Genomic DNA, 72,089 nt, shown 5'->3' on the forward strand with positions numbered 1-72,089 from the left:
CACATATGCAAGTAGTAAAGAGGTTATTTTGATACTTAAAAGGCATGCTCAATTTTGGGCTTTGGCATCCCAAGTGTACATATTTCACATCAACAACATAGACATGTGTTGATTGGGTAGGTAGCATTGATGATAGAGAAAACACTAGTGGGAGTGCATTTTTCTTGGGAGATTGCCTTGTATCTTGCTCAAGAATAAAGCAATCATCAATTTCCCTTTCTACAATTGACGCCAAATACATAACAACAATTACCCAAGTTCTCTGGATGAAACAAACTTTACAGGACATGAAAGTGGAATATGATCAACCAATTGTTGTTTTATGCAAAAACACTAATGTAGTCAATATCTCAAACAAAACCCGACATGCACTAAAAAATAAAGCATACTCCAATCAAGTATCATTTCCTTAAAGAACAAGTTGTCGAGCAAATTGTCAAGATGGAATATATTCGCACCAAAAAATAGATTGTTAACATTTTACCAAACCTCTGCCTAGAGAAACTTTTGAATATCTCATGTAGAAGATGTGAGTGATCTCTCCTTTATTTCTATAAACGGAGCTCAAAATCAGGGGGAGCACACTTAGTTATTAATGTTAAAGGGGGAGAGAATGGAGATAGGGGGAGAAACCATAGGAAGAAGCAGATATCAAAGTATTGGCATCAATAACAAAGGGAGAGAATGTTGAAAATGGTTTTTATTAATATCAAAGGCTACCCAAATGAAAGAGGAAATTAAATAGTCAAATAACATATTTCAAGACCTTTCCAATGGTATATGGCACTCCCTCTAATTCCATAGGAATGAGGAGTTATGAAATATTTTGTCAGGATGACCCAACCAAAGTACAAGCATGCCCCAAATTACTCCAATTACCTAGATCAAATGGGATCATAAGATATATGGTTGGAAAGCTTATTCTGAGACCTTCCCAACAATATATGGCACACCTTCTAACTCCTTGCAATTGAGGAGAAATTCATTTTTTAATATTCACTATACATTATGCCAGTTGCACCAGTCGGCCCAGTGAGTGGACAAGTTGGCCTTGCCCCAAAGTCCAAACATACTATAAATAGGCGTGAGAAGGAGAATTTCAAACTATTTTGAATAAAAATTTGGTTTTGTGTTTAGAAGAGCAAAGGAGTAGGTCCTAAGTTCATACATCATGAACTAAGAAGAAGTGAAGTCAAGTCAAGTTGAAAAAACTTTATGTGGAAGGGTTTTTTGCATTGTTCTTGGGAAGGATTTTTGGTTGAATTCATGTTGGAGCTTGCAATTAATGTAAGTTGGTGCGTATTGAGAATTGGTGTCCGCATATTCTTGACAGGTTGGAACCTGAAATTTTTGTAAGTTGGTGCTGAAAGGGGATTAATGTCCTCATAAGAGATTGTAATAAATTAAAGATTGTTTTCAAGTATTTCTTCTTCAAATTTTGATTTGCACTGTAATATATGTGTTCATTGTGGATGAGTGATTACGTGATGTGAATTTAGTTTCAAGATTAACTACGTGAAAATTTGTCAAAAGTAACGAAATATCGATTCACCCCCCTCTTCGTATTTCTAATAATGGAAGATTTAGCTTGATTCAACAACTTGGTTTGTGATGCCAATAAATGCTTTATGCCTACTTCCTTATGTGAAAGGAACAACAAATGTCTATTTTAGCTCATGAAAGCAACCCTCTTCCACATTAAAGCAATAAAACTCATCTTAATGCTAATTCTATGATACACTACCATTTTGATCTTGAACTATACTACTTTCCTTCCCTCTATCACCATCATTGCTATTAAAAAATCCCCATGGTGTATCACCATAACTCTGCAATAAACATCACGTGCCTCTAGTAGCATGAATGAGTAGACCTAAACAAAGGACATATCTCCATTTATGCACGTCATATTTGGTTTGGACATCCTATCCTATGGTTACATGAGTCATGAGGTTGAAGCCGAGAATGCCAAGGAGGAGCAACAAAAAGATGGGTGTTGTCAAAGAAGTGGCACTAGACATGGAGGAAAACACTCCAACCAAGTACCATGACACATGGATCACGCTAATGTATCTATATGCAACTAGGATGAACCATATTTATCATTGTTGAAAAAATACCTACTCACTCCATAATGAGGAGGAGGGGGTATTTCTATATGTGACCATGCCCAAAAAAGTTGTATAATTAATCCATTTAAACCTCAATTTGATATACATCTTTAGTTGTCAATTTTGAGAAAACAATTTTTACTTTACACTATTTCATATTCTTCGGAGTTGTGTGATCTTTAAATACACATACTTGAATTTTGCAATCTCAAAGTACATATCAACCAAAGTTTAGACAAGTTTGACTAATATCTATAATAAATACCACTACTGAGAATCAATAAATTTGTATACAAATACAAATGTCAAAATTGAAAATAGCTATCATATATATCCTTTTTTTATTAAAAAAAAAAAAAAAAAAACTCAAATTTCATAATAATAAATAATAATTTAATCTAAGGTTATACTCTAGTCATATATCAAATTATTTGACATATAAGAACCCGTTATATATAAGCATGCATAAACCATTGCACATACATGAAAAATACTTATTATGTTAAGAGATCATGAAAATTGTAATCCTTATTTACGAAAAATGATTTTTTAATCAATATTTTATCTTTCAAGTTTAAATTTAGAACAACAAATTTAACTTAGTCTAAGTCAATCTAACCCAGTTATTTTCACAATAGTGTTAAGATTTATTTATTTATTATTATTATTATTTCCCGTAGGAAAACACCCATAATTTTATTCATCATGAAAAAAGTAACAAAATAACATTTTGCATATGTTGAAAGCATTCTAGTAGATATGCCTCACGACATTTGAGTTGAAAAGAACAAAAAAAACTATAAGAAATTATAAAAGTAAACATTCGAAGTTAAGTGTGATAATAATCGCTTAACTTCTCTTTTTTGCCTTTCTTTTTTCACACTTTCTGCCTCCCTCTGAGTTTGGTTCAATTAGAACCATTGTGAGTTCAATTCTAATTGCCTTTGGTGGGGATTCCTTGTCTAAGTTTGAACTATCAGAAACATGTGCCCATTTTGTACCCCCCCTCCCATTTTATATATGTGACAAATTTTCTTGCGAAATTGATGCCTGGGTCTCTTGTGCTTTGATGTCATTGTGTGGGAGAGATACATTTTCATGTTGGTCTTGCACATCCATTTCTACTTGGTTTGGAGGGTTCTCCATGATTTCCTCATCTTCTTCTGCAGAGAAGTGAGGATTTGAGGGTTTCCATCCTTTTGATTTGTGGGTTTATCCCTATTTCTTTTTTGGGGACTTTTTTTCTTGTGGACATGAGTTCTGCAGGTGACCTATCTAATAGCATATACGACATCTAAATGCCATGTTCGCATAATCTAATTCTTAGTTCCACTAAAAGTTTTTGTGTTTCATTTGTATGTGACCAGGTAGACCCTTGTTGATTATCCACGTGGATATTGTTGGCCACTTGCCTATTCCACCTGGGCCTCCAACTAGTTTCATTAGTTTCCTTGATTATAGCACAATTTACTATTTTTAGAAGTTTTTCGGGCCTTGAACTTCCGGAGCTGTTTTGACCCCCTAAATGGCATTTTTTAATTCCACAGCAGACCCATATTCATAGGTAGGAGCCTATTGCAAATCTTGTAATACTCAAAGAGATATTTCTGATGAGGTATCGTACGGCCCAAACAGAGATCATATGACCAAGTTACGACCCCAGGAAGTTGGTTCCCAGTTAACCCCAATGGGGCCCACAAACTCTTGGCGTTCCATCTCCTAAGGTTAGGGTTTTGGTTGTTTGTGGTTTCCCTTTATTGTTCAATAATAAAAAGGCCCTTGAGCCTCATTGTAACACAGTTCAGAGGCATGTAGCCACCACATCTTTTCTCAGAGATAAGCTACCATCGCCCAAGCTAGTTTATTTCCATTATGTATGTAAGCATCTTTCAGTTCTTTGATATTAATAAAATGAAGATTTATTTCTATTACATCTCTGTGTTTATGTTTATATATGTAATTTGTTTCGTCCCTGCATAAGTCTAGATCAATGGTATCAGAGTGGTTTGCTCTTTTTCTGTTTTTCTATACATGTCCCCAATGAGGTCAGGGTATAAGGAGATAAGACTTGAACTGATTGAACCTTTGCAAGACCGGCCTCGTCGATCCCGAGAACTTCCCATGGTGGAAGAATAGAAAGACAAGGGAGCAAGAGATCCTTTCAAAATATTGTTCGAAGAGACCCTTGAGTGACAAATGAATGCGATGATGGACAACTTTGCCCAAATCCTTCGACGGATACCCAGAAATGACGCATCTTCATCCAAAAACCAATCTGGGGGCATCACTCCCTTTAAGGTACAAGTCAACTTTGACATTCCCATATTTGAAGGCTATATAGATGTAGATGCCATAGATAAGTGGCATGATAAATGGTTAAATCTGTTGGAAGGATATTTTTCCAATAGGGAGAAGATTACTTTTGCACTCCTCAAAGTTGTCCCCCAAGTTAAGGTCTAGTGGGAAACCTACTGTGAGTAGAGGGAAGAGAGGGAACCTCGTTGTTTTCAACCACTTCCACTGGGAATTATTTATGAGACGCCATCAAGGAACAATATTATCCTGTCGAGAGCTATGAAGATAAGTACATACAATGGACTACATTGCAGCAACAAAGGGATCGAGATGTGCATGAGTTGACGAATATTTGCCATACCTTGCGCCTAAAGTTGGGTATCAAAGATTCTGAGAAACATCTGGTGCCCAAGTACTGTGATATTAGCACAAATACATTCAAGAGGAAATGGAGTTCCTGGACATCTCCTCACTTGGTGCAACATGCCAATATGCTGCCAAGATTGAGAAAAAATTCAAGCTTAAGAAGCAAGACTTTGGATCTGTGAACACAAAGAAGAGCAAAGGTGCTCCCAAGCAATAGAGCAAAAGGCAGAGCAAGGCCGCGACCCCCTAGGACATCTCCTCGAAATCACAAGCCAATAATAATGAGAAAGCGAAGAAGGACACTGACAAGTGGTGTGAGTTCCATAAAACTCCCACTCATAACACAAACGAATGTTGCGGAAAGTAAGCACTGGTGGCTGAGCTAAAAGACTTAGGGACATATGCATGCTCTGATTCTGAGCCGGAACTCGACTAGGGAACCGACAAGGGAAAGCAAATCATTGATGCAGAATCTGCTACAACGGTAGCCACCACCAAGCTCTAAAAGGCGAAACTTGAGGATCCAGAGAAGGGGGAGCGACTCTTCCACTCACAAATGTGGGTAAAGGGTTCGTCGGTGCAGTTCATCATTGACAGTGGGAGCCAAAAGAACTTGATCTTAGCTGAGGTTGTTAAGAGATTGAAGCTACCAACAATGTCGCACCCACATCCATACACCATCGGGTGGCTCCACCAAGGGCTAGATCTTTGTGTTAGTCAGTAGTATCGTCTGCCTTATAACATCAAGCCCTTTTCAAATGAGGTATTGTGCGATGTTGCCCCTTTAGAAGTATGTGATGTTTTATTAGGTTAGGAATACCTATGGAAGCGTCATGTTGTATATGAATCCATACCTCGTTATGTTATTATTACTTTAGGTCATAAATTGTATAGGATACCAAAGGTAGTGTCGCCTACCACCTTTTCTTTGATCTCTGCTAAACAATGTAGTAAGATCATTTCCCATACCAGGAAATTTGTCTTCCTTATGATTTTCCCTTAGAGCAAGAGGAATATTGTGGCCACATCCATAGCCTCCAAACAGGGCTCCTTCGCACGACAATGACAAATGGATAAGGTCGTAGAGGAGTACACAAACATCTTCACCTAACCCACATGGCTACCCCTACAATGTTAAGTCAAGCACTCCATCGATCTAACCTCGGGCGAGCCGCTACCCAATCGATTGATCTACTAGCACTCCGTTACGGAGAATGATGAAATCAAGAGGCAGATCCAAGAGTTGTTGTAGAAAGGGCACATAAGGCCAAGTTCCTCACCCTGTGGGAGCCCGATTGTGTTGGTACAAACGAAGGATGGAACATGGAGGCTCTGTATTGACTATTGGGAGCTAAATAAGATCACTATCTGGAATTGGTATCCAATTCCATAGATTAATGACTTTCTGGACCAGCTCAGGGGGCCAAATATTTTAGGAAGATTGACTTGAAGTCCAGTTATCAAAAAGTATCAATCGAATCCTCCGATGTGTGGAAGACTACCTTCAAATCCAATGAGGGCCTTTTCGAATGGATGGTCATGCCTTTCAGGTTGACGAATGCCCCCACAAATTTCATGAGGTTGATGGACGACATCTTGTGGCCTTTCCCAACTCATTCGTGGTAGTGTGTTTGGACGACATCCTAATATTCAGCTAGAGTTGGGAAGAGCACCTACACCATATTTAACAGGTCCTCCAAACCCTGCGACAACACAAATTATGTGCCAATTTGGAGAAATACACTTTTGGTATGACCTAGGTTCACTATATTGGGTACACCATTGATGGATGAGGTGTGCATGTGGACCCAAACAAGATACAAGTTATTTGGGATTGGCCATCCCCAACCACTCTAATAGAGCTCCACAACTTTTTGGGTCTTACCAATTTCTATCGCAGGTTCGTGTTTGGATTCTCTCATATCACTTGGCCTTTGAGTAAAGTCATCAAGGGTGGAGTGGAGCAAAAGCAAAGTTCTTTTGGCCTGAATCCCAACATAAGGCATTTGATGAGTTGAAGCATAACCTCTACTTTGCACTAATGCTCACATTACCAGACCTACAACACCCATTTGAAATTGAGAATGATGCCTCTGATTATGCTATTGGTGCAATGGTTACCCAATAGGGGCATCTGATGACATATCACAGTGAGACACTTTCAGATATAGTCCGAAAGTATCCCACCTATGAAAAAGTGATGTATTCCATTGTGCAGGCCTACCAATAATGGAAGCATTACATTATGGGGAAGGAAATGATCATCCACACAGACCATTAGCCCCTGTAGTTCATACAAACGCAAAGAAAGTTACAAAACGATCACCATCATAAATTGTCCACATATATGCAACAATTCCATTTGAATATTAAGTACAAGAAGCGAAGCATCAATAATGTTGCAAACTACCTTAGTCGATTGTCGGTTATGGCGTTGACCATTGTGCTCAACTCTTGTGAACACGAGACTTCAGGATGACCACATCTTTACAAGAGCGATCCAAAATTCAACACCACATACTAGATTCTCCTGGAAGGTAAGCAAGTTCTAGACTTTCACCTCTAGGACACAATGTTATGCCACTTAGGACACCTCTATGTTCCTTCAAGTGAATGTGCCAAGATGATTTGGGAGGTGCACTATAGTTGGGTCGCTGGACATTTTGGGGTAGAAAAAACAATGGCAGCTATACAAAAGTATTTTTATTAGCCGAACCTTCGACAGGATGTTGGGAAGCAAATCAGATCCTGCACTGCCTGCGCCATTGCTAAACCTAAAATCAAGAAGCAAGGCTTATATACTCCTCTGCCTACTCCTAGTCATCCCTGGTAATCCATCTCCATGGATTACATGTCAGAACTTCCTTCTACCAAGCATGGAAGTGGGTGTGTTTCCGTGGTTGTCGACAATTTCTCTAAGATGGTCATTTTGACGCCCTGCAAGAAGAGCACCACAACAGAAGCCACTGCGAAACTCTTCTTTGAATGAGTATGTGATCCGGGTGTATATTGCTGGCCACTCACTTATTCACTTGGACCCCACCATTTTACCATTATTTCTTTCAATTTCCATGATTGTAGCACAATTTACTATCTTTGGCAATTTTTCGGATCCTAAACTTCCGGAGCCGTTTTGAGGCCCTAATCGACGTTTATTTTTTTGGAAAATGAGAAAACATATGTATTTCATTGATGTTTGCAGTCAAAGGTTGTAGACCTCAGATAAATATTTCTAACGAGGTATCGTGTGCGTCAAATGAAGATTGTATGCCAAAGTTATGACCCCGAGAAGTTGATGTACCAATTTACCCCAATGGGCCCATAGTTTTGGCGCTTCATCTCCTAGGGTTAGGCTATTGGATGTTTATGGATTTCCATTGTTTCTAAATAATAAATAGGCCTTCGAGCCTCATATAACATAGTTCATAGGCATGTATCTGCCACATCCCTTCTCTGAGATAAGCTACCATCACCTGAACTAGTCTATTTCCATTCTGTATGTAAGCATCTTTCAATTCTTTGATATTAATGAAATGAAGATTTATTTCTGCTGCATCTCTGTGTTTATGTTTATATTTATATTCTGTTTTGTTCTGCATAAGTCCGGATCAATATGGGTGCATTTTAGGATCCCATAGTCCATTATCTCAGATTAAGACAATAGGTTCCTAAGTACATTCTGGTCAAGCCTCTAGTCATTGTTAGATACCAAGCTCAATAAGTCCACAACCTTCCACCCCCAAACTGATGGCCAAATAGAGGTTGTCAACAGGATAATTGTGCACATTTTGTGTAATTACAACTCGAAGCATCCACACACATGGGATGAAAGCCTCCCCTATGTCCATCACAACTACAACAAATCTCTCCACAACTCAACTAACCACATCCCCTTTTAGGTGGGGTTGGGGTTCCAACCACTATGTCCCATTTATGTTGCCATACCACTTGCAGCTACTCAGACATATTCGGTTCATGTCTAGTTTGAAGCTGACAAAGCTACCAATTTCATAGGCTTTTGAGCTCAACATTCCACTGTTCCTTGGCCTGCACCCAATATTCAATGTGGACTGGTTGCGGCCAAACTTCCCCCCATTGTTGGACACATTCGACATTGCTAAGCAACTGACACGAATAGAGCTCAACCCAAACTATATTGGATAAACCATGACTTATAGGATCATGGACACACAAATCAAGAACACTCGCTAGTAGAGGATCCAACTATATCGAGTTGTAAAAGCAAGCTAACTCCTTCACTAGGGCAAGTGGCTCTAGGGACCAGGTTCAATAGAAATTTCCTCACCTCATGGAGGCTCTGCACGCTATGGGGACCATTGCTTCTTAAGGGGGGAGGATTGATCCAAGTGTATATTGGAGGCCACCCGCCTATTCCACCCGGACCTCCAATTGGTTTTATCAGTTTCCTTGATTATAACACAATTTACTATTTTTAGCAGTTTTTTCGGGTCTTGAACTTCTATAGCTGTTTTGACTCTCTAAACTATGTTTTTTAGGTCTGCAACAGGCCCATAGCCATGAGCAGGGGCATGCCACAAATATTTTAGTACTCATATATACCTTTTCTAAAGAGGTATCGTACGCGCCAAACGAAGATGATATGACCAAGTTACAACTCCAAGAAGTTGACTGCCCAACTAACCCCAACAAGGTCCACATTAGGGGAGTTTTGAGGTCTAAAATGGGCCTCCTAAGAAAAATGTACAACCAAAATAAACTTTATAAGAACCAATAGGATTCAAGATGATGATGTCAACCATGGGGGATGATTCACCTTTTTTTGGAGTAAAAGAGTAAAAAATAATAAAATAATAAAACTATTTTTTCAACTCGTATTTTCAACTTATCTCCCCAAGGTTTTACTCAAATTTCAAGCGGCAGTATTCATTGGATGCAAAATTTAATTCCTCATCTAAGGAGTACCGATGTTGCATACTTTCAATGGACCCTGCTACACGAAAAATGAGAAATACATGAAAAAACGTGATATCGCGTTTTTTCATGTATTTCTCATTTTTCGTGTAGCAGGGTCCATCAAAAGTATGCAACATAGGTATTCCTTGGATGCGAAATCAACTTTTGTATCCAACAAGTGTTTCCGATCAAAATTTAAGTAAATCCATAGGGAGATAAGTTGAAAATACGAGTTGAAAAAATAGTTTTTGTTTTTGTTTTTTTGTTTTTCAATTTTTTTCAATTTTGATCATATAATCTAATTTTATTTTATTATTTCCACTATTATTTTATAATTTCCTTAGGAGGCCCATTTTAGGCCTCAAAAATTCCATAATGCAAACTCTCGGCGTTCCATCTCCTGGGGTTAGAGTTTTGGTTGTTTAGGGTTTCCCTTTGTTGTTCAATAATAAAAAGGCCTTTGAGCCTCATTGTATTATAGTTAAGAGGCATGTAGCCGCCATATCTCTTCTTACAGATAAACTACCATCGCCCGAACTAGTTTATTTCTATTCTATATGTAAGCATATTTCAATTCTTTGATATTAATGAAATTAAGATTTATTTTTTTGCATCTCTGTGTTTATGTTTATATTTGTATTATGTTTCGTTCCTGCATAACTCTGGATTAGTTGAGGACTATTTCTACATAGATTTTGACAACGGTAAATAAACCTTTCTCTGTTATTTCATGGTCCATCTTTTTGAATTTTCCAAAGGTGTTTCTGTTTTCCTCAAAAACCTCATGATGCCAGAAAGGGAAGTGGGGGTTTGGTAGCCTCATCCATATCGACATTGTTGGGACTACCATTTTTGTGGCATTAAAATATGGAAACCAAGGCGGTGATAAAGAGCCCATCTCTTCCCCAAAACTAGGGCCCCTCATGCATAACTTTCTCGAAATCTTCTTGAGCATCAAATTGGATAATAAAAAAACCTTTATACCATGAATAGATATCACATTTGAGGGTCCAAGAAGAAAATACCCACTCATGTAAAGCAATAGTTTTAAGCCATAAACCATTTAACATACATGTTATAGCCTTGGATGGAGAGCATAAAAAGATGGTTTACCTTAGGAAGGTTGACCTCCATGGAAGGTGCTTGTTTCATTTGTTCAATAATATATCGTCCTAGATTGTATTGAGGTTGATCTGCAGGGAAGACAACCTTTCCTTACACTGCAACCTTGTAGGAGGAAGATCCACTATGAAACTTGGCTCTCTGAGCTCCTCCTTATAGCTTCAGATTTAAGACTACGGTTGAGTTTCTTGTGATGCAATAACCTTTAATCTTAAAGAAATCTTGTAGCATCTTCCCTTCAATTAATAGGCATTGATTTTTTGCAGGGATACCCTACTTGTTCGATATGCATTGTTTCAGGGTTTTGATAGAGTCCGAGCTCCTCATCCATAATAGGGAGGACTTCCCATTTATGTTTTTGATGAAAATCTGGAAAAAAATCTCGTTCCAAACCTTCCTGTGGTTCATTATGCTCAAATATGTTTGAACAAATGTGCTCTCTTTGAAGGAATGACTCTCACTTGAGTACGAGCAACAAAACCCCTTTGGGTCTCATCACCCTCAATGCTAAGCAAATGCAAGGGCCTAGAGAAAACAACCCTATTGGGCTTTCCCGCCGTATTCGCCTCTAAAGTAATAAACCCCTACAAAACGATTTCAACAATATTTGGCATTCTCATGCCCTCGTAGGCTGTAAGCATGTTGTGACAAGGAGACGACCATTCCTTCATAGGTAAAATAAAAAACTCCCATCTGCCATTGCCCAGAAGGTTGCTGAGGTTAGCGGCTCCAAACCATGGCCCGCCCTTGGTGGATTCGATAGGATTTGGCTGTCTCATGCCCTCGTGGGCTTATAGCAAGCTGTGACAGAGAGTCGACTACTCTACCCTAGGTAAAAACATAGACCCCCATTTGCCATCGCCCAGAAGTTTGTTGGGGTTGGCGGCTCTAATCCATGGCTCACCCTCGGAGCATGTCGACAACGTTCGGGAAAAAACCACAAATGTGCCAAAACCTAACTCTCAGCGCGAACTCCATCCTTTCCAATAGTGCTAAGATATTTGTTGATGTTTTTCAATAATCCATTATAGGCTTGAAAAAAGAATGAACTTTCCTTTTTCCTTTTATGTTTTTTTTACATTTCTTTCCAATTTCACAATGGATTTGTGAATGATGTTGACATTGTTGAACTTAGATTTTTTGCATCATTTAAATTACATATAAATAATAATTACATTTTTTTATTTTAAATTGTCAAATACCTAGTTGATGTTACATTATTTTTTAAACATTTTAATAATTTCATAATATTTTTCTCAATTTATCAATTTCAAGTTGAGGTTGTTTCACAAATCTTGTACTCTTCACACACCATACCTCTTAATTTTAAGTCAAATATCCATGTGAAAGAATAAACACCAATTCAGTTAAATATCCATTATGATAAAACTGGAAAAATAAAATATATATTACTAAATACCTTGAGTTAAATACCCATTCAAATTTGAAGATTTCACAACCTTTATCAAGTAATAAATTATTAATATATATATATATTAATGAAAAAAATAAATAAAAACACCCCAGCAATCCCAAAACTTATCCATATGACTACATAAAAGAGTCTATAAGATGACCATGGCACTGTCAACAATACCACCATCATCAACCCCAATAATGGGCAGTGGTGATGATAATAAAAAATAATAACAATATATTCTTTTATCATGAAAAAGTTTGAGAAATAATAACGAGGATAATTAATTAATGATAATAATAATAGTCGCCGGATAGAGAAGCGAGCAAGAGGGGTTGAAAAGGAGATCCATCCATTCATTCTTTCTTCTGTTCTTCCTTGAGATCTTCGCATTTGGGTACGCCCCGATTCAACAGCAGCTCCACGGGACGCATGGGAGCTTGAAGAGAATACCCAATTTTGATTGTTTTTCTTTTAGAAATATATGTGTGCGCATGCTTGGCCAGGACAAATCTTGAGGCCTGAGCATTTTTGGAAAAAAACTGTTAAGGAGAAGAATAAGGAGGGGCAGAAATAAGAATAAGAAAGTGGGGATTTTGTAGGTTTGGAGGCGGTCACAACGCTGGCGGGTGTCGAGGACGTCTGATGGCGGATCCGCCCCAAAGGCGCCCGAAAAGTGATGAAGAAGAAGACAAATACCAAGACAACAGGATTCAGCAGGAAGAGAAGAGTAGTGGCAGGGTAGGAGTGGTAACAGGTTCAGGGTTCGAGTCTTGTGATTGGAAGAAGAAGAAGTGGGGTCGGGAAGCATGCTGAGCGTGCTCCGACTGCACCTTCCCTCCGAGATTCCCATCGTGGGTTGCGAGCTTACGCCTTATGTCCTCTCTCGTCGTCCGGATAACGCCATTACAACCGATGATATTCCCGAATCGGCACCTGTAGATGGCTACTACCTCAGATTCAGATGGTATGCCCATTCACAAACCTTTATTTTTCGTTTTCTTGGGTATTCTGGTTTGTGCCCGTCTATTAATTTCTTGTAGAGCTTTTATTTTTCTACCTAGGGTTTCACTGCCGGGGTCTCTCATTTCGTTTTGTTCCTTTTCTTTCAGTTTTGTCGTAGATCAGCCCCATCTGTGCTCTGGATTTAGTTTCTCTATTGCAACTTCTCATTTTTAAACATGGTCATTGAAAAACGACATGGGTTTGATTCTTAATCTGATTGAGGAAACGAGTATTTGTTTAGAATGTTAGGAATTTCAGAACTTGTCAAGTGGGTTGCGACCAAGTGGTTGAATAAAATCAGAGCAGTTTGAGAAATCAAACCCTGGTTGAATAAAATCAAAGCAGTTTGACTACTCAAATCCGGGTTCGAAACTGCTGCCTGTTCAAGTGGTTAAATCAAATCAAAGTACAACGAGCGATCAGACTCGGGTTCAAAACCGCCCGAAGGTATGCCGCTTTAATGCAGCCACTAACTCCTGCATTTGAGACCAGGTGGAAGTGTGGGTGACCTTGATGGCTCGTATATGTGGCGTATCTCAATGGGCAAGGCGACATGCGAGTCCGTCCTTGATGGCCAATGGATGCGGCTCATTTCAACTAATGAGGTCATGTATAACTCCACGGATGTGGTGTAACACAACAGACAAGGCCAGGGCCAAGGATTTGGTGAAGCATATATCACTAGGTCAAGGCATCTAAACTGAAAGTGGGGCACACTTTGTTAACAAAAGGATATTCACTCCCCAAAACAAGTAATCCTATAACTTAGTGGTATTTTTTATAAGGAATTGAAGATGCTTTTAGAGGAGTCATCCGCGATCCTCTAAATGCGTGAAACCTGAGGTCATCACCCTGCAGGTGGGATGCTGTATGCGGTTTATATTTGGAGGTTGGTGTCATGCCACTTGCCTTGACTCAACTATGATGATGGTTCTACTGCCTTTGGCCACGCTTGCAGGGGCAAGCGGACCACTTTGGTGATAATTGAACCACAGCAGGTGCTAAGAAAACACTCTTCTTTCACCAACCTTGTTGATCTCTTGTGCCTTAAAATTGTTTTGTTTGAGACTTCAGAACAACTTGCTGAGGCCTGAAAAAACTGTCTGCACAAGAAGGTAGAAATTCTTGTAGAAAGTCAACTAGGCACAGAAACGAACCCCCGTTGTTCTCTCATGCATTTATAATCGGTATACTCGTGGAATTTCTCCTCCTCTGGCAACCATATCTAAGTATCATATTTGATAAGAGTGCATGATGAGATTTGTTGAGGTTACGTTTACTATTATTGTATTTTATTGTATTTTATTGAGCTGAGAGGCTCATTTTACAGTTCACTCTTAATCTAGAACTCAGTATGAGGGTGATATGTAATTATAAGGGTGATATGTAATTCTACCCGTGCTTAAAGTGGAGTTGACACATGTCGCTCTTAAAATAAAAATAAAATATTCTCTAAATAGAAATAAAAACAAAAATGAATATGCTATGCATGTTTAGTTAGTTGTCCGTAATGTAATTTCATCTAAAGTAGAAGTAAAAAGATGGTGACTCCGTCTGCAAAGTCAATTTTTTGTTTTCTTAATGCCTCTACCCCCATGCCTATAAAAGTGACCCAACCCCCTCACAGCTCATTGCATTTGTGAAGAGTTAGAGTTGGTTTTTGGGGTTGTAGTGAGGAGGAGCCATGGGTTTCCCTGTCTGATTCAGAGTCTGAGCCAGATGATCTTGCCTTGTTTAGTAGTAGTGACTAGTGATGTTTTGTTATAGAGGCCATTTAGAACCTCCTTGGTTACGTGTTTTTGTTCTGATCTCTATATATTACATGTATTGGACAATGCACTGGTTGCCATTTTGATATAATAAATATATTCATGAGCATATTTTGATTGTATGTTGTCTTCTCTCTATATTCTAATGCTATGAGTGTGGAAACATGAATGAAAATCTTTAAAAATATGTTTTTTTCAACAACCGAGTCACTGAAATCAACTAGGCCGAGTCGAAGTTGGAGTTGGAGTCAAAGTTGACCTTCAACCGGTTCCGAATCTGAGTTGGAGTTTTCTGGTTAAAACATTTGAAGTGGTCTTAGTATTTTATAATTTGGTCAATTCTAGGTATATTTTTATTTTTTGAAATCTAATTTTTTTTTTGGATATACAAGTTTAAGTTATGTACTCTATGATAACAATTAAAAATACAATATAAACAATTAAATTACACGTTGTATTTTGCACTCTAAGAGAAGCTTGCACCCAAAGAAATTTGATCCCTCTCAGCTCATATTAGATCCGTGCTTAAGATGGATCTATACGGTTCATTATGATTTGCATGTTGATCCTAAGCTTTATTTAAAGGCATGGCACGTGTAATGTAATTTCAACATTTTTCTTGTGTTTTTTTTGTGCTTGAATTTCTCGTAACTCATTGCCTTTTTTCTATGTTACATGGTTTGGATTAAAGTTTGGGTTCAACAACGATTAGGTTTGATTTGAATTTGAATTTTGAATATTCCAATAAAGTTTGAATGAGGTTTGCCATTAAATTTGACTATTTACATTTTCAATCCACAAGTTTAAAGTAAAATGTAGCATAAAATAATAAGAAATCAACATCCATAAACATATGAGTAAGAATCATGATCAGTAAACATATTGATATGAGTAACAAGTAAGTAAACATATGAGTAACAAGTAAATAGTGAACTCAATGCATATTAGCCTTGCTACTAGAATCCTCACAAAGAAACATCCTGAGGCAAAGGTAGAATCTCTACAGTAGAAATATGATTCCACAACAGGTAAGGGCACTGACAGTCCACGGATGCTATCCTTTCTGAGTTTAATCCATAGAGGTTTTGCTGAATCTCGAACCTCAGGGTTTAAATTTGGTGAACCCTGTGACATTATTTTTATTTATGCACTTCTGTCACTATTCTATGATTTTGTAGAAAAAGGTGCTTGCAAAGGATGGAAGAATTTATTTGCAAGAATTTCTGAGGTTAGTGTTTTGAATAACAAAAGATTCAATGCCTATAACAGGTGAGAAGAATGTGAATTGATTTTATGTTACTTATTTAGAAATTAAAGCAGCAGTGCTTTAGTTTCTGTTTTGTCTTTTGGATTTTTTTGGGGAGGGAGAACCTTTTGGTCAATGCCTACTGACCGAAGGATGTTTGATCTTTCACCTTGTATAAAATTGTGAATTTCAGCAAGTTTGATCTTGATTTTCCCTTTAGCAAGTATATATGTATACATTATAAGCAAAGGGGTTAGCTCAACTGATTGTTGCTAGTTATTTTACTAGTTTTGTGCCAGTAGGTGCACCATGAGAATCCTGAATTTGGGAAAGCATCACTTAGATTTCCCTGTGAGATTTTCTTGGAAATAAATGTTTATCCCTATTGATCACCTTTGATACTGTGTAGATTGAGATGGTTTATATCTTTCGCTTCTTTATTTCTACCTGTATTAAATATTTATTGTGGAATGTTGGTTTGCAATATTTCATTTTAGTCAAAGGGTTGCATAGATGTCTATTTTTGAAGGATCCCGCAGCTGAATGAACTTACTTGTGTAAGCTGATTTTTTTATTTAAGCTATTGGACTGATTGAAGTTCTGAGATTGTCATTTATTGATTTGAGTGTTGAAAGTTTTTAGAGCCAATCAATTTCAACAATACTCTAAACGTAGGTTTCATGTGCTCTATCCGTCTCCCAGTTATGGCACCACTGATGCTTGAGCCATTAGGCATTAGTGAAATCAGGAGCTAATACACAATCATAATTAGTTGATTTGCAACTGCTAGTGATGCGTAATTGGTGCTTCTCTCTGTTTTAAGAGTGCTGTTGTGATGGATTTATTTTCCAGTTTTTATGGGAGAAGCTTTGGGTGCCAATATTATGACTTACTAAATTTTCTCTTTTCTATTACACCTGGTGTCTCTTTTATTCTGGCCGTTCCTACTTCCTAGCATTACACCTGGTGTCTACCTTCTTTTATTCTGGCCGTTCCTACTTCCTAGTGTCTAGGTAAAGGCACAAGGGGACAACCATGGCTTCTGACTTCTGGGGAATACCGAGGTTGTAAGGTTGTATATAGTGTTGTGTGACAAGTGTAGCTTGGTATCCGTTTAATAGCATGATCAACAATATCGAACCTAAATTACCAAGTTGATCGTGTAAATATAAGTGCAGAAGATATTGTCAAGGCTCAAGAATATGAGAGAGACTCTTGAATATTTGTGCTCCGTGTCCCAAGTTCTGGGGGGGCTGTATAGGTTAAGTCTTGTAAAACTGAAATCAAGTAACTCTGCCTGCTTGACTGGCCTTCTGGTGTGCAGTTCTCTGTATGTGCAATCACAATACCTGTATGCTTAGTCACTGAATTTGGAAATCGAGGAGTTCTGCTTGTCACCAGTAAAACCTAAAAGTTTGTAGATCAGTTGTGCAAGGTGATTCAGTTTTATAACTGTCATAGATGATTCAGGTTTTATTAATAGTGGTTTGCATTCTAGTGCTGATCTGCAACCAGGAGCTGCAGCCATTTGGCAATCCACATATGATGCCTGTGGCTGGCTTAAAATCTGCAGATGAGAGGATAAGGTGTCACAGATGTCTGCAGGAACTCAAAGGAAGATGAGCACCACTTGTTATGCAAGAAAGACTGTTGCTGCTTGCAAGGGAGGTTTGTGGATTGAGAGATATTTGCGATCCTGAACATGCTGAATTGATATACAAAACAGTATGGCCAAGGATTGCAGAAGCCCATTAACCAGACTTGGACTCAGTAGACTTGACTGCATATCTTACTTTTATGATATGCATTCCTAATATTATTTTGACAAATTTGTAAATGCTTAATATAGCTAGCGGCAAGGAGATCATCAACGTCATACAATTACAAGTACAACCTTAATGTTGCTTGCTTAATATCATTTGACAGATAATACAAGATAAGATAATTTTGTTAATGTCCAATGAATGATAACACTAGCAAATTCATGGAATATGAAATACAATCCAGTGGAAGTATAAAGTGGGAGTGCAAAAGCAATTCATAATCAGTAAGTCACAAGAAAACAAACAACTTAAAAAGTAGTAACCGGAAATAATACAGATACAATGCCCATACAAAAAATAATATGACAACAAAAACAAAATGGTTACTCATTCCCAGTTAGACAAGGAGAATGAACAGCCACGGAGGAGCTGATACACTCTTCAATAATCTACTCTGGAGAGAAATCTGGACTGAGGAGACTTGGATATGTGATTCTGGGGAGAAGCTGTTCATCTGTCATAACTCTCTCAACAGACAAGGCTGAAAGGGACAACCTGGTGGTGGACCAGAGCAGGGGTGGCTTTGGAGTGGTTAAAAATGTACCAAAGATGCAGTGGACTACATCTCGTGCATCTCTTCCACTTCATGTCATTTTACAGTTGCACCAGGCTTTTATCTTATGTTCTTCCAGTTCATGTACTTTATTGTATTGAGTATATTTCATCTAAATGGGGTAGTGCTAGGTTTTATCTCTTTATACGTGCTCCCCCACGTTCCAATGATGATTCACTTTGAAATATGATTGTAGCAAGAGGAGTGAGGCACTCTGCTGCCCGGGGTTGGGGAGAATCTGCAAGATGTACTTGCAAGGGAGGTCTGTGGGTAGAGAGATCTGCTGTCCTGAGTATGCTGGATTGCTACACAAAGCAGTATGGCCAAGGCTTGCAGAAGTCTTGGACTATGATCAATGATGTTCAACAGTGTTGGTTATATTTCCTTCGCGTGAGGTGGATTCCTACTTTCCTATAGGGAACATTTTAAAATTGGAATTTCCAGAGGTAACGAGAGCATCAACCTCGTAAGATTAGAAGTACAGCCTTGATGACTGAGAAGTGACGTGTTCTACAGGCTGGTGCAGGGGATTTTCCATGCCATGTCATGTGTGTACTGCTAAGAAAACAAAGCGGGTATCGAATTTTAAAACAATGATAAACTACCATAGACTTGTCCTAACCTTGGATCTGTTAAGTGTTGAGGGAGATGAAAAAGGTGAGGCGTAAACCTCAATATTAGTAAATAGTACATGATGGGTGCAAAAGATTTAGTTTTGCACTTTCGAGTGGTATTTTCATTGATCTTGATGCTTAATAGATTTGGGTTTTAGATGATCTATGGTAGCTATTAGGGAATTTTGAGGTTTAGAATGAACTTTTTAAGGAAAAAATAAAAATAATAAAGTAGAGTTATGAATTTTTAAAGGGGAAAAAAAAGAAAACTATTTTCTTTTACTGTCTTTTTGACTTGTATCTTTGTAGGACTACTCAAAATACAAGTGTGGGCACTTATTGGATGCAGAATTAAGCTATTAGGGGAATTTTGAGGTATAGAATGAACTTTTTAAGGAAAAATTAAAATAATAGTAAAAATAATGAAGTAAGAGTTATGAATTTTTAAAGAAAAACGAAAACTTTTTGTCACATTTTGTTATAAGCCATTTCTTCTATTTACAGTTTTCCTAGCCAAAGAGTTCTTTCAGCTCGTTGTGCCGATAGACGCTCTCTAACCTAGTATTGTAGAGATGTTGTAATGTCCTGTAAACATTTTGACTCGGTCAAAATTAAAATAAAAATAACTCTATGTTAAAATAAACATAATGTCAAACTAAAATAATAAAAATAAAAATTCTACATTATTATTATTATTTTTATTAATTTTTGTTGGATAGTTTAGGTAAACTTGACTTGTTCAAGTTACATGTGGTTTTTGAGCTCCAGGTTTGTGAGAACCCGTGGTATTCATGTGGAATTAAATCAGCCTAGATCCTTCTTAACTCCATATCTGCCAAGCACCAAGAAGGATCAAATCTCTTGATGCAAACCTCTTTTAGGGTAAACATGATTTTGTTCCCTTTTGGTGCTTAGTAGATCTGGAGTTAAGATAGACCTAGACCTAGGCTAGTATTTGCTTATACAGCGATCTTGATTCCTTTCTGCTTCTGTAATCTAATATTTTCCCAAACCTCTGTAGTACATGGTATGTTCTTTTGGATTATTTTAAAAAACTTTAACTTTTGAGATCAAAATATCCTGACTTTGTTTGGATGTGCTCATCCTTATTGAAATATTTCAGTGTATGCTTGCAGTTGCTTTGAGAGTAGTGAGGTGCATGTACAGTCTAGGTAGATCATCACATCTCTAACATTGATAAACTAAATGGAAAATCCATGGACAGCGAAGGTGACTTAGGGAATTCAACTAGTTGTTCTTCTCCGCTCATTGCTAGAGAAAATCCCCTCAAATATTCTTTGCTAGAGTGATCCGCAGTATTTTTTTTTTCACAGGTTCTGTGAACTTAGAAAACCAGCTTAACACTGATTTCCAGATTTGTTTGAAATTCAAATCGAGCCCAGTCTGGAATGCTTTTGTGCCATATCATAGCCGTGCCAACTATCTGTTTTCAATTATATGATTCAAAATGTAGAATGTAGAACTGTGATGGTGACCTCAAAAAATTGTTAAATTTCAACTTTTGAATGAATGTATCGTTATTAATGGCAGTGTTTACGAGTATGACTGGGATATAGAAAATCTCCTGTTTTTTTTAGATATTAGCTAATTTTGGGAACTTTAGTTTTTCTAAATTGGTGTTTTTCTCACCGATCGTGTTTTTTCTATGCTATTATGCTATTTGGTATTTCAACATCGTGTCCTTGTTTGAGTCTACCAATTTCCTTATATGTTGTTTCCTTTGATCGGATTCTCTGAAAAGACTATTTCTCTGAGTGACAACATTTGACAAAGCACCATATATTGTTACAGGTATCGTATTCAGAGTGACAAAAAGGTTGCAGTCTGCAGCGTCCATCCATCAGAGCTAGCCACTCTGCAGTGCTTGGGATGTGTGAAGGGTAAGATACCTGTTTCAAAAAGCTATCATTGTTCACCAAAGTGCTTCTCAGATTCATGGCGTCATCACCGTGCATTGCATGCACGAGCAGCCAGTGCAGTGCATGAGAATGGAACTGAGGACGATGAATTGTTTGGGAGATTTGGCAGCACAGGGGGTGTGGTTGGTTCAACTTCAAGTTCAGGAATTCAAAATGCATCTCTAAGCAATGGTTCTGCCTTGTTAAACCCGCCTAATGTTTCTGAAAGGGGTGGCGGTGAGACATGGTATGAAGTTGGACGTTCAAAAACATATACACCAACAGCTGATGATGTGGGCTATGCTCTGAAGCTGGAATGTGTGGCAGTTGATGCAGCCACGGGAATACCAGTAGGTCCAGCCAGCACACTCCACACTTCCCGAGTTATCCCAGCCCCTTCCCCCACTCCTCGACGCATGATTCCAATCAATGCAGTTGATGGAATTGCAAATCTTGAGCTGGAAGGACGCACTGCAGCTTCTGGAACATTTACTGTACTCTCTTATAATGTACTTTCAGATTTATATGCAACCAGTGACATGTACAGCTATTGTCCTCCTTGGGCTCTCTCATGGCCTTATCGTCGCCAGAACTTGTTGCGTGAAATTGTTGGTTATCAGGCCGATATTCTTTGCCTTCAAGAGGTATTATTATTCTCTTGGCACAACACTGAAACTTCAATAAATTATGATTCTGTGCATGCGATGCTATTGCTTGACATGCAATCTATGACATGTAATTTTTGACTTTGACATTCATGAACTGTGTTGGATTGGATGACACTCTGGATGACTGTCTAGTAAAGGTTTGCATACGTGGTCTCATTTTTTGGCGTGAAATTGCAAAATATGATTGTCAATTTGCTTTTCTTTTATCAAATTTGTTTATAGTTGCTACAACTCTAGCATCGGGAGACATTTCCTTTACTTTTTTATATCATATAATGTTGATTGGCTTGGATTTGAGTTGATTTCTAGTTTTCTGTAATGATGCAGGTTCAGAGCGATCATTTTGAGGAGTTCTTTGCACCTGAATTAGAAAAGCATGGGTACACAGCTGTTTACAAGAAAAAAACAACAGAGGTTTGAGTTCTGATTACCTAATATATTTTGGTGAAGGTTCCACATTTCTTGAGATGTAGACGAGCTAATGAAATAACGTATGTATTTGGCTTGCAGGTTTATACTGGCACAGCCTATGCAATTGATGGTTGTGCAACATTTTTCCGTCGTGATCGTTTTGCACTTGTTAAGAAATATGAGGTATTGATTTTTTGTGCTAATAGTCATTTTTCTGTAGCTTATTTACCAGTTATGAAATATGTCCATCTGATTAGTTCCTCTGGTGTCAGGTTGAATTCAATAAAGCTGCCCAGTCTTTGACAGAAGCTGTGGTTCCGTCAGCTCAGAAAAAGGCTGCTCTTAGTCGGTTGCTCAAGGTTGGTTGGGCTCTTTGTATTTTGTAGATGAGTTTTCTAGCTTGCATTTGATTTGTGGAGATTGAATGTACACTGTAGACTAAAATCCTTGCTTGAATGTTGACCACTTATTTTTATTCTGCAGGACAACGTTGCATTGATTGTAGTTTTGGAGGCAAAGGACACTAACCATGGGATCGATGCCCTTGCACCGGGAAAACGTCAACTTCTTTGTGTGGTATGTGGTACCCTTTGGATTGTTGGATGTGGTATGTGGTATGCTTTACAGAGGAGTTTTAGGAGAAACATAATAGGTGTCTTCTAAGTGACTGGCATCCTAACACATGTAGGACAGATATGGCAGTTTGCAAAAGTATTGTTGTTTTGATCTAAATTGATAAGTTGCTCAACCTTCTATAATTCAACATTTATGTAGTATGTTAAGATGAAAATATGTTAAGACTTTCATGGTCACAGTGCTGGTCCTATGTGGTTGATTGGTTTCCATATATGCCTTTTTGTTATTCAGGCTAATACACACATAAATGCCAATCCGGATCTCAAGGATGTAAAACTCTGGCAGGTGTGTTTCTTTTGCCAATGTGTCTTTTATAGTCGAGGTTATTGATGTACAGATTTGAAATAATGGAGTCTTTTGTTATCAGGTTCATACTCTTCTTAAAGGACTAGAAAAAATTGCTGCCAGTGCAGACATACCTATGTTAGTTTGTGGCGATTTCAACTCAATTCCTGCAAGGTCTGTATTCTTTGAAGAGTTGCTTTTGGAAACTGTATTTGCTAGTTTCAGAGAAAAGATGGTGGAATGTTAGATGTTTATTAGAATATAGGAGCTCTCTTGCTGTCTTCCAATAATATAATTTGGATTGTGTTTCAGTGCCCCTCATGCTCTTCTTGCAACGGGAAAAGTTGAACCCTCACATCCGGACTTAACAACAGATCCCCTTGGTATATTACGTCCTGCAAGCAAGCTTTGTCACCAGCTACCTCTGGTAATACCTCTAGTTTTGATGTATGGTATTCAGTCTCCTGTTTGTTTTCATTTTTAAAGCATTTTTCCTGAATGTTAGTGATTTGAAACAATAAGAAGGTATTATTACATTTGTAAACGACAACACTTTGTTACTGGATTGAGCCTGTTTAATATTGATGCAATGCATCTTGTAATAGCGTAATTAATCCATTTCAATATGTATTTTTCAGGTTAGTGCCTATTCTTCCTTCGCAAGAATGGTGGGAGTAGCACAAGGTTTAGACCATCAACGAAGAAGAATGGACCCTGCAACAAATGAACCTTTATTCACCAACTGTACCAGAGATTTTCTTGGAACTCTTGACTATATTTTCTATACAGGTAAATGCAATGGATATTTTAATTACATTTGACTTTGCAGATGTATTTTCTTGGTAATGTAAAGTGCATGGTCATTATAGATGTCAAGGGCTATTTCTAAAAGCCACTGGAATTTGGTTCTAAAAGTTGTGGGAAATACCTAGAGTTTATCTTACACAAACTTAACGAGGTTTGTTATATTCAATTGTTCATATGTGGGTGCTAGAGATTGGCACTGGTGGGAATGTTCACATTGAGCAATTTGGGCAGAGTGATGATGGGGTGTAGTGTTTTGTATGATATATTATTATTGATTCATTAATTATATTAACAAAAATATTTTCATTGCAGCGGATTCACTTATGGTGGAGTCTCTGCTAGAGCTTTTGGATGAGGAGAGCCTGCGTAAAGACACAGGTCTTCCTTCTCCTGAGTGGTCATCTGATCATATTGCACTTTTGGCAGAATTCCGATGCAGGCCTAGGGCTCGCCGCTAGCATAACAATGCCAGCAATGATGGTCCATTGCCTTGCCCAAGAAGAACATAAGAATTTATCAGTTTCGGGGATTTGAGTGAGTTGTCACTTCACCTATGTCCAATGTGTTCACTGTTTTCTGTTTGTATTCTGCAATTCACTTTTTATCCCTTCCCTGGCATTTTGCCATGGTGAAGATGGTAGTCTGTAACATGAAGAATTGCTAGCTACATTTTGCTTGCGTGTTTCGGATCTCTATAAATTGTAAGGAAATATTGTACATGTGTACATGATATTATAATAGAGGATGGGGTTCGAGAAAGATTTCAGTGATAATGTAGTGGCAATAAGAATTGGTCAAATTTATCTGCATATATGACAGAAGCATTTGTTGTACAGGCAAGCATTTATCAACGGAAGAGAATTCAGAGTTTCTTTGAGGTTTTGCCATCTATTTTTGATTGATTGCGATACAATGCATCTTGGAAGTAGGTTACTATTTGACCATCATGTTAATAGACACTTCTGAACTGTGTTTAATTCACATACTTAAAATTTAAACCATTAGCTGCATTTTAATATTTCTCCAAATGGTTAAGCTTTCCCTTTTCTGAGTCTCATAATGCCTTTAAATCTGTATCAAGGAAATGCATCATCTATGACATTATAATTTGTATACAACTGGTTTTTTTGCGGCCTACATTGGCCAAAGTTGACGCTAGTATTTTGTCCGAGGTGATGCAAATTTAAGTTTCTCTAGCATTGCCAGAGTGTTTTTCACAAAAGTAGTCTTATTTTCTTGCAATGTATTCTCTAATCTTGATTATTAGCACTAGATTGCTTCCCTTACAAGGGTGGGTTGTATTCACCTGTCCTAAAGAAGTGCATTAGAATGTTGGGCAGCCGTATTCAATTCATGACCTTGTGGGGTTTGTAAACTTGATCAGATTGTTTTTGTCACTGAATGAGAATTCCCATCATTTGAGCTATAAGCTGTCTTTTGATTTTATTCTTGGGATAGAGATGTTGCCCTTCGTTTTTATATCTGACTTGCTCTTATAGATTATTGCTTCAAATGGCATCCATATCGGTGCTTTCAAGTTGGTATATTTTTTCCAGACTTGGGAGAACATATTTTCGCTGGTGTAAAGATTTGAGAAAGAAATTGTGCGCACAAGGAGATTTTTAGTAGTTGAGGGAGGAAGACCCGGTATATGATGTCTGGTTCTACTCTGCTAATATGATACTACGTTCTCCTGACATGAATGTTTCCTGCTGAATATGGTTAGAACATTATATGCATTGGAAAAAAGTACATTTTGAAAAATGTCGGTGTCGTACTACAACATGCTGTTATAAGAATGCTTATCCTAACAGATTTCATAACTAGATTAATTTATTCGAGAAAAACACAAGGTTCTTTCTTAGCAGGTGATTAGCGGCAGCAATGCTCAAAGGGCCTGAATCAATAGTTTTATAGCAAAATGCAAGCTTCTGTGACCGGCATAAACTATGGCCGATTGATTGTTGTATCCAGATAAATAAATTCTGGAATAATCATGGACAAGTTGCTTGCAATTGAATGTGAATCCTGAATGTTACTCAAAATTCAGACAAACTATACGTGGTTAATTACGTATTTGTATGTTTAAGTTGCCTTAGTGAGTTGAAATTTTGCATAGCAAGTATTTTATTTGTTTCAATATGCTCCCATGCTTGTAATGCAATGGACGAAAGCATTACTCTCTAAAGGATTGAAGGGCTGGTAGCTGAATTATTTTATAGTCCTTGTACCTTAAATACCATGAAGGCTTATTGAGAAGAAAAAGCAGCAGAAGAAACACACAGCTATTTTAAAATGAGCGTTTTTATGGGAACCAGTGGTAATGACGACACATTGTACAAGGTATATGTTGAATCACAACATCTTTAGACCGAATATAGAATAGTTAACCATCTCACCATTCATTCAAATTTTCAATGGCAATATAATTTAGCCTTTATTATCTTTTCTTTTTTTAAAAGAAACCAGAAGAAAAAAATTATTAGGCTTAGCATGAGAGCAAGATGTCTGGCTCAGACAAATTTATTTGCATCTTTATCCGTGACAATTTTAAACAAAAGGGCTCAGTGGTAATATTAATAGCGGAACAATTTTTTGTGTTAATAGAAATCAGGAAAATGGATTTTTTAAGTTTATCACGAGAGCATGATGTGTTGATTATATAATCATGTGTATTTGCTTGTTTATACCTGCCATTTTAGATTCCTTTTATTTGCAGGACAGTGTTTTGATTTAATTAATATGATTCACTGTTGTAATATTTGTGGAGATAATGTTCTGGGGTTTTTCCTTTCTTTTTGTTAATCTTGCATTTATAATTTTATTTTCTCTCAATCAGATATGGTTTGTGTGGTTACGAGGAAAAGTTATCCTTTTTCATCTGGATGCAAATTTCGCTTTGTAACATTATTGCTCTAGCGAGCCAGATGTTGATGAGCTATATATGATATCATCATAGGGTGTTCAGTTGGACTTATTCCCGGGTTTACCTTGGGTAACCACCCTAACCACCCATGGAATGATAAGAAGTAATCGGAAGGTTTTACTTGGGATAACTGGGATATGTTATGGAAAAGAAATTATCATTGCCTCGGTTCTATTATGAAGGTTGGTTGGTTCTATTATGAAGGTTGGTTGCATTATTTATCTAGTGACTACAATTATTTTTTTATTTTGTCAGTTAACCATAGGGCTTTGAATTGGTGATCTTTTACAAGGAATGCTTTAACAGTGCACTCATTCACTGTCAATCCAAAATCTCATGGGCTATTATGGTTATTGTTCTTGACCATAGAAACAACTATATTTTTAGCTTATGATTTATAGTTATTTCTTTGGAATTATAATGCTATTGGTACTTTGTGCGTAAGATATTTTGTAACCTCAAGTATTGTAGTTATTTCTGTGAAAGTACATTAATTTCATCTTAATATGCATGTTTATCTTAAGTTACACGATACCATAAATCTCACCCTTGGCTCGGAAAATCAAGTTTGATTACAACCTAGGACAATGGATAAACTTTCTAAATTAGGAAAACTAGAAGATTCAAATTTAACATAAAAAATGGAAAATCTTAAAAATATTGTTGATGTGTTGTCAAAATTATGATAGACATGAACAAAAAGATAGCCATTCTATGTACTTTAAACATTAGTATTTCTGGTTATATGATTTTTATAGTTCAAATATAGTAATTAGCGGAGAGGCTTGTAAAAGATGAAAAAAGGCATAAGAAATATTATTCAACTGTGAGAAATAGCATAATGAAGTTACTTATTTTGTAAGAATGAAAATAATCACTCTTAATTGGTTTAGGTTTTCATATGAATCTGGGTTGCCAAGCTTGCTTCAGCATAGTTAGAGTCTCCCAGTGCTATTTAATAATGGCAATATCTCAGTTATATATTATGATTGAACCCATCCTCTAAGCTTCAAAAAGGCAATGACAACCAAAATGAGTACCAATGCAGTTTAGATGCGGGAAGTACCCACTTGTAGAGATCATGATTCTGTTGGCAACCAAAAACAATAGTGGTATAAAAAGAAACTTGAAATGATTCAAGCTAATCATCAGATAGTCATGATGATCTGAAATCGATCATAAACTAAAACTAAAGTAGAATGGATTAATTGCCAACAGTGAATTGATCATTAACTTTAAGTGTTGAATGTGGAAAACTGAAGGAAAGCAATTGATTTAAGACTTAATCAATAACTGAAGAAACATAATTAAGCTTGAATTTGCAGCAAAAACAAAGATAGAAGACAACAAACTTTGATTACAAAGTTTGTCCTTGATGGACTACGTCTCTGAGTCCGCTTTCAAGATGGGCGTCTGCGTTATTATGATTGATCGAAAGAGGTCTTTTACACAGCAAAAGCACCAGACTGAATGTGCACGCAGGCACTTTTGGTCTCTGTCAATAGAAACCTCCCTCTCCTAGCTTTCCAACGCCTGTTTCGGTTCCCAATTCCGCCTCCGGACGGTACACTGCCTATTTGGTTCAACATCTTGCTTACAAGACTTAACATCACTCTAATGCCTGTTACATGAGAAAAATGATGTATTTATAACGTTGCAGGTGCATTCAAGGCCTTAGATAGGCATGGATGGTTTGTTTTGATTGTTTAGAGGCTTGTCTTATGACTAGCTGACACCTTAGTCCCTAGTTACATGGTGGTTATTAAAATAGCATAACAATTAACAAATAAAACCCATAAACAACTTTGGGTTATCTCCAAACCCGCTAACAGTTAGGGAACTACGCGAAGTGGTTTGTCAGACACTCCTCAGAACAATTCATTGGTTTCATTTAGGTTGGTGTTTATTATATACATGAGGGAGAGTCTGTTCATTTCATCTCCCGGTGACTTCATATTCTCCATTATTTATTTACATCAATTTTAGTTATTCACTCAATCCTGATGATTAGGTGTCAACATTCCCCCCTTTAGTCTGAAGGGATGTTCGTGAGTCAAAGCATCGTTCTAAGTCTTTCAAGCTTTTATCTTCCAAGTGCTTTGGTGAAGATGTCTGCAATTTGCTCGTTCGTGGAACAATGGCGGAGATTGATTGTCTTGGCCTCAACATGATGTCGAATCAGATGATATTTAGTATTGATGTGCTTCGTTCGATTATGGAACTTTGGGTTCTTGGCCAACTTTATTGTAGAGGTATTGTCAATCATGAATGGAGTTGATTGTACTTGTTTTACTTGCAAATCTTCAAGAATTTTCCTGAGCCACACAATTTCTTTTGTTGCCTCAGTTGTTGCCACGTATTTTGCTTCTATTGTGGAATCCACTGGAACTGATTGTTTGCGTGATCTTCAGGGGACAACACTTGATCCAAGACTCATAGCATACCCTGAAGTAGATACCCCAATTTATTTGTCTCCATCGAAGTCTAAATTAGAGTATCCAATCAAATTGAAGTCGTCCACCTGTGTATACTTGATTCCAAAATCTTGAATTCCTTTCAACTACCTTAAAACTCTTTTTGCAGTAGACCAATGTCCTTCACAAGGCTTTTGCATAAACCTGGAGAGGATTCCAACAACAAACAAAATGTCTAGTCAGGTAGTAGTTAGGCAGTTGAGACTTCTTACACGCTGTCTATACTTTGTTGCATCCTCAAATTCTTTTCTTTCAATAGATGTGAGCTTTAAGTTTTGTTCCATTGGAGTAGTAAGAGGATTGCATTCTGTTATGCTAAACTTGTTCAATAAATTTCCAATGTACTTCTTTTGGGAAAGGAATAAGGACTTAGGACGCTGAGTTACTTCATACCAAGATAGTAATGAACATAGCCCAAATCAGTCATTTCAAAACCTTTCTTCAATTCCTTCTTATGCAATGTAGCTTTCATTGTTCCATGTCATCAAAAGATTATCTACATATACCACAAGATATACCACTGTTTTGCCAACTTTCTTGACAAATAAAGTTGCATAATCAAGAGCATAATGTTTGAAATTGAGTTTCAGAAGACGCTCAGTTATTTTTTCATACCAGGCTCGCGGTGCTTGTTTGAGGCCATACAAGAATTTCACAAGTTTGTATACTTTATGTTCATGTCCTTTCACAACGAATCCTTCAGGCTGCGACATAAAAACACTCTTTTTTAAATCTCCATTCAAGAAAGCAGTTTTTACATCCATTTGATGGACTTTCCAACCGTTCTGAGGTGCTAGGCAAAAGAGTGTCCAGATGTTAGCCCATTTTGCTGTGGGGGCAAAAGTCTCCTCATAATCGACCCCTTCCTTCTGTGCAAAACCTTTTGCCACAACCCTGACTTTGTGCTTGTCAAGCGAGCCGTCAACTTTATATTTGTTTTTGTAGACCCACTTGCAGCGAATTGGTTTGGTTCCTAATGGAGGATCAACCAGCGTCCAAGTGCCATTCTTTATGAGGGCATCATACTCCTTTTGCATCGCTTCTTTCCATTCATCATGAGAAGCAACTTCTTTGAAGGAAGTTGGTTCAAAATCTGTAGACAAATTCAATTCACAATCATAAGAAACATCCATATCAACAAGTGAATTAGAATCATCTACATCACCTCCATTTTGCCGGTTTGAATTTCTAGTTCCTATCTTTCCAACCTCATCAGGATGATCACTTTCAAGTGTCTTTGTCAGCCACTTTGGAGGGCCTTTCTCAAATGGTCCAGGCTACTTCGTTGATTGAGTTGGCACTGAATCAAAATTGAGTCTCCCAATTCTATCAATCACATCACTTAAAGCATCATTTGTTGTTGGAGTTTCATGTGGGGGAGAGAGTGCTTTAGAAGAAGGTTTCACATGTTGTTTTAGTATAGGAATCCCCCTTCAAGATGTAGAACCTAATTATCAAATTTTTGAAATGATTTTGCATTTGCGAATCTATCCAAGCAATCAAGTTAACCGCTCAACAACATTGTCAATTTTGGATGATTCAAGAAAGATTACATCTCTAGATACAATAAACTTTTTATTGACTTCATCATAGAGATGGTATGCTATGGAGGTGTTTGAATACCCCAGGAAGATACACCTACGACTTCTTGCACCAAGTTTATTTCTATGTACCTTTGGTATCAAGGTATAACAGATGGAACCAATGACCCTAAGATGCTTTACCGAAGGAATGTGCCCATACCACATTTCATAGGGAGTCTTGTTTCTGATAACATTAGATGGACATCTATTCTTTATATATGCAGTGCATAGAACAACATCAACGTAAAACATTATTTTTACATTTTTGAAGAAGAGCATGGAGCGTATCATAGTTAAGATTGTCTTATTCATTCTTTTAGCTACACCATTCTGTTGGGGATTATAAAGCACATTTGTTTGATGTTTGATCTCATGTTGGCGAAGATAGTTTTCAAATTCATTTGATGTGTATTCTTTTCCATTATCAGTGCGAATAGACCCAATATGAGTTTGTGTATCATTTTCAATCCATTTATGAAAGTTCTTGAATGTTTGAAAAGCATCAGATTTGTTCTTCAATAAATAAACCCAACACATTCTGGTGTAGTCATCAATAAATGTTATCATATATTTATTTCCATTTGCAGAAGGAATAGGGATTGGGCCACATAAATCTGAATGAATGAGTTCAAGTTTTCTATGTGCTCTTGAATGTGAATCATGAAAACAGTGTGTGCTATGCTTTCCTAGAACGCAAGCATCACATTGCTTAAATTTCCTACGAATTGTAGGCAAACCAGCAACACTATTTTTCTTCAACAAGCGGAGGCTGTCATAGTTCAAATGTCCAAATCTAGCATGCCATAATAAACTTGATGGAAGTGTACCTTCTTCATAATGAGAATTGTATGAGAAATGCTGTGCACAAGCAGATGTACCTTGCAACTTGAGAAGGCTTTCTTCTTCTATTCCCCTCATGACAAGTGAGTGGTCAGATGCTTTTCTCACTTCAAGCTTGCCATCAAGCATATGAATGGAGTGACATTGCTAGCGGATGTGGACCGAGGACAACAAGTTTTTCTTTAGCTGTGGGAGATCTAGAACATTGTGCAGAAGAAAGTCTGGAAGCCCAGACAATTTAAGCCTGATTGTGCCAAGCCCTGATGGCTTGATTTTTGATTGGTCTGCAAAGTACACTGCCCCATCAACATTGTCAGTAAATTCTTCAAAAAAATATTTTCTATGAGTCATGTGGCAAGTTGCTCCTGAATCAAGCAACCAATTATTTTTCCAAGAAGCAAGTGAAGCATTAAATAAATCTTCATTTACTCCACTATTACATTGTGCCACAACATAGTGAGCGGATTCAGGTGCTTTACCTTTGTCTGTGTCATTATTTTTACCTTTCTGTTGGTTTCTTTGCTGCTCAATTTTGTCCCATGGTAACTTGCATGTAGAGGCATCATGTGATCCATTTCTTTTGCAGCGTATGCAGTGCAAATCTGACTTTTCTCCTTAAGAGTGTCTGCCCCCCCGCCTTTGAAATATCTCCCTGTTCCTCTTCGAACACCTCTTCCTTTGGAAGAATCTTGAGCAAGATTCTTTTCTTTATAAGCAAGGCACAAAACTTCTTCAGAAGATTCAGGGGCTGTCTTCTTTTCAAAATCTCTATCTTTTAGCAAATTTTTTCACAAGACAGTCAAAAGTAATATCTTTGAAATTTCCATTTGCTTGTAATGACTCAAGATAATTGGGGTAAGTAGGATAAAGTGCCTTGAGAAAAGCGATAAGAGGAATATCCAATTCAACCTTAGTGGCTTTGATATCATGCATTATAGATTTTAATTTTGATGCAAGAGCAAGAGGATCATTATTTTGCAATTGAAGATTGAAGAGTTTAATCATGAGTTGAACAATTTCAAGTGCAGAATGTGAGTCATAAAGTTCTTTCAGCTTTTGTAAGGCTTCGAAAACAGTTGAAAATGGCGAAATATGGCGACTCACCTCTTCACTTACAAACGCTGCAATTAATGCATAGGCTTTGCTGTTCTTATTTTCCCAAATGGCGAGCTCTTTGTCTGAGGTAGGCTGTTTTGGCTCTTTGTCTCCGTCTCCAATACACACTCCTTTCCACAACTCATTGAAAATGAGGGTGTGTTTTATCATTTGGGACCACTCAGGATAGTTCTCCTTGCCAGTGAGAACTATTCCCACAATAGATATGATTGAATGCATACTGTAAAAAAAAACTTCTGCTTTTGATGGAAAAAAATGCACTGTAGTAGCAATATTTTGAATTCTTATGAAAACCAAGAAACAAGCTGCATAGATATTCTAATGCTTCTTTTGGAAAACAATGAATAATATCATGTCAACAGTAGAGCCCTCAAAGATCAACAATCAGGTAGGCCTCGTCCATTATCCCCAGTTTCAAATCCTTCCACACAAAATCAACAGTCTTCTAAAGAGATTCTTAACAGTGTGAAGAATAGCCACCCAAGTTGTTCTACAACAAAAATTCAAAGGAAGAAGCCTGAAATTGATAGGACATCAAGACAATCAGGATCTTCGAAATCTTCATTCCAATTTCTTATTAAAAAGAGTACAAACTCAGCCTGGACATTAAACTAGTTCAGAGGGATTGAGGACATCCTCATAGATTTATAAAAGTCACAATGCATATAACATTGGCTCAAATAGATTCAATAGCAGTATATATAGCGACCGAGAGAACATAAAACATAACAGTAGCTGAAGCATAAAGGGGCTTAATTGCCATCATTATTTTCAACGCTTGTGCGTATCCTAGAGATCATGTTCTTCAATTCGATCTCCATTTCAGAAATCCTGGATTCCAGATACACGAACCGCTCTTCCAATTATGCTAAAATATCAACATTAGCTCAGCTTTTGATAAAGGATAATCACTTCAATGTTCTGAATTCCCCTTTGATATTTCAGCGACTCAAAGTTTGTATGCCTTGCAAGATCTTCTCGAGGTGTCACGCTGTGCAAAAGTATTACAGCTCTATTCGGCTTCCATGCTGGAGACGAGCTTTGAAACCGAGAGCAACAACGAAGCTGCAACGTATGGAGCTGCAACGTATGGAGGGTGGGGAAAGAGCAGCAGCGTATGGAGGGTGGGGAAAGAGCAACAGCGTATGGAGGGAGGCCACTACAACGGAAACATCAACTGCGCCAAATTTTAAAACGCATATGACAGAGGGCGCAGATTTTAAAACGTATATGACACTGCCTGGAGCAGGCTTCAGGCAACCGGGTAGAATATAGGCAGGAAACTGACACTAGGAGTTACACAAAAGCTAATTTTGGGAGCTGGCTCTGATACCATGTCAGACCAGACAGTAACTCCTCAGAACAATTCATTGATTTCATTTAGGTTGGTGTTTATTATATACATGAGAGAGACATTGTTCATTTCATCTCCCGGTGACTATTCATATTCTCCATTATTTATTTACATCAATTTCAGTTATTCACCCAATCCTGATGATTAGGTGTCAACATGGTTGACCTTGCCCATGTGAACAGGGCGGTCTAACCATTAAATGCCATTTCACCTTCCGGCGGTTCCGGCTAATTGTGCGCGTTCGAACTGTTTCATGTGACAATTGTCTCCCTCTGTCGACGGTTAAGTTTGTTCTCCACTGCAGTTAACTCTCATGCTACGGTTACGCCATCGCAGTGTTCACATATGCTTGTCTCCGCTGCGGTCTCCAAACCCACGCGGTTAGCCCGTGGTAACGTAACCTCGGGCCTGTTCACATGTAACATCGTAAACCTTCGACGGTTCAACCTCCATGCAATTTAGATTGTGGTTTGATTTGTATTGTTTTTAATATATGATCCGAAGTGGGTGATTTGTATAGGTTCATGTGTATAGGTTTATGCATTAGGTTTAGGACTTAGGTTTTAAACCCTTGATTGCTAGTTTTTACACTTAGCTTAGGTTATAAACTTTTTTCATCACCTTATATATAAAAAAAACCATTACAAATGATATTGTCACCGTGTGACAATCAATCATCAAACACCATTGATCGACAGTTTGAACCACATTTACCATGACGAAGTATCCAACACTGGAAGAACTGAAGACAACACTAGACACTAAAGAACACTGTCGAAGCTGAAGACGACCTGAACTCTGGATACATTGGATTGACAAGATCCTCCTGGACCAATCCTCTCCACTTGAAAGTTTTTGGACCACAAAAGTTTGATTTAAGCAGATATTAGGTGAGGGTATAGTTCCCTCACTCTTCCGATCTCCATCCACCTTGCCTTGCTCAGATTGTTGCCCCTGAGTCCCATTTGAAGATATTCAACATCTCCACGCCTGGAAGATCGAATCTTCCTGTCCAAGATGGTATCTTCCTACAACTCATTCATATGCTCAGGTGCCAAATCATCAATAGTTAGAATCTTTGTATCTTCCTCGGGATCCATGATCATCGGAGGTTCATACAACAAATTTTCTACATTTACAACTGAGTAAATACACATGTAAGGAGGTAAATCTAAACATAATGCATTATTTCCAACCTTTTCCACAATCTTGAAAGGGCCATACCTGATAGGTTTCAGTTTATTACCTTCTCCTTTCAATTGGTCTTTATTGATATACAACCATACTTGATCGCCGACCTGAAAATGACGGTAGACTCGATGCTTGTCATGACGCATTTTGTACTTGGCATGACTCTTCTTTAACTAATTCTGCACTGCTTCATGTATCTATTGTATCTGTTGAATGGACTTAACTACTTTGTTTGCATCATCATGTTCACCCACTTTATCCTCTCGGTGACTTTGGTAGATACCCAAAACATGTTTCGAATGGCGATCGATTAGTTGAAGAATGTAAGGCTCAATTGTAAGCACGCTGCACATAAGGTAAAGATTCATCCCACAACTTAGGATGTTTACTGCAGTGACCTCAGAGAATATGTATGAATGTTCTGTTCACCACTTTTGTCTGTCTGTCAGTCTGTGGATGAAAAGTTGTGTTCTTCTTCAGCATTATGTCTATGAGTGCCCACAAAATGGACCAAAACTCTCCTATCAAACGAGTGTCTTGATCAGAAATAATGGAAGTAGGTAACCCAAAATGAACCCATACCTGTTCGAAGAACATCTTTGCAGTCTGTTCAACAACCACTTGCTTTTTGCACGGAACAAGAATGCACATCTTGCTAAATCTGTCAACCACAACATATATGTAATCATTCCCTCTCCTCGACATAGGAAGTCCTCCATCAAAATCCATGGAAATGTTGTCCCATGGCCGCAAAGGAACCAGAAGTGACAAGTACAAACTGATCTTTCGATTGCTTGGATCGCTGGTCGAACACATCACACATCCTTTAATGTACTTAACAACTGTTTCATAAATGCGAGACCAGTGACAATACCTTTGAATTTGTGCCATTGTTTTTCTTACTCCAAAATGCCCTGAAATGCGAGAAGAATGTGCTTCCCGAATGACATGTGCTCTTTTTGCTCGTGGTATGCACAACTTTCCCAGATGATATAACCACCTGTCATGAATATGACAATTGATTTCTTCCACTTGAGCAACATGAGTTAGTGATTCATAAATATCTTTGAAATCAACATCTGTACTATATTGTTCTATATAAATTTCATGTTTTAAAGAACTATTCTGTAGCACTACTGAAACATCCAAAGATGGGCTAGACAACACATCAGCTACTTTGTTTGTGACACATTTCTTGTACTTAATTAAGTGAAATTGTTGAAGAAATCCCATCCATCTATAATGATGAGATTGTTGCAACTTAGTTTGAGACTGAAGGTACTAAAGCAGCTGATGATTTGTTTGAATCAATGTTTCCTTACCCATTAAATAATGTTTCTATTTCTTAACACTTTCAACCAAAACAAACCGTTCTTAATCATATGTCAAATAATTCATTACTGCCTTAGAAAAAGTTTTAGAATGAAAACAAATTGGTTTCCCTTTTTGAAGTAAGATTGCATCCATTGCATAACCACTATTATCTGTTTCAATTTCAAATGGCTGTTGAAGATGTGGTAAAGCTAAGATTGGTGCTATGACAATTTTATGCTTAAGTGTATCAAAAGCTTTTTGTTGTTTTCCTCCCCACTGAAAGGGAACTTTAGAACCTGTTAAAGCATGTAACGGTGATGCAATCAAAGAAAACTGAGCAATAAATTTCCTCCAATACTGAATTGCACCTGTAAAACTTCTATCTTCAGTCACATTCTGTGGTTTTGGCCACTTAACAATCACATCGATTTTCGTTGGATCTATTTTCAAACTTCCACTTTCAACTATGTAACCAAGATAATTCAATGAGGTTCCCAAACTCACATTTGGAAAGTTTAAGGTGCAATTTTTCCCTGTGTAAAACACTTGCTTAACATGCCTAACATGCTCTTCCATACTAGAACTAAAAATAAGAATATCATCTAAGTAGATTATGACAAATTTATCAATGTATGGGCAGAATACACTATTCATAACCCACATGAAAGTTGCTGTAGCATTACACAAACCAAAGGCATTACTAACCATTCAAATAGTACCTGCCTAGTTTTGAATACAGTTTTCCAGATGTCATTTTCTGCTATGCGAATTTGATGATACCCACTTCTTAAATCTAACTTAGTGAAATAAACAACATTTTTCAGTTGATCAAGTAAATCATCTATCTTGGGAAGAGGATACCTGTTTTTTATTGTGATTTTGTTTAAGGCCCTAAAGTTGACACACATTCTCCATGTCCCGTCTTTCTTAGGAACCAAAATTATGGGTGAGCCACATGGAGATGAACTGGGTCGAATAAAACCTTTTTCAATCAATTCCTGGATTTGTTTCTTTATTTCTTCGTTCAATGTGATATATTCCGATATTAGGAAGAGGGGCATCAAACATCAATTGTATCTCATGTTGTATTTCTCGCTTAGGAGGAAGATGTTTTGGTTCTTTAAATAGACTTGGAAAAGATTCTACCACTTTAACCAAACTATCTTTAAACTCAGACTCACAACCTGAAAACACATCTTATCGATCCTTATGTTGTTCTTTTGCAACTAGGAGTACATATTTCTTACTTGAACTTATTAATCGCTTCATCTGATTAACTGAAACTAAATCCAAGTGTGATTTGAGTTTATGTGCCCTCACAATATATTCAATCCCATCAATCTTAAGGTGATATTTATGCTCCTTCCCATGAAACACTACATCACGATCATAGAGATAAGGACTTACTAGCACTACTCCACATATGTCTGCTGGAATCACATCTAAATCCACTTCATCAATGTAATTAGTTGTTATGGAAAATTTTAACCGACACTGCTTTGTGACATTAATCCGAGTCTCTTTATTTAACCAACCTAATGGGTATGGTCTTGGATGATTATGTGTCTCCAAACCCAATTTCTTAACTAAATCGTCAGATATTAAATTTTCTTGTGATCCACTGTCAAATAATGTATCTATTTTCTTGTCCTCATAAGTTATCCTTATCTGAAATAATTCCACCCTTTTATCCTCATTCAGATGATTTATGTTTGAAGAAGATGCAAAAGTACTAGAACTTGAACTAGTGTCAAAAGTTTTACCTGTTGAAACCATTGCGGTTATTTTACCTTCCTCACCTGAGTCGGAACCCAAATCTTGTTGGATTGCTGCATTAGCCTTCTTTTCACCTTTCTTCTTTTGGAACTTCTTTGGTCTGAGTTCTAGGTGAAGTTTCCAACATTTGGACTCATCATGTCCGATCCTCTGGCAATGAGTACAAATAGGTCTTTCACTTTTCTTTTGAGCTGTCGCTGATCTCTCTCCCTTCAAATTTCCCTTTCTCTTGCTGTCTTTGGAATCCTTGATTTCCAATTATCTATATGGTTCTGTGAAAACTCGAACGGCCTGCCACCTGATTCAATATGTATGGCTTGAACACACACTTCATCAAAGTCATGAGGATTAAACATCAATAATGTATGCTGTAAATATGAATGTAAATTGCCAATGCACTTTAATAAAGTTTCACATGTATCCAATGGAATACGAAGCACAAAAACTTTCTTCCTAAACTCCTGAGTAAACTCTTGAACATTCTGCCCCTTACCTTGCCTCAAATGCTGCCAATCAATAACAACTTGCTGCATGTATCCCAAAGGATAGAATTATTTCATGAGAGCTTTTAAAAACTTAGACCATGAAGATATCACTTTACCTTTCCGCTTTACATATATTTGAGTTTTACTTTCCCACCAGATTAAAGTTGTTCTACCCATTCTAAGTGTAGCTAACTAAATTTTTGTCTTTTCATCAGAAATGTTCTGAATACGACAATACACTTCTAACTGCGTAATCCAGTTATCTAACTTTTCAGGATTCATTTCGCCATCATAAATAGGTAGCTCAAATTTTACATCAAGTTTCGAAAGAGATGATTTCTTAGGTTTCTTTTTGTTTCAGAATCTGAACTGGGAGAAGAAGAAGAAGACAATGATGGAGGAGAAGGAGGTTTATCAACCTTGCCTTTATCCTTGTCCTTCTTCGATGTCTTTGAAGAGGAAGCTGTATCTCTCGCCTTCTTATCTTCATAGAGTTCTCCCAACATCTACTGCATGCTCAAAAACGCTTTCTGACATTGTTCCTCGTTCATCTTCTCTTCAGGAGTTTCACCTGCATCTAAGCTTGTCATGGTTGATTTATGAGCGACTTTTCGTTTTCCAATCTCTGGATCAAAATCCTCAAGTGTTCCTTCTCCACTTCATGACTTAGACTTAGTTAACATTCACTGGAAAACATTCTACAAAACGCAACCTGCTTTGATACCAAATTATATGATCTGAAATCGATCATAAACTAAAACTAAAGTAGAATGGATTAATTGCGAATAGTGAATTGATCGTTAACCTTAAGCGCTGAATGAGGAAGATTGAAGGAAAGCAATTGATTTAATACTTAATCAATAACTTAAGAAACATAATTAAGATTTAATTTGCAGCAAAAACAGAGATAAAAGATGCCAAACATTGATTATGGAGTTCGTCCTTGATGGACTATGTCTCTGAGTCCGCTTTATTAGGATTGATCGAAAGAGGTATTTTACACAGCAAAAACACCAGACTAAATGTGCATGCAAGAACTTTTGGTCTCTGTCAACAGAAAACTCTCTCTCCTAGCTTTCCAATGCCTGTCTTGATTCCCAATTTCGCCTCCGGACGACCAAGATACACTGAAATCAATAAATGCCTCTCTGGCTTAGCATCTGCTTACAAGACTCAAATTCACTCTAATGCCTTTTACATGAGAAAAATGATGTATTTATAATGCTGCAGGTGCATTTGAGGTTATCCATTTAACTATAGAGGTAGTTTGTTTGTGTAAGATATTTTGTAATCTTAAGTATTTGTAGTTATTTCTATGAAAGTACACTATAATTTCATCTTAATATGCATGTTTATCTTATCTTAAGCTACACGATACCATAAATCTCACCTGTGGCTCGGAAAATTGAGTTTGATTACAGCCTAGGACAATGGAGAAACATTCTAAATTAGGAAAACTAGAAGATTCAAATTTAACATCAAAAGTGGAAAATATTAAAAATATTGTTGACGTGTTGTCAAAACTATGTTAGACATGAACAAAAAGATAGCCATTCTATGTCATTTAAACATTAGTATTTTTGGTTATATGATTTTTATAGTTCAAATATAGTAATTAGCGGAGAGGCTTGTGAAAGATGAAAAATTGTAAGGCATAAGAAATATTATTCAACGGTGAGAAATAGCATAATGAAGTTAATTATTTTGTAAGAATAAAAATAATCACTCTTTACTGGTTTAGGTTTTCATATGAATCTGGGTTGCCAAGCTTGTTGCAGGATAGTTCGAGTCTTCCAGTTCTATTTAATAATAGAAATATTTGATTTCTATATTATGATTGAACCCATCCTCTAAGCTTCAAAATGGCATATGACAACCAAAATGAGTACTAACACAATTTAGACACAAGAAGTACCCACTTGAAGAGATCATGATTCTGTTGGCAACCAAAAACAATAGTGGTATAAAAAGAAACCTAAAATGATTCAAGCTAATCATCATATAGTCATGATGATTTGAAATCGATCATAAACTAAAATTGAAGTAGAATGGATTAATTTCCAACAGTGAATTGATCGTTAACCTTAAGTGTTGAATGTGGAACACTGAAGGAAAGTAGTTGATTTAAGACTTAATCAAATAACTTAAGAAATATAATTAAGCTTGAATTTGCAGTAAAAACAAAGATAACAGACAACAAAAATTGATTACAGAGTTCGTCCCTGATGGACTACGTCTCCGAGTCCGCTTTCAAGATGGGCATCCACTTTATTAGGATTGATCAAAAAGTCTTTTACACAACAAAAAAACTAGACTAAATGTGCACGCATGCACTTTTGGTCTCTGTGACTCAACAAAAATCTCTCTCTCTCCTAGCTTTCCAATGCCTATCTCGGTTCCCAATTCCACCTCCGGACGACCAAGATACACTGAAATCAATAACTGCCTCTTTAGCTCAACATATGCTTACAAGACTCAAAATCACTCTAATGCCTTTTACATGAGAAAAATGATGTATATATAATGCTGCAGGTCCATTCGAGGTTATCCCTTTCACTATACAGGTAGTTTGTTTGTGTAAGATATTTTGTAATCCTAAGTATTTGTAGTTATTTATGTGAAAGTACACTATAATTTCTTCTTAATATGCATGTTTATCTTATCTTGAGTTACACGATACCATAAATCTCACTCCCGGCTCGGAAAATTGAGTTTGAATACAACCTAGGACAATGGAGAAACTTTCTAAATTAGGAAAACTAGAAGATTCAAATTTAACATTAAAAGTGGAAAATATTAAAAATATTGTTGATGTGTTGTCAAAATTATGTTAGACATGAACATAAAGATAGCCATTCTATGTCCTTTAAACATTAGTATTTTTGGTTATATGATTTTTACAGTTCAAATATAGTAATTAGAGGAGAGGCTTGTGAAAGATGAAAAATTGTAAGGCATAAGAAATATTATTCAATGCTGAGAAATAACATAATGAAGTTAATTATTTTGTAAGAATAAAAATAATCACTCTTAACTGGTTTAGGTTTTCATATGAATCTGGGATGCCAAGCTTGTTGTAGGATAGTTCGAGTCTCCCAGTTCTATTTAATAGCAATATCTGAGTTCTATATTATGATTGAACCCATCCTCTAAGCTTCAAAAAGGCATATGACAACCAAAATGAGTACCAACACAATTTAGACACGAGAAGTACCCACTTGCAGATATCATGATTCTGTAGGCAACCAAAAACAATAGTGGTATAAAAAGAAACCTGAAATGATTCAACCTAATCATCAGATAGTCATGATGATCTGAAATCAATCATAAACTAAAACTGAAGTAGAATGGATTAATAGCCAACAGTGAATTGATCATTAACCTTAAGTGATGAATGTGGAATACTGAAGGAAAGCAATTGATTTAAGACTTAATCAATAACTTAAGAAACATAATTAAGCTTGAATTTGCAGCAAAAACAGAGATAGAAGAAAACAAACATTGATTACGGAGTTTGTCCTTGATGGACTACGTCTCCGAGTCCACTTTCAGGATGGGCGTACACTTTATTAGGATTGATCGAAAGAGGTATTTTACACAGCAAAAACACCAGACTGAATGTGCATGCAGACACTTCTAGTCTGTCAACAGAAAAATCTCTCTCTTAGCTTTCCAACACTTGTTTCAGTTCCCAATTCCGCCTCCGGACGTCCTAGATACACTTAAATCAATAACTTCCTCTCTGGCTCAACATCTGCTTACAAGACTCAAAATCACTCTAATGCCTTTTACATGAGAAAAATGATGTATTTATAACGCTGCAGGTGCATTCAAGGTTATCCATTTGACTATAGAGGTAGTTTGGTTTGTGTAAAATATTTTGTAATCTTAAGTATTTGTAGTTATTTATGTGAAAGTACACTATAATTTCTTCTTAATATGCATGTTTATCTTATCTTAAGTTACACGATACCATAAATATCACCCATGGCTCATAAAATTGAGTTTGATTACAACCTAGGACAATGGAGAAACTTTCTAAATTAGGAAAACTAGAAGATTCATATTTAACATCAAAAGTGGAAAATCTTAAAAATATTGTTGATGTGTTGTCAAAATTATATTAGATAGGAACAAAAAGATAACCATTCTATGTCCTTTAAACATTAGTATTTTTGATTATATGATTTTTATAGTTCAAATATAGTAATTAACAGATGAAAAATTGTAAGGGGTAAGAAATATTATTCAACGGTGAGAAATAACATAATGAAGTTAATTATTTTGTAAGAATAAAAATAATCACTCTTAACTGGTTTAGGTTTTCATATGAATCTGGGCTGCCAAGCTTGCTGCAGGATAGTTCGAGTCTTCCAGTTCTATTTAATAATAGCAATATCTGAGTTCTATATTATGATTGAACCCATCCTCTAAGCTTTAAAAAGGCACATGACAAAAAAATGAGTACTAATGCAGTTTAGACACGGGAAGTACCCACTTGCAGATATCATGATTCTGTTGGCAACCAAAAACAATAGTGGTATAAAAAGAAACCTGAAATGATTTAAGCTAATCATCAAATAGTCATGATTGTTGGACCAATCATCAGATTGCCAAGATTGATGAAGATTGGTGGATTGACTTGCTATGGAGTTACATTAACTTGTGCAATGTGAATATTTTTAATGACAAACCCTCTGCCCTCTTTTGCTTCTCTTCTTTTCATGACCAAGTTTCTGATTTTAATAATAAGATCTTAATACTAGTGGTCCAATGATTCATCATCTCCTCTAGTTGGTCCATGTTTTCGAGGGTGACCCTTTGTTTTGGCGTGTGTTATAAAACATATGACAACCAAAATGAGTACCAACACAGTTTAGACACGAGAAGTACCACTTGTGGCTATCATGATTCTCTTGGCAACCAAAAACAATAGTGGTATAAAAAGAAGCTTGAAATGATTCAAGCTAGTCATCAGATATTCAAGATTGATGAAGATGGGTGGATTGAATTGCTATGGAGCTACATTAACTTGTGCAATGTCCATATTTTTAATGACATGCCCTCTGCCCTCTTTTGCTTCTCTTCTTTTCATGACCAAGTCCCTGATTGTAATAATAAGATCTTCATACTAGTGGTCCAATGATTTATCATTTCCTCTAGTTGGTCCATGTTGTTGAGGAAGACCCTTTGTTTTGGGTGTGTTATATTCTTTGCACGACTACCTCTCCAGGTGATGTGTGTTGCGTTGGGTGCAACATCCCTAATTTTTTGTTTTGTTTTGTGTTTTGGATGGTTTTTTGTTTGTTCTTAGCATATGGTTTTTGCTTTTGTGGTGCATAATGGTTTAGCCCATGGTTTTGTAGTTTCGATTAAGAAACCATGATTGTATTATAATATAGGGTAAATGGATTGAAGGTTTATATATATATATATATATATATATATATATATATATATATGGGGAACACTGTAAAATCATAGTAATCAAGACATAATATTTTCCTTCCAATTGTTCCAACTTATCTAGAAGCCTTCCATCATAGTTGCCTTCCATTTGTTCCAACTTTATAATAGAGTTGACATTTTTCCTTACAATGTCAGAGGCCGTCATCTCATTAACATCACAGTAGCTCACGATTTGATCATATTTTTAATTCTTGTTTTTCGAATATTCTAGGTTAGGGATGACTTTGACAACCTTCTCATCTACCAACTTTGGCGTTTGAGCTCTCATATGTTTAGCACTAGATTCTACTAACTCTTCTTTCTTCTTGGTGGTTTCTAAGTGATGCCCACTAGTAGTCTTTATGTATGGCAACAATTTCTGATCTTTTTTTTTTGTTTCTTTGGGAGGTTCAACTTTCTTATTTCATTTCTACAGTTATGGTGGCTTACCTTGCCTTTGACTATCTTCTCCTTTGTTCTATTTAGGGGCCTTGAATACAAAGGGAAGAGAGGTCTAGTGCATTTTTTTCCTTTGGCAGGAACACCAAACATAGGTACCACTATAAAAAATCGTCTCTTTGACCCACCTATCTAATCCACCTCCTTGCATTTTGCTTCCTCTTTTGCTCCACCACCAAATATAAACTAGAGATGGATGAGTTCCCCTTGATGGGATTAGGGTTTATAGAACCAATGGAGGTGTCCTTCCAAGCTATAGAGTGATGGGTATATTTTGTAATGCTTTGTTGCATAATGGTTGTGCTAAGGCGCTCTATAGTTCAATATCAGTGTCCGTAAATGAGTGTAAACATTTAAATGTCAGTTCACTTAAAAAATAATAAAAGAATAATAAAAGGTAAGAAGTAATATAGAGCCTTGTATGGGAGAAGATGTTGTAGTGTCTGTGAATAAGTGTAAACATTTAAATGTTGGTTCAACTAAAAAATAAAAATAAAAGTAAAAAAAAATAAAAATAATAAAATTCAAATTTTTATATTCTAACTTTGTTTTTATTAATATAATTACGAACAATTTAAGAAAATCATAATATGCGATGTAATGTTAATTCATTTCTGCATCTTTTGGTGTCACCTCTTTGTTAGAAAGTTTGATTGCTAATTTGTTCGTTGACCAACAAAAATAGGAGTGGTGATCACTTGGACATTATTGATAGAAAGAGAAATAAAAACTACACTTGTTGACAGATGTTTCTCTTCTCAAACCTGAAGATGATTACAATTTTTGTGGGGCTTGAGGGGTAATATCAAGCAATCATATCAATTTGGAATGATTTTTTTATTCACACCTATGACTTGGAGCATATTTTTTTATTTACACCTACGACGAGAGCATATTTTTCATTTATGGCACAATTCCCAATGTGCCTTTTTGCATCATATAACAAAGAAATATTATGATGATACAACAAAAATGATTGGTCAGGATGTTGATTTATATCAACCCAAAATTTTGGTGCAAGTTTTGGGAAGTTGTCTTTGGACTTGTCACTAGAGCCCCCAAGGGATTAGCATTGATTGAAGAGATTTGGGTGATATCAAAACCATGGAATGTGTTACTATAGCCATAGCTTCTTCATTAGACATGATTCCTATTATAAAGGATCTATGAGGGCTAAGTTTCATTCTCATGCAGTCCCTTAATGCAATTGAAGCAATCCAATGAAGGTTGAATGCACATTGAATAATAATTTCATGACCCAAAAGGAAAATGGATTCCCCCTTAGCGAAATCCTAGCTTGTGAGGAAGTAAAACACTACACATGTATTTTGATTTGTTTGTGTTCTTGTTAGGAAGTGCGCTTCAAACCCCAACTCTTTCCATTGTTGTATGTTTAATGAAATAAATATTTTGTGTGATTTCATAGGAAAAAGGAAACTTGGAGAGGCTTTTGAAGAATGTTGCAATAAAAATGGATAATTCTAAATCTCCATGAGATGATTTCCATTAATTCCCCCCTTTATGATATTTGTTTGGTGCCTAGGGGTATTGCATTTTCATTAAAATGTTTCATGTGATCTAGGCATGAATATGACGAAATGGAGGTTTTGAACAATATTTTGGATAAATGATAAAGCATAGGTAATGATTTTAATGATAAACGATTCATTGGAATGAATATGTATGTGCGGGAGAATATTTAAGAGGAATGTGCAATTCCCCATGTCCACTAAGAAATTTCCTAATGTAAATTCCCCACATGAGTAGTGTGATTGATATCTAGATTGATTGAATGCAACCTTCATGCCATTAAAACACTAAACGACAAATTCTTATGGTTTCCCATGCTCTTAATTAATTATTAGGACTCATTTTCTATTCGAGGGTGTTTTTAATCAATGGTAGAATGGAATGAACAATTCCATGTTTTCATTGATTGTTAGAGAACATTGCATTAATGTGCTTGCGAATGCGTTATTTGCAGAATAAGTTATTAACCACACCTAAATATAAACTAAAACTTGAATCACACTTTAGCTTTGTTCATTTAATAAGATTGCTGCAAGCTTTAAAACTGAAATTGTCCTTAAGTTGTGTAGTAAAACTTGTTACCGTAATAGTTAACTCTTTATATATATATGTGTGTGTGTGGCTTTGTAAATAACATCAAGATTCCATTGGTTTCAATCATATTGTTTGTTGCTCTCTTTATGCAAGACAAGAAAAATTCTCTGTCACATTTCATAGAGTTTTGTTTATGTGATTGAATCTATAGCATTTAATGAGAACTCTTTCGTGTGCAAAAGAAAGGCTCAATGACAACCATTGGGCATTCTCTAATTTTGGTTGCAACCATTGAATATGTGGGAGGTTGAGAGCAAACAACTCAACATCACTCTGCATATGAAACGAGATGTGATAAATCACAAAGCAAAAATAGTGAATTAGTGTTTCATAAGTTCCTTCAAATTTGAAAACATTCATTGTTTTGTTTGACTTAATGGTGGGATGAATAATACTTCGAGGTTTGGTGAATTAATCATTCACAATTTAAACATTTCAATGGAAAAATATTTGATGCTTTGCATGTTGTCAACAAGAGATTCATTGAAGAATAAGCATACTTAAAGTGTCAAACCTTCACAAGATCAACTTTTTCAATTTTCACATTGTGAATATAAAGTTTTGCGCCATCTCTCATTGTGACAATGATTTAATATTCAGTAAAGATTAAAGAAAGTATGAGGATTTTTTTTTAAGAGAAAAATCCATCCCATGTGAAAATGTATCTAAAGAGCTTTGAAAATCAAATGAAATAGAACTAGCTTTCTAGTTGAAACTCTAAAAGTAGAGTTTTGCAAATGATTTTCCTACCACATTGTTTCCAACTTCTTCACATATGTTATATCTTGGGTCTATATTTGTTTCACTCAAAAATATTTTATGACCAACAAGGTTAATGAATGCTTCTTCTAGAGTTTATATTAGTAAAAATAGATTATGTGAAAAAGGCCATAAATGGTCAATGATATTGTTGAAGCAATTATGGACTTACTTCTTTAAAGATGCTTAGGACATGAACACAATAAGAAATATTAATGGTGGGTATATAGGTTGTGGGTGTTGGTAGGAGAGAAGAGATGGGAGGGAGTGAGGTGGAATGGGAAATTTCAGCGATCTTTGTGCCCTCATTTTTAATTTTTTGTTTACAGAATCTTTTAGAGCCTTTTAATAATTTTTAAAAATATATTATTATTATTATTTAAAATATTTATGTTTTGTTTATAATATTTATTTGTTTATTTATAATTTGTTTTTGAAATTTTGTTTTCTCTAGAGATGAAAGTTGGGTATCCCCTCAACCCCAGTGAACTACTATTTAAATTATTTTATAAACTATGTTTTTACATTTTAAAATGCTATTTTTATTTATTTTTGTTAAACATATGTTTTCTTTTTTCAAATATATTTTTCTACCTTATTTATTTATATATTTGATATATTTTTAGATGATTTTGTTTGCAACAATGTTGGTATTAAAGTTTTTGTTTGAAATGGTAATGGTTATTAGGTTGTAATTCAAAAGGGCTATAATTTTAACCTTGAAAAACAATGGATATATTTTTAGATTATTTTGTTTGCAACAATGTTGGTATGAAAGTTTTTGTTTGAAATGCTAATGGTTATTAGGTTGTGATTCAAAAGGCTGCAATTTTAACTTTGAAAACCAATGGATAGCATGACTTTGATTTGAAAGTTGATTTTAAGATTTTTGTTTGCAACTATAGTGCTTTTCAAGACCATGATTTTAATCGAGTTGTAATTTTAACAATGAAAAGAAAACAGGTGCCACTAGGAGAGCCTTTTTTTGATTCAATCATCCATTTAAAAGATTTTGTCTACAATGTTGTTGGTTGTGAAAACCATAGTTTCAAACAAGTTGTAACTTTAACCCTCTCAAACTTGAGTGTGCTATTGGTTGCACTAACTTTCTATTTAGGGCTGATTTTGGTGTTTTTGATTAAAAGATATGAGCTTTTAGGGCTAGAGTTCTCTTTTATAGGTCACAATTCTTGTTAATTCATTATGTTTTTATGTCATCACTACTAAACTTCACCCACTTATCAATTTGCATGGTCTTTTGCATTTTGTTTTTTTATGATTATATTGAGTGATTATTAGTTTCATGGTGATAAATTTACTGCTTGCCTCACTAATATTGCAAGGATCATGATTCAGATATGTGATGTGTTCCCTTCGTCAAAGCCAATGATGCATACACACACCCCCACTAACCAATAGATTCATCACTGGACAAAAAATTTCCCTTATAGGATTGGTAGTGGTGAGCTTGAACCTACCATATCACACATCCCATCAACATATTGAAATACATGTTTATGCATGAGAAGTGAAGTGCAATGCAAGTGAATATCATCCTTGATTCCAATCTCATGAGAGATAGGGAAGTGTGTTCAATGGTCAACATTCTCTTAAGAACCTAACCCTCACTCATCTATCAAACTCATATGTATTTGGGCTTTGGAAAAAATGTAAGTGATACCAATATATGTTTGTGACTTTTTAACTCATGGCCACAAACAAGTCTCCTCGTTTATGGAATCATTGGTTAGGTAGAATGGAAGGATTCAAACTTTAAATTTCTTAGGGTTGACTCCTGGTTTCAAAACCAAGGTGTTATTTTATGACATAGTGAACCAAAGTTTCCATGAATGTGTTTCGATTAATGATTAAGGAACTTACATGGTTGTGTTAGTGGCAACAATAATTTGTCCATGCTATTTCAAAATGCTACATCATTAAAGCAATGTTTTAGGTGTCCTTGTGGATTTTCCATGGTTCATATTGCAAGCAAATAATAATTCTACTTGATAGTGTACTAAGTTCATGACCCTAGAGTATCATCCATGTCCACATGGAAAATGCCAACAAAAAATAATTGAACATGTATGATGCCATGGCATGAGATTCCTCGTAGGCATGAAATAACTTGTTCATAAGGAATTTACCTTAATTGGGATGAACCCCTTGGATATAGAACTTGACCATTAAAAACATATCTAAGGTGCATTCACCTTGGGTGGACTTCCACATGACCCTACAATTAATTAGTTGGAATGCAAAGTGCACCTGCTAAATTCCGATCTTGTTGATAGAAATCCCATGACCACCTTGATGCATGATGCACCTTTAACAAAAACTAGGTTCCATTTTTGGCTTTCTATCCTTTCCATCCCCTTGAAATTCAATAGTAACATATTCCCCATGCATGGAAAATCTAGTCAATGCATGGTTATTTTGGATGTGTTGTAGCGGCTACAACCACCCTCCAAAATTTTGCCTAAGCTTCGTTTTGGAGACCCCTCCTAAAAAACTCAACATCTTATCTTGCACTAACCCAAGTACTTGTGCTTTCATTGAGCTTTATATCTTTCTTTAGTTCTTATGTTTTTTTTCTTGCTTCTCTGTCTAACCACAAGATGACCTCCTCACTTGGTTGCAATCTGGTTCTAGCATTGCCTTAGTGACCTGCGCAATCCTAGAGGGAAACTAGCCTTTCTCTTAGGAAATTTGCAGTTCAAACCTGCGGTGAGCTTCCGATCCATAATTATGCAGACCCAACTGGCAGCGTGTCTTCCGCTAGGAAACTGCGCAGAGCATGAGAGGCAACTAGAGCCACTCAACCCAGGAATTGCGCAGAAGCATTTCCTCAGCCACTGCCCAATGCATGTGTCCGTGAGTTGTTGGTTCTCCCCAGAACTACACAATTTCTTCGTGCCTGCATGGAAACCTTTCCTGAAAAGCAGAAAAAATGAAAAAGCATCCCCAAAAATAAGGATCTATTTTTAGCAGTCAGAGTTACACTTGAACTATTTTTGTAAATTATCGCCATGTGTCACTCTTTCCTAGATTTTTGGCCTTTGTGTCATAAACTCTAAATTGATCAAATCTATTTAATGGATGCCACCATAACCCATTCTCACATTCGATCTTGGAGCTCAGCATTCCCAAGGATATCTAGGAACCTTTGGCACAATCTTCACAACTTTTTCGGGTAAGTCTTGCTTTTCTTGACTTCGCTGTTTTTTTGTCGCTTTAGTTTGCTTGACTTGTGAGTGTGTTGCTTTACCTGTTTTATTGAGCAGTCATTGGCATTTTGATTTGTTTTAGCTTGTAGAAGTGTTGTTTTGAGTTTTGCATTGCCTTTCTTAAGTGTCGCATGCATAACTTAATTTTTGCACTAACAGTCGCCGTTGTGGCGACCTTCTTCCCAAGCTCCAATGTTCCTTTGTTTGATTGATTCTTGCACTTGTTTTGATTGCATGCATCATCATTCACTAAGATATGCACCCACCTTTGCTTGCACATTCATATCTACTCGTTTACAAGTTTCCCTTGGGCAGATCTGGGCTTTCCTTGGCCCAGATCTAGCTCTTCTCGGCTTGCACTGCGCATTTTTGTATCTCAAGGCTCTACCTTGGCTCCAACTGCGCACTGCGCAGTTCCAGGATCCAGTCTGGAGGCCTTGATCACTGGGATTGCACAATGCGTAGTCCTAGTTGGCACAAGCCAGACTGAATTGCGCATTGCGCAGTTTCAGACAGCATCACCTCCTCACTGACAGCTGGGACTGCATAATGCGCAAATCCAGTTGACAATTCCTCACCTCTGAAATCCAGAAATCGATTTCAAGCTAACATTTGCATGCCATGAGTGTCCTCTCTTTCTCCATATACAATAGTTATTGAGCAACTTTCAGCAACGCAGGTAACATGGCTTCCAAGAGAGTTGGATCAATGGATACTGTCGAGAGCAGCACTGGGAACATAGTTATTGATCAAACGAGAAAATGACCTAGTACCCGTTTTTTTGAGGTAGCAAAAAATCACTTGATTTTGAAAAGTGGTGATTCAGAATAAACATTTTTTTTGAGCATATTTTTGACACTTTAAATTTTCTTATGTATCAAGTATGAACATTTTTTTAAATGTTAGTGATTTTCATGCTGATTTTGAAAAGTGTTGATGCAGCTGAACACAAATTTTTTTAGAGGGCATATTTTTGACACTATTTTTTTTATGTATCGAGTGTGAACTTTTTTTTTGTTAGTGTTTTTCATGTTGATTTTGAAAAGTGTTGATGGAGCATCAACACAAATTTTTTTAGAGGGCTTATTTTTGACACTTTAAATTTTTTTATGTATGTAGTATGAACATTTTTTTTTGTTAGTGATTTACATCTTGATTTTGAAAAGTGTTAATGCAATATCAACCATTTTTGTTAGAAGGCTTATTTTTTATACTTAAATTTTCTAATGTGTTAAGTGTAGATTTTTTTTTTTTTAATAAAACATAAAAAATAAAATAAAAGAAACATGACAAAAGAAATCAAATATAAAAAAATATATAAAAAGGAAGAACAATAAAAAAAAGTAATTAAAAGAAAAAATTAATTTGTAAAATAAAAACAATAAAAAATATCAAAAGATTCAAAAAAAAAAAACCAAAAAACTAATGCAAAAGAATAGTTGAATTGAGGCTTTTGTGATCCATAATAGTTGAAAGAATAACTTCGGCGTAAATCACAATAAAAAGAAAACAAATATTCGAAAAAAAATAAAAACAATAAAAAAAACACAAAAAATAATACAAGTAATAAAACATAAAATAAAAAACATGACAAAAATAAATCAAACATAAAAAATATATTAAAAAAAGACAGAAAAACCTATAAAATGTAAAAAAAAAAAAAAAAAAAAATATTTAAAAATAAAATGGAAAATATTTAAAAAATACAACACAATTTAAGAAAAAATGAAAAAATTAACAATTTTTTTTGTTTGAAGTTAACAAAATAAAATATGAATAATTAAAAAAAATAAAAATGAAAAAAAGAAATAATAATATTAAAATTTATCCTGCTTATTTGTATTACGTCTCAGCGGACGTTAATCATCATCATCATCATCATCAATAAATAAAAATTAAATATTAAACAAAAACATAAAAATATAAATCATTTAAATAAATAAAAAAATAAATAGAAAAAAAAAACATCTGGCAGGGGCCAATTCCATGAATCAACCCCTACCACCCAAGAGCCTATTGGGTTAGCCCAACAACCCACACATGAAAATGAATACCATGCATCCACAGACCATGAAGAGGCCACCCGGAGGAGAGACACCAAACTGCACAAATAACAACTATTACTCATGATAACATGTGTGTTTCCAATGAGGAATACAAATAAGCTGGATATGGCTTGTATAAAGACTTCATGTACATATTTATACTCTTAATAATTTTTTGGGTCAATTTTTTATAATTTATTTAAATGTTAGATTTTCTTTAATATTTTCAAACTCTAAAATATAAAAAGGAAATCAATTAATTAATTTCACTCTTCAAAATTCGAATATATATATATATATATATATATATATATAAACAAACAAGTGCGTAATCTTTAAACGTTTGAAGCATGATAAATATACACAAGAATACATAAAAATATAGACTGTGTGCTTCTTGCCAGATATAAAATATATATGAATGATCAGATTCAAACAACGTCGCAGACAATTGATAATATCATATCATAAATGAATTATATTTATACATGAACATTATCTTTTGTATATTTGTACATGTAGTACAACAATTATGTTTGTGACTGGATTTTAGTAAATTTTAATTCATGATTTTTTTTTTTTGAAGTATATCATTGAAATTATATTTAATATATGAATTAGTTTTAATTATTGTTATTATATATGATAGGATTATTATGAATATTTATTAATTAGTTTTTTTTTTTAATATTATGTGATAATTATTATATTAAATATTAATTTAGTTGTAAATTTAATATTATGTAATTTTAATTTATTTTATATATAGATGATAATGATTCTTGGTTCATTAAGACTAGTGTCGTCTATCAAATCTCAGGAAAAGAGAGTTTAATTGTCATTTTCCAAAATTTTGTTTCTGTGATAAAAAACACGGATTCTGGGAATCGACCTCTGCCACCCCGGGTAGGCTGAGCTGTGGGGGTCGGCGGGGATCGGTTGGAAAATGAAGGAAGGAAATTCAAATAATCGGGTATGTTGGCTCTTCAGCTGAAAGTGCATGTGACTAATGCTTGAAATCTGCCCAAGGATGAGCAAGCGAGATTCTATATGTTCATGTACCTACTTGATGCAATATGTGCCCAACATCAGTTTCCTGGCATGGGTTGGACATGGACACCATCGGAGAATGATGTGAACATTTATTGTAAGTTTCTTTCTTTACCGAGGAGTCATGTCGAGGCTATTTGACCATTTCATCATCCCAGTTTATAATTTGATCTTTGGGTAGGATCCACCTTGCATGTCCCAAGAAGAGATGCAAGAATTGCTTAACATTGTAGATTGGTATGCCTCACCCGATGGCACCTTCATCAGGATGTTTGGCGGAGAGAAGCCTCCGCATGTGCTACCAAGGTTTTCCATGGATAAGTTGGTCATGCAAGAGGTTGCATATCACATCTCCACAAGGTTATCAACAAGACTGCATAGGAGGAAGAAGGCACCATGGCCTTCTCTTCCTTTGTGGATTGGATTGTACAAGATCCAGAGCTTGAAGGATGTAGATGCTGAGGCTAAGGACTTAGAAAATTTTGATTTCGGCACCAAGGACTACAATCCATATGATCCACATTGTATATGCAAGAACCACTATGCGAAGGTGTATTATCCATGGATCCATAAGACATTTCATTGGGCAGAGGAAGATCCTTGGAGGTATTGTTACAACTCCTCTAAGCTCAATGAACCGGTCAACATGGCTATAGAATGGAAAGCTGCTCTACAGGAAACAACACCACAGGAAGCAACAACAACAACAACAATGAGAAACAAACCAACGCAGGACAAATGCAAGAGGAATATTGCCGAGAACCCAGAGGCTGAGAAAAGATACAAGTTCAGAGAAGATCCTCTCATTGAGAGAGTAGCTTTGGAAGTGGAGGAAAAGAGGAAACAACACATAAAGAGAGTAGAACAGAGGAAGAGAGAGAAGCAAAGGTTGGAGGATGCAGAGAGGAAGTTGCAGGAAATAGAGAAGAAGTTGAAAGAAGAGTAGGAGCTAAGAAGGAGAGAGAGGGAAGAGAAGCAGAAATAGGAATAGGAAGAAAGGAAAGGCACGGTGATAGAGAAAACTACGCATATGTAGGTTGAAGAGTCATAACAACCAGCAGATGAAGAAAAGGGTGAACAAGTGCAGGGTCGGGAACTTGCTCAGCAGATTGAGCAAATGGTTGAAGAAACATACATGGAGTTGGAACAAGAACCACAGGACCAAGATATCGACCTCATGTTGAGAACATCCAAGGTCACCCCTCAGTGTCCACCACCTCCAGAATAAGAACCAGTCCCAAGCGAGCAAGGAGAGGTTGTTCTCCTTGATGATGATCCGGTGATGGATGTGTATAATCTGTCATTTGATGAGTCACAATAGATGATTGTACATGTGCAAAGAAATCATCTCCTGGATGATCACACGTCACCTGCACATATAGAGGAAAGGGTGATTATGTCAGATGTTAGAAGACATCCAACTTCCATGGTTGATGCCTCTAAAGCTTATGCAGAAGCCATGAGCTCAACTGTCAAGTTCTTGTTAGCAGAGAATGATCGGATGACAAAGGACTTGTGAGAGGATAGGCATAGGACATAATAGTATACATGATCGCTATGGAAAAGATGAGAAAAGTGATACTTGCTGAAGTATGATCGACTCTTGAGACCACAATGTGGAAACTGTATGACATATTTGTCACCATGCACAAGGCAGTTGTCCATCTACATGGTTTTCGACGACTGTGCATGAAGATAATCCAAACTGTCAAAGACATACGCACTGCTATTGTGCATGTACATGAATGGACAATGAGGTACAAGGGACACCCGCTTTACTTGCATAATATAATGAAGTCGCAGATAGAGCTAGACAAAGCACAGGTTCAGATGTTGACTCGGAACTATGAGCAACTCCCTTCGCTCATCACTAGAATTGAGGCTTCCTATGCACGATTGTTTAAGAGTCTGGATGTCATATTGAGGACACACATGATCCCTTCAATCAGATCCCTCACTCAAGCCATTAAGAAGAACCAAGTCCTATTGGAGGTTGACAGGTACATGGAGCAGTTGATGCGAGATGCCACCAATGATGACTTGCAATTGAGTGTAGAAAACATGTAGAAGTACATCGGTGGTCTAGCCACACTCAAAAAAATCCTGCGCATGCTTCAAGATGAGTTGGACAAAGGTTCCAGAACCATATACCCGGAAGCCATGGAGGCAAGAGTCCATTTCCAGAAAGACATCACCAAACAGTACGGGGACACCATAGCGCAGTACCAAGCTTGGTATTAGTTCGTCATCGAAGACCATTAAGAGGATGTTGTCGAGTTGGTCTTTCCCCAAGCTTCTGAGTGATGGTGTTTGTCTTGTTAGGCTGAATCAAGGCTATTTTGTCCCACATGGGTATATGTGGAAATTGTATTATTATTTGTAAATATATTGTAAGTGAAATTCCAAGTGTCATTAGTGGAATGTGAACAATCACTATGTAATGTAAAGAGTTATTTGTAAGGAAGTCGAAGAGTCATGAGGGTAGTCAAAGGGGAATGTCAAGGGTCACCCCACCCTTTATTATAAATAAAACCTCATAACTCATAGTAGCGACTTTTGGGAGCCAAGATCTTGGCTATGCATTGCTTAGAGAAGGCTTTGGAGTATTGGGGCGAGCCTAAGCTTCTCCACAACGTAGAGCGAGTACACTTCTTTGGAGGAGTAGGCAGTGTTGACTGTAATGTTCCACTATTGGGGCTAGTTGCTATCAATGGTGTATGTATGGATGGAACTTTCACTTAATAATATAACTGAGCCAATGCGTTTTCATGCATATGTTATTATTGTAGTTGGACTATTCTGGTTTCTTTAGCAATGCATGTTGTTTAACTTACGCATTTGCGTATGAACTATTTTGGATGAAATTGTATGAATCTTGTTGAAGGTGTGTTGTTGGATTAACCGGTCACTTTGGTTTGTGGACTATTCCGCTTCCAGCTTGTCATGCCATTCCACTTGTGTGTTCCTTTTAGGATGCGTACTATTACAAAATTCTAAGGGACACACTTCCTTTTCCCCTCTGTGTGGTAGAACCCCCATGCATCTCACTTGACTCACTGCAAGGTCACACACTTGCTTCCGACAAAGTCATTGTACTTACCTCTTCATGCTATCGCGGTCAAGGCACTACATTACTGCGCACTTCGGGAATCCTACTCCAAACAGTCTGAGGTCTAGTTGGGAATTCTTATCGGGGAGATCCCATAGACATGTTGGCGGATCCAATACCGTCAACAAGATGTGAATGGGATATGATCTATCCAACTATATACCATCTTCATGCACATAAATAATGAGAGACATGGTGCATTTTTCTACTTACTTGATAATACTAAACCTTGGAAGGTCCAACAAATTAGTTATAACTGATTCTAATAGAGGCTCAAATGTGGGTTTACATACATTTGCAACTTTCTAGACGTGAGAGAAAATTAGTCTAGAGAAATTGAAGGCTTCAGATTAGGAAGAGATTCCCATCTATGAAGTTGATATCAACTATTTGTGTCTATTTTAACTTCCCATATAGATCTCTCATACACTTAGCCCTTGGGTCATAAATCTCCAACAAAATGAATTCCTTGTGCTTCGTAGTCCCTACTTTAGTACTTGCTTCCTTGCTCATGGCAGAGGACTATCTTTGGTATACAAATAAAGCTATAGGTCAAGCTCATGGATTGGATTGAACATTGGTAGATAAATAAATAAATACGTTGGAATCTAGTGTGAGTAACGACTGCACAAATAAGAAATGAAAGTGGTGAAGAGGACTTGAATAATTTAGTGGCATTTACAACTTGGGCTAGTGACATTATGTAGTTGAGCAAGTGAAGGATCCAATGCTAGGCGATTCATAACTTTGTCCACCTAACACATTAAAATATACTCAATGATTAACAAGGTCGATCTATGAACCTCATGAGATTTCCCATTAACACATAATATTTTATAATTTGGAATTAGAATATATTTTCCAAAAAGTGGTTGATGAAACCCTAACTAACTATATTGACATATTGACAATTTCTAGAAATCCTAAAGGTTTTGCAATTGATGTGATTGCAATAACACTTGACTCATGTAAATTACAACCTTCAAAATGATTTAACTCCTACAAATTTTCCTCAACCAAAAAGGGGACCGATGCTCAATGATATGGAATTTTTGGGTCCCCCGATCACAAACTATTGGTAAGGCCAAACCAATAAATAGACAAACAACAATGCACATGCTAGCTAGAACAAGACACAATGAACTTAGACAAAATTGTAAAACCAAAACCAAAACTACACTAACTTACTCAATGCCATATTGCACAGTGCTATATAACTTCATGGAGAAAAACATAGGGCTTTAGGTGAACATTCACCCATCTAGGTTTAAGAATAACATCCATGTAGGCTAGTTACATTGCACTTAAGTATTTTATATCTATAATTGAAATTGGTCCTAACCAATGAATTTGAGGCTTCCCAAGATTCTTTTATTTATTACCATATAATAGGACAAAGCTACCTTTGGCAAAGCACTTCTTCTTATATGATGGCCATGCCACACTTTCTACCTCAATTTCTCCATAGATTGATGAAAATCTACAATAACCCATATTCCTTTAATTATAAGAGCATTTCTAGTTGTTTTGCGACCAATTATTAGTTTTTCATATGTATAACACGTGTAATGTAAAAGCTAGGGTCAACAAATTTTGTAGAAATTATAACCTCTCGGCCATATGTTGATGCACCTCAACGATTTTAAGGGTTCTACAAGACATTCCAGGTATACTCTTCCATCTTCAGTCCCATTCCTACATATGTCGCATGACTTGTCCACCATGAACTTGAATACATTTCATGAAATCAAAAAAGAGAAAGATCCTCTTTCTTCACTCCAAAGCAAAAGGTTTCCATAGTTCTTATTGAAGAAGGAATTCCATGACCTGTCATAAATTAAACAATTATCATAAAGAAATTTTCATGCCTTGATCCCCATTAGCATTGTCTAAAGTCATAAGGGAATCCCCCACCTCTTTGTAATATCTATAAAATATCATACTATGGAAAATAAAGAAAGAAGTGAAAAAGTTCTTCATATATCCACATTCATATTATTCACTATCCACTCATCTTTATATGATTTAAAAAAAATATGTTCCCTCATATCCCTAAGTTTTGAGCCTTATGTGTTACCCATCCAAATATATACATTCATTCTTGATCAGATGAGTGCATAGGGAAATAGGATGAGTGGTTAGGACCATATGCTGTTAGCAATGTGCCTATCCATTCTCTTTGATGCCTCATATCAAATGTCTGTCACAATGGAGATTTTGTTCTAGACAACATTAGCGTTTGGAAAGAAAGGACCTATGGAGGAACTATTTGGAGTGATGGATAACACAATAACATTATATTCAGAATCCACAACTTTACTGTCACTTATTTTGGTTGAAGCATCGTCCATAGAAGTGAATTCATCTTTTCCTAAGAATTTTCTATTGGCAAAGACTTCGCCGATACATTGATTGCTTAACTCACCAAAATTAGTCTATAGCACACATAACGGTATTTGTACAATGCGAAGGCTAGTAAAGTCTGTAAATATAGTGTGAGGAAAAAATTAATTCAATTTATCAATTGATAAAAATGACTTTATTAGATATCAGGCCTCACAACATCTAATTGATATTCCCATTCAGTTTCTATTGGAGATGTATGTTGCGGAGAAAAAGAGAATTGATTTAAAAATATAGTCTAACTAGTCGACGTTTCACCCTTCGTTTTTTATGCCCTACCTCGTCGACAGTTATTCTCTGGCTACTCCTATGGGCCCACTTTGTCTGCTCCAACAATGTCTGTCTCCTAGCAATGCCCGTCTCCTCCGTTTCACCAACCTCCTCCTGGTGTCTGTTTTCGTTATGGTTTAGTTGTAAATGATGGCACACACCATGCATGATGCTACTCTTGCTCCATGTTTTCAAATTTCAAATTAAGAGCCAGAATGAAAATTTGAAATAAAGCGGGAAGATATTTGGGTTTTTTGTCTTTCTAATTTACATATGTTTGGTGAGGTATGTGTTTAGCATTTGAAATTTACTTATTTGCTAGCAGTGATAGGTTTTTCGTGAGTGTGAAAAAGAATCGTAGGCACAAGAAAATACACATTTGCAACTCTTTTGGTCGTTGTCATGACAATGATAGAAGCCACATATTTGAAGGAAATTATATCTAGTTTGACCATGGATACAAACTCTACTTCAATGCCTTTCCATCCCTCTCTTGATATTTTCTACTTGTTTTTTTTTTTTATAACTAAAACGGTTGTGAATTTTATTTATATGTTAAAAACAGTGAGGGACTTTGCCGAGGCAGCCCTGCTTACATGGTTGTAATCCTACTTTTGCTGCCTTTGGAAAGAGGCAGTTTCAAAAATTATGATAAAGACTTTCCCCATTTACATTTAAGATCCCTTTCATGAAAGTGCTGCCTAAGTTCGCCATGCGATCTGCTTCCTTGTTGGAATTTCTGAGAATATGATAAAAATTGTGTGAATCAAAACTCTGTAGGACCATCTTCAGTCTGTCCATTATTTTGTTGAGCCCAACATTGTTGAAATATTCCTCTCTGATTAGTTTTTTGATTAAAATTTCTGAGTCTCCAAAAACTTGAATATCTTTGGCTCTTTTCTCTCGAGCAATGTGGCAGGCCTTAAGCAGCCCCAGAATCTCCGCTTGGTTGTTTGTTTTCTCACCAAGGCCCCAGGCAAAAGAAACAGTGGAGAGCCCTTCCGTGAAATATATGATCCCCCCAGCACCTGCAGCTCCAGGATTCCCTTTGGACGCTCCATCAAAGAAAATAGTAGTTAGATTTTGTGCCCTCCACCAGCTTTGAAAGATGTCATCAGTCTCTCTTTTTCTCCAATCCGGGTTTTCTTTCAGGGGTGAGATTCTATACTTTCGGGGATGTGGATCTAGGGCAAGCCACCTCTTTTCTTCCGTCTTGAGCAGGGGGTCTTCTTTGGAATATTGCTGCTGAGCCGCTTCCAATAGAAGGGCGTTAGCTTTTGCAACAACTTGAGACGGGGAGTGCTGCACATCTTTGAAAACCTGCTGATTTCTAGTTAACCACAGATGCTAGCATACAAATTTGGGCAGCGCTATCCAAATCCTACGCCAAAAGGACTTGGGGGGGATGCTTTTGGGGTAGCTAGCACACCATGTTGCAAACAGATCCGAGACAGAGATTTGCTGAGGGAGAGAGATCTGGAAATCATGGAGAAGAAGCCCCCAAACCTCCTTGGCAAAGGCGCAGTCTAGAAACAAGTGCTGGGCAGTTTCTAAATGACATCTACAGAGAGCGCATCTATGAGGCCCTTCAAACTTCCTTTTTGTCAGATTGTCCCCTGTCAATAACTTGTTGTGTACCAAGGTCCAAAAGAAAAAATTTATTTTTGGAAGAGCTAATGGCTCCCAAACCTGCTTCCAGAAGGCTGGAGTATGATGGCTGTTCCTGTATCCCTGTAGAGTCCTATATCCCTCTGTTGAGGTATATACTCCATAATTCCCCATCCCCATCTATCCTTTTTGAATCTACTGACTGGGGTGGCATCTTCTAGCAGGTTTTCGAGCTGAATCAATTGGTCTCTTAGGCGCTCTGGGACTCCATGGAAGTCCCATCTTATCCATTCTCCACGGTTGTCCCAGCTTGCCAGATCATAAACTTTGTTAACTCCTGCTCTTTCCAGCCAATTTCTGAGCTCTGTGATGTCCTCTCTTTCCGCCAACGGTTCTTTTCCCATAATTCGATCTTTCCATAAGTGTGTGGACTTTCCATTTTCAGGAATTCTGTACATGTGTTTTTTGAAGAACTCGCTGCTCTTGCAACAGAGCCTCCATACCTGCGAACAGGTCACTGTAGATTGTAGTTTCATTTTTCTTAGCGCTTCTTTGTCTGAGTATTTTGAGTGTAAAATTATGCTGATTGGATGGGAGGGATCGCTGATTATTTTCCACAACAGTTTGCCGCCCAGCGATTTGTTGACAAGGGAGGGGTCCCGAATTTGAAGTCCGCCCTCATCAATTGGCCTCTTGACCGTGTCCCATTTAACTAAATGCAACTTTTTATCGTTACCTTTCCCGCCTTGCCATAGGAAATTCCTGAGCAGGGTAGCAATCTGATCCGTGACATATTTTGGGACAAGGAGAAACGCTGCCTGATAAATGGGTAGAGCTGACAGCTGCGATTTTATTAGAATGGATTTGCCGCCTTTTGTTAACCAATATCCTCCCCAGGCAGCGATTTTGGATTTGATTTTGCTGATTATATGAGTCCATAGAAACCTCTTGTTCACCCATGAGGAAATGGGAAGACCAAGATATCTGAAGCTGTCTCATTTGGCTTGAACTTTGAACCCGAGGATCCTCGAAATATTGATGATCTCTTGCTGTTCAGTGTTCCAACTATAGATTTCGCTTTTGCTCTCGTTGATAAGAGCTCCAGTCACCCTGCAGTAACTTTTCATCACATTTTCGAAGGCTTTCGCTATTCTGGTGGAAACGCCTCCAAGGAGCAGAGAATCATCCGCGAAGAGGGCATGATTTAGAGAAGTTGCTACATTAGAAGGTTTGAGCCCCGGGAGGGAGCCGGCGGTTTTTTCAGCTGCTAGCTTTCTGCTGAGAGAGTCAGCCATGAAGATATACATGAAGGGAGAGAGAGGGCATCCCTGCCTGATACCTCTCTGAGCTTGGAAGAAGTTGGTAGGGCGTCCATTGATGAGAGGGGCAATCCACGGGGATTCTATGCATGCTTTAATGAGCTGGACAAAATGCTGAGAGAAACCAAAAGAAAGCAGGACTTTGCATAGGAACAAACGATTTACTCTATCGAATGCATTTGCCATATCGAGTTTGATCAACATACCTTTCTCGCCCTGTTGTTTGCTTGAATGGATGGTCTTATGAACCTGAATGACATTGTCCATAATATATCTGCCTTCCACGAATCCGCCTTGATTGCTGGAAATCAACTTTTTGAGCAGAGGCTTGAGTCGATTTGCTAGGAGCTTAGCTATGATTTTGTAAGAAGCATTACACAGCGAGATAGGCTTGAATCTTGCAAAGGTATCTGGATTGGTTTCCTTGGGAATTAAAGCTAGATAGGTGGAGTTGATACCACCTCCTATCTTAGCTTTTCTCATAAAACCTCTGATCATTTTGAGGAGATCAGTTTTGATAACTTCCCAACATGATTGATAAAAATGGATTGTGAATCCGTCAGGCCCAGGGGCCTTATCGGCTTCCATTGACCAGATAACTTGGATAACCTCCTCAATTGTGATTGGTCTGCATAGTTCTGTGTTTTCTTCCGCGTTAACAAGTTGGGGAATGTTAGAGAGAAAGTCATAGACTTCCTCTTCATCGCCTTGAATTCCTTTGTTGTATAGATTCCTAAAGTGTGCTTCAGCAGCGCCTTTCACCTGATCGAATCCTTTGCAGACATGTCCCTCCAAGGTTTTAATTTCCGCTATATGGTTCTGGGACAGTCTAGCTCTGTATTGTCTGTGGAAGTAAGAAGTGTTCCGGTCCCCTGCCTTTAACCATAAACTTCTGGACTTTAATCTCCAGTATTCTTCTTCAGTTCGGAAGGCCTGGTAGGTGGATCGTTGCGCTTTGACTTCCTCATCCAGAAGATCTGCTGTAATATCTTTATTCTCCATTTCCGTTTGCATTGAGTGCAGCCTCTGAACTGCCTCTTTTCTTTGGTTGGTTGGATTGGGGTTTGGCTTTTTTATCCACTCCTTCAACGCATATTTCATTGCCTTCAACTTCTGTTCCCAGATGTAGCTAGGGGAACCTGTGATGGGTTTGACCCATGCAGCTTTCACTGTCTCGATAAAACCCGGTTTCTCGATCCAAAGAGGGCTGAATCGGAAGGGAATAGGGCCCAGATCTTCTTCATCTTCCAATAGAAGCTGTATTGGCTTATGATCCGAAGTCAATTTGGGCAAGATTTTTGTGTTGGCGATCTTTTTGTTCAACAAAAGGCCGCTTTGGACCAGAAATCTGTCCAGCCGGGCGGAGATTTGTTCCGACCCAACACGGTTATTCGACCATGTATACAGCCCATGGACTGGAGGGAAGTCTAAGAGATCCCAGCTCTGAACGAGCTCCTCCACCGTGGCCAGCATGGAGTCTCTGATACTGGGGCCTCCCCTCTTCTCCTTTGGCTTCAGAACTATATTTAAATCTCCTGCTATGATAATATTGTTTGGGGAATGCTGTTCTAGGAAAGATGATAGAGAGTACCAGCATTCTCTTTTTTTCTGCATAATTTATCGGAACATACAAATTGAAAAGAGAGACAGTCAACTTACTAACTTTGTGCGTCAATTCAGTGTATATCCAATGTTGGGTTTCATGATAATTATTGAGCTGGAATGTGCTATTTGACCAAAGAGTAGCTAATCCTTCGGAGGTTCCCCTTGCGCTAACTGCCTTGCCTGTATTTTTATTCCATTTTAGCCTGCTGATATCAAGAAGGGAATGCCCTTCAATTTTGGTCTCTTGGAGCATGAGGATGTCTGAGGGTTCAACTTTAAGAAGATCCTTGACTGCTTCTAGTTTTGCAGGGCTCCCCAATCCTTTGCAATTCCAAGAGACTAACTTCATTATTTACTTATTGGAGGGGTGGGACCTCCCTTGGAAGGTCTTGGTCTGGTATTCCGTCCAATGGACATTTCTATTGTGGCTTGGCTCCCTTGGGTTTTAAGTCTTTCGGCCTCTTCTTCTCTCATTTCTTTACGGGATTTTCTACCAGCTCTTTTAGTAGGACGCTCATAGGCTTCATCCTCCGATGATCCTGAGCTTTCTATTGTTTTTTTCCTTGTAACTTCTGCATATGAAGGGTTGGGCGGGCTGCCCTGTGTGGCTTCGACCTGCTTTTCTTTCTCACCTTCTTTGCATGGAGGGGTGCTTTCTACGTGCACCAGGTTTTCATGCTCCGGATCTGTTGGGTTGATCTGTGTGCTTGTTGTCCCTTGTACATTTGCTTCCTCTTCTTGGATGGGCTTGGAGCTGCTTGGCATCCCTGTTGTCTTTCCTACTTGTTTTTTGATCATGTAAATTTCCAGGTATTTGTTGTATTTGTTTTATTTCCATAGTTTGATTTGCAAAGATGACTTTTTTGCTTCAAATTTGCACAATTTATGGGATTCTAACTTTAAGTGATGATAAGAGCAATGTAATTTGATTTTTTTTGAAGATTTAAGGTGGAGCAATAATAATAGTAAATATTTTTTGCAGCCTTAAGGAGGAGCGAAAATAATAGTAAATATTTTATGGAGCTTGCTCACCTTAAATACTTTATGTGGGTTGTTCATGGACAATGTTGTTATGCAACTTGCTTTGGACAATTCTCGACTTGTTTTTTTGCAGCTTTAAGGAAGAGTGATAATAACTGTAAATATTTTATGCAGTGTTCTCATGGACAATGGTCGACTTGTTTCATGTAAGTTGGTGTATGGGTATAGTTTTATCAAAAAATTTAGAAAATCACCTAAAATGTTCAAACATTTTAAACATATAACCATAATTTTAATAGATTTTTTTGTTTTTGGTATTTGAATAAATCACTTTGATACATTGAGCTGAGTTACCAAACTATGAGAAAGTGAACAACTAGAGAAGTAGGTGGTGAAAGAAGGAGGGCACAACAAAATAAATAGCTATAGCTGCCAACTTATAAATAAATTAAAAAAACCTCATTGCAACAATATAATTTGCAACATGTAAAACAAAAATTTCAAAAAAAATGCAATACTATGTTTTCGTAACCTACATAGAGGTTGCCACCATTACAAGGGAGATTCCGCAACTAGAAACATGGGAGTTGCCACCGCTAGAACAAGGAGTTGCAAACAATTTTTAAATTATATAATTTGCTTGATTCATATATTTTCTTTGGTCACTTTTCATAGGATTGATCGCTAAATCAATAAAAAAAGGGACAAAAAATCCAATTTGGTGGAAAACTAATTATGGTGATGAAAACATGCCTAACAAGATCATAGCTAAATCAATGAAATATGAATCAGGATAAAAATTCCTGCAATTCAAATATTATATCCTTGCAAACAATTATATCTTAAAAAAATGTTGATTATATCCAAAATTTGATTTTGAATCACTTTAAAATTCAAAATAAGATCGTATAACATTTTACAACCAAGTTAGAGCCAGTTAAATTTATGTGAGAAAACTGATAAATTTACTTGTCACCGAAATTAACCTCAAATCACAATAAGCATAAATTATGATGAAATGGGTTATTTAACAAAATGAAAAAGAATGCATTAAATAAGAGTGGTTCTAATAAAAAAATAAACTATGATTGATTAAATTCTGAAATAATAAACTAAAATAAAATAAAATAAAAAATAGTTAAAGAAATTTAATTAATAATTTAAAATCATTAATTTTCCAATTTAAAAGAAAATTTCCTAATTAATTTATTTATATGTGAATATGGTATAGAAGTTGACACCATATCAGTAAAGTTTTAGTAACAAGCTACATGTGAGTTGCCGCAACTAGAATAATAAGTTACAACCACATAATTTGAAGTAAAACATCACCATTATGTCAAAGTCACTAGAACAAAACTCCCGAACCAAATAATAATAATAATAATAATAATAATAATAATAGTAGTAATAATTGATGCTAAGGTTTTAAATACTTTCAAGGACATCTATAGATTATGCTAATTTTTAAATCATATGATTGCTTTGATTCACATTTCAAAGGCTTCAACCGCAAGCACATAGTTGATATCTTTACCAAATAAATGCTCCCGTGAAAGGGCTTCATTAATGAATAGTTTGGTTCACATTTCAAAGGCTTGAACTACAAGGACAAAGTGGATATCTTTACCAAATAAATGCTCTCTTGAAAGGGCTCCATTAAGGAATGAGCTTATGGATGATTGAAACATAGTAGTGTGATCAATTAAATTTAAAAGAAATCAATGAATTTATATTTACTTAAATAATGAAAAACAATAGAATAAAATAAATCATTTATAAAAATATTTTTAAATTAGTTTAATTTTGAAATTCAAAATATCATTTCCAATTTATTTTATTATTTTTTTTTAAAATATTATGTTGATTCTTTAAATAGTAATAATAAGACATCTTTATATATTAAATATGTAAGGCCCCTCTCATTCCTTGGTTTCATGCAGTTATAATTTTTTTAATGCAACTTATGATTTGTATATTAATTTTCACAGGGTGTAAAAGAAAATTAGAGCTTTGAAGTTGTGGTTGCATGATCTCTTTCAGAGGTAGGTAGATAGTGTTCATTACCTATAAACTTCAAATTGTTCCATTGGTAGGAATTCATAAACTTGAGTTTTTAAATACCTATTGGGTTTAGAGTCTAATAATGAAAATTACGTTTAGGTTGCAATTTTTAGAAAGCTATAAATAAGAGCCAAAATAACATTTCAATCAAGATTTTAAATGTGGAAAAAAATATTTTGCATTTACCATCATATTTTTTCCAAAAATAAGTTAAATATCTATTGATCTCATATATATGATATATAGGCATTTAATGTGTTGAAACACATAAGTAGAATTCGTCAAATCCTGGTAGATTTTAATTTAGAAAACAAGAGTTCAATGTGTTACTGCAACTTAAACACTATCTTAAAAAAAATATGTTGATTATATCCACAATGTGATTTTGAATCCCTTTATGGTATAAAATACTTTTTAAAATTCTAAATAAAATTGTACAACATTTTACAATCAAGTAGGAGCCAATTAAATTAAGGTGAGAAAACTCATGAATTAATTCGTCACTTAATTTAACCTCATGCTACAACAAGCATACGTTATGATGAAATGTATTGTTTAACAGAATGATCAAGAATGCATCAAATAAGAGTGGTTCTAATCAAAAGTAAATTATTATTGATTAAATTTTGAAATAATAAAATTATGTAAAACAAAAATTAGTTAAAGATTTTTTTTTTTGTAAGTCAAGGTTCTATTAATTGATAAAAAAAGAGGTACATCGATGAAAAATGTAGGTTGTCTCACCCTAACCAGGTTTGTTGACTACCGCTAGCATCATATGACATAGAAACATAAGTACAACTAGAGACATAGTCCATAACTTAGGAGGCCAAAAAAACCAAAATACAAATAAGACAAGTAAAACACCAGTAACCATGCTCAGTCATTATAGGTAATAGAAGCAAGATTATCCAGACCAGTCCCTGGAGGAGGAGAGGAACTGTAAGAACACTGAAAGTGCTGCTCAAAATGATCCATCCATAACTCCAACTGCTCCACCTTCTCAGATGGTAGATTATGGCCACACCATACCACCACGATCCTCTCCCGAACATGACATTGAAAATAATGCAACTTGTTGAGTGTAGCGATGACTGCTTCATGTTATTCCTTCCTAGCCTTCTTAGAATTTTCCAAGAGGTCCAATACAGACTGGACCAGGTCCTGACAACTTTCAGAGCAACATTGTCTACCCGTAGTCACCCCACTCCCAAGCCGTCGCACCTTACCTCGACCATCGGTGCCACCACTGCACGTCACACTGCCCAGCTTCGCAGTCCCCATTTTTCACCCACCTCGACCTACCTTCAAGTTGCCTTGACCACCACGAGCCCCCGATATCACCCGACCCATGTTGCCAGCAGTTATACCTCCCCACATAGAGCGTGCATGCCCCTTATCCACCACGAATACCTTCATATTTGTACAACATCCCCCCTGGCTGACTGAAATTCCTTTTGACGGGGGTATAGAGCGAAAATTGCATGGCATGGGGTGCATTGTAATAGAGTTAAGAGCACCAGCTTACTGCAAATCCACCCAACTCACCACATTGCACGCCAAAAGCATCTATCAATCCCAAATTTACTAGAAGATTTGGATGACAAGGTGCTACCTTCCCACTGTCTCCTGCTTGAGGAGAAGAAAATGAAACTGTGACAAAGAAACTCCACAAACAAACTAGAGGGTTATCAACTACCCTGAAAAAAGGAGCTATAGGTAACATAGACACATAACTAGTGAAAAGACATATAACCATCAACTCAGTAGTCTAAAACCCCCCATATAACCAACTACCTTTAGATCTTTAATACAAAAAACCTCCCGCCAGCCAAAATAATTGATTACCCAGCCATGGGTCGTGGGCGACCTCATAAAATATTCAAAAAGACAAGACCCCAGAAGAAAACCAATTGACATGGTAAAAAAAACTCCCCCGTAAACACAAAAGGAAACCAAGAATATAATTGACTAATCACCCAGGTGAAGGCTCAAGGGCCAACTTGATAACTAGATATAAAGCACTAAGACCACTGAAAAAATGGGAAACCACACACAAGAAATGATACTTCTCAATTCTATGACCCAACGGTTGAGGAGGATGCGCCAGCTACGAAAAAGCCACCATTCCCAGTCAGGGCACCAACTGGAGAGACCAATAATACCACCAGAACTCAACCTACTTGCAACAGCCCACCAAAATTCCACAGCTTCATACCAAGCTTGGAGACCAACAAACTCCATATACCAACGTCCCTCACCCACTCCCACTCCCAACGTAACTGATGGAAATTTCGCATGCTGATTATTTACTCCCCTGTACTGCTAGCGTACTCAGAGGACAAGGAGGCCGACCTCTACACCAAATTCCATGTGTTCGTCATCATAAAAAACATGTTCGGATTTCCTCAATGTTTGTGGCCCCCATCGAGGATGGTTAAATAAATTTGATTAATAATTTAAAATAATTAATTTTCCAATTTGGAAGAATTTTTTTTATTTAATTTATTTGTGTGTAAATATGGTGGAGAAGTTGACACCATACCATTAAATATTTAGTAACAAGCTACAAAAGAGTTGCCACCATTACGAGGGAGTTTCTATAGCTGTAACAAGGAAACAAGGAAGTTTCCACCACTAGAACAAGGAGTTACAACCACATAATTTAAAGTAAAAAATCACTAATATGTGAAACTCATTGGTTCAAAACTCCCCAACAAAATAAAATAAATTTGATGTCAAGGTCTTAAATACTTTCAAGTACATCTATAAATTGTGCCAATTCCTATATCATATAGTTTGTTTGGTTCACTTTTCATAGGCTTGAACCCAAGGGACAAGGTGGTTTGGATTTAGGATTTAGATTTTCATGGTTAAGCCACAATATCTTTACCAATTGAATGCTCTCATGAAAGACCTTCATTAACGAATAAGCTTCTAAATGATTGAAACATAGTAGCGTGATCAATTAAATTTAAAGCAAATCAATTAATTTATATTTTATATTTTCTTAAATAATAAAAAATAGTAGTAGAAAATAAATCATTTATATATATATTTTAAATTTATTTTTAATTTTGAAATTCAAAATATCATTTCAAATATTTTTATTTGTTTTTAAATTTATCTCTATTCTTTAAATAGACCTTTGAAAGAGATTATGCAACCACAATTTCAAAGCTCTAATATGTGAATCATAAGTTGCAGTAAAAAAATTATAACTGCAATCAAGGAATGAGGGGGCTCTTACCTATTTAAAGAGATATTATTATCAATATTTAAAGAATAGACATAATTTAAAAAACAACTAAATAATTAAAATAAATAAAAAATATTGGAAATAATATTTTGAATTTCAAAGTTAAAATTAATTTAATTTTTATTCTATAAATGATTTATTTTCTATTATTGCCTTTTTTATTATTTAAATAAATATCCCCAGATGCAGGTGATCTGTAAAGCATTTACTATGATGGTATGGAGGAAGGCGCAGCATGGCTGGCACCTGTCCAGCATGCTCGCCGGACAGAATATCAGGTGGGAGGATATTAATTCGCAGGTGATTAACATTATGGGTGTTCGTCTGTTCGGTCTTGGCATTAAAACGCTGTCTAGTTACGCCTGCACTGGAGGATTTCTGCCTGCAACGAACTTGATTGCCATAATAATGGCGGGTGAGGATCGAGGGAATGGCACCCGCGTATTTAAGAGCTTTAGCTTCGGCAACATGCTACTGTGTTTCATTATGCTTGGAACGATTCAGAGTTTTGCGAAAGATTGGGCTTGGGGAGGGTCAGGCGCCGGCTGCTGTCTTCGGATAGCGCCTGAGGCAGAGCTCAAGGTGCGTAATTTCTCCTCAACTGTTGGCGGCATCCCCTGTGGTGTTCGTGGCATACTCATTGTGGGTCGTGGAATATCCACTGAGGGAGATTTCAACATTGCTGTTCGTGTTTCTCTGTTCGCTATGCCGAGACCCCGCCAGCGCATGCTTAGTCGCAGAGGATCCGGCCGAGGCAACCCTTCGCGCCCTTCTGCTGGGTCTGGCTCCATGGGACAAGCTCCTCCTCCTCTGGGAACAAAGAGCATTCTGAGACGAAGTCAATACCTGGACCCAAACTCTCCAGACTCCGCCAATTCGCCGTCCTTTGGCTCAGCTATTTTCTCGTTCAATTGTTCTCTCACTCGCCCTCGGATTACGGCTCATGTCTCTGTTCCCTTCTTAGAAGAAGCCCAAGACGAAGGCGTGCCTAGTGCCCCTATGCCTCACACTGAGGAAGATCAAAATCCCAACTCTCCGAGGCCTTCTACTGATATGCAACACAGGACACCTCAGCCAGCCAACGCCATCAACATTGTGCCAGTTGCTCACGCTCAGCCGGACAGGCAGGAACCGGAAGAGGGATGGTGCAGGATAGTGGAGGAGCCACCCGATGAGTAATCTTGTGTTTCAGCTGTCCATCAGTTTTTTGAAGCCCAGTGGAAAGGTTCTTTCTGGCTCTGTTTGTCAAACTTTCTCTATGTTATTGTATCGGGTCTATTGTCTAGTTTCTGTTGTGTCGAGACTATTGTGTAGTGTC

At 36.7% G+C, this 72,089-nt stretch overlaps 1 protein-coding gene across 1 annotated transcript; it reads left to right on the forward strand.

Moving 5' to 3' along the window:
- The first annotated feature begins 12,553 nt into the window (after positions 1–12,553).
- Positions 12,554–24,859, forward strand: LOC149198446 (carbon catabolite repressor protein 4 homolog 1-like). Its single transcript, XM_089402056.1, has 11 exons — positions 12,554–13,213; positions 21,069–21,819; positions 22,171–22,257; positions 22,354–22,437; positions 22,527–22,613; positions 22,738–22,830; positions 23,122–23,175; positions 23,258–23,349; positions 23,488–23,602; positions 23,814–23,964; positions 24,295–24,859. The coding sequence occupies exons 1-11, from the start codon at positions 13,056–13,058 to the stop codon at positions 24,438–24,440; spliced, it is 1,818 nt and encodes a 605-aa protein (XP_089258182.1). The 5' UTR covers positions 12,554–13,055; the 3' UTR covers positions 24,441–24,859.
- Positions 24,860–72,089: the final 47,230 nt, after the last annotated feature.

This window comes from Pinus tabuliformis, chromosome 2_1 (assembly GCF_031772625.1).
Source record: "Pinus tabuliformis cultivar Carrire ecotype Pingquan chromosome 2_1, CPIR1, whole genome shotgun sequence".
NCBI classification, from domain to species: Eukaryota; Viridiplantae; Streptophyta; class Pinopsida; order Pinales; family Pinaceae; genus Pinus; species Pinus tabuliformis.

What these genes read in the sequence shown, in the direction of transcription:
- LOC149198446 (XM_089402056.1), top strand. Translation starts at nt 13,056, where the DNA reads ATGCTGAGCGTGCTCCGACTGCACCTTCCCTCCGAGATTCCCATCGTG. An exon ending in ATATTCTTTGCCTTCAAGAG is followed by an intron (nt 21,820 to 22,170) that starts GTATTATTATTC and finishes GTAATGATGCAG; the next exon opens with GTTCAGAGCGATCATTTTGA. An exon ending in TTTGTCACCAGCTACCTCTG is followed by an intron (nt 23,603 to 23,813) that starts GTAATACCTCTA and finishes TGTATTTTTCAG; the next exon opens with GTTAGTGCCTATTCTTCCTT.